At 37.9% G+C, this 60,668-nt stretch overlaps 2 protein-coding genes across 2 annotated transcripts; both read left to right on the plus strand.

Moving 5' to 3' along the window:
- Positions 1-289: 289 nt before the first annotated feature.
- On the plus strand, positions 290-25,848 carry LOC120300369 (adhesion G protein-coupled receptor F5-like). The gene is made up of 4 exons (XM_039326302.1): positions 290-383; positions 8,958-9,137; positions 10,296-10,414; positions 25,307-25,848. Exons 2-4 carry the CDS (start codon positions 9,068-9,070, stop codon positions 25,352-25,354), a joined length of 237 nt encoding a protein of 78 aa, XP_039182236.1. The 5' UTR covers positions 290-383; positions 8,958-9,067; the 3' UTR covers positions 25,355-25,848.
- A 3,139-nt stretch (positions 25,849-28,987) lies between these two features.
- Positions 28,988-49,519, plus strand: ADGRF5 (adhesion G protein-coupled receptor F5). Its single transcript, XM_039326301.1, has 15 exons — positions 28,988-30,886; positions 32,009-32,145; positions 33,039-33,242; positions 35,794-36,012; positions 37,269-37,433; positions 38,344-38,562; positions 38,776-39,000; positions 39,912-40,073; positions 40,662-40,861; positions 43,613-43,792; positions 44,715-46,070; positions 47,134-47,175; positions 47,300-47,359; positions 47,720-47,804; positions 48,672-49,519. The coding sequence occupies exons 2-15, from the start codon at positions 32,022-32,024 to the stop codon at positions 48,749-48,751; spliced, it is 3,321 nt and encodes a 1,106-aa protein (XP_039182235.1). The 5' UTR covers positions 28,988-30,886; positions 32,009-32,021; the 3' UTR covers positions 48,752-49,519.
- The last annotated feature ends 11,149 nt before the right edge of the window (positions 49,520-60,668 follow it).

The following is a 60,668-nucleotide window of genomic DNA, read 5'->3' on the forward strand; positions in this document are numbered from 1 at the left end:
TGATTGAAAAATGCACATTTCTGCATTCTGTAGTAGATGAAATTTGCAATGTAGTTGACAAGATATGCTCATTGTGAGAGATTTTTCTGACTCCTGGGCCTGAGATTTTCTGACATGTACAATCATTGAGAAGAAGATAGCAGAATGTGATTGAGTCACTCTTATTATAAAATTAATTATGACAGACCATTTCCCCCCTTGTTAGACATGTCAACAGAATACACGATTGCTGTTGAGATAAATTTTGAAGACATCTCACTCCAGGAGGACCTCAGAAAGTTTTTCCAAGGACCTCAGAAAGTTTTTCCAAAACCTTAGTCTCCCAGTTTCAGTAAACATCCCTGATTCAGACATAAGCATTTCACAAATTAATATTACTACTGGTAAGTAATCCTTCACTATTTACCATCATAATTTGCTTTCTCTATGTTTAATTTAATTTGGCGGGGTTTTGTGGGGGGTATGTTAAAAATAAGTAGCTGGCTGAAAGATAAATACTTTAGAAGTACTTCATTTCCAAATCTGTCTGGATATATAAAAATGCAAAAGAAATGTATCTTTGTGGTGTGGCTTAAGACACATCAGGGTTAATTAGAGTTTCTAAATCTGTGGTACAAAACTAAACCAGCAGTTCTTAATTGTTTAATCTCAGTACTCCTTTACATTCTTAAAAATTATTGAGGATAGCAAACAGCTTTGGATTGTTGGATTTATTTATTTATTTAAAAATAACAATAATAAACCCCTTATATGTTAACTAATGTTAAACCTAAAACTGAGTTATTCTGAAAACACACATATTTATATCCTAAACTTGCTACCTGAAAAAATCCTAAAAAATATGAGAAAACACAAACGCATATGCCAGTGGTGGCGAACCTATGGCATGGGTGCCAGAGGTGGCACTCAGAGCCCTCTCTGTCGCCCTAGTCCTAGGCCTTCAGCTGGGTTTTATAAAACCTTTTTGCTTTAGGCCTCCGCCGCCATGCGCAAAAAAAAAAAAGGTTCAATCAATCAGTCAATTTCAACTTCTTGCGGGAAAAAAAAAGATCTTGCAACGTTGGAACTGATTGATTGAACTTTTTAGTCCCACCCAGTCTTCTATTACCACTGCAGCCACGCCCACCCAATGGGCCACACCCACCCAATGGGCCACACCCACCCAATGACCATACCCAGCCAATGGCCACACCTACCCAGCACCCGATGATGCATAAATGGGTTTTGGGTTGCAGTTTGGGCACTCGGTCTATCCAACACTCCAGAAGACAGGCTTCAGATACAGAAGGATCTGGACAGACTTGAACACTGGGCACTAACTAACAAAATGAAATTCAATGGTGAAAAAAGCAAGGTTCTACATTTAGGCAAGAAAACCAAATGCACAAGTACAGCATAGGTGGCACCATGCTCAATAGTAGTAACTGTGAGAGGGACCTCGGAGTCCTAGTATACAATCACCTAAATATGAGCCAGCAGTGTGCTGCAGCTGCCAAAAAGGCCAACCCAGTGCTAGGCTGCATTAACAGAGGGACAGAATCAAGATCACGTGAAGTATTAATACCACTCTTCAATGCCTTGGTAAGGCCACACTTGGAATACTGCATCCAGTTTTGGTCACCACGATGTAAAAAAGATTTTGAGACTCTAGAAAGAGTACAGAGAAGAGCAACAAAGATGATTAGGGGACTGGAGGCTAAAACATATAAGGAACGATTGCTAGAATTGGGTATGTCTAGTTTAACGAAGAGAAGGACAAGGGGGGACATGATAGCAGTATTCCAATATCTCAGGGCTGCCATAAAGAAGAGGGAATTAAGCTATTTTCCAAAGCACCTGAAGGCAGGACAAGAAGCAACGGGTGGAAACTAATCAAGGAGAGAAGCAACCTAGAACTAAGGATAAACTTCCTGACAGTGAGAACAATTAATCAGTGGAACAGCCTGCCTCCAGAAGCAGTAAATGCTCCAACACTGGAATTTTTTAAGAAGAGACTGGACAGCCATTTGTCCGAAATGGTGTAGGGTTTCCTGCCTGAGCAGGGGGTTGGACTAGATGACCTCCAAGGTCCCTTCCAACTTTACTATTATTATTATTATCGATCATCGCACAGTCAGCCATATGTTCAGACTGGATTTGGCATTTTGTCTACCTATCGAGTCCTTACCCAGGACCTGGTATAGGCAGATGTGGATGTTTGATGGTATTACAGGTATCGTCGCAGGATGGAAGCAGTTCCTAATAAGGCCGCCTTTTGCAATTGACTAATAGCAAATTTGTCAATGCCAATGGTGTTCAAGTGTGCTCCAGTTGTTTTGGGATTGCACCCAAGGAGCCTATTACTATTGGTACTACCCTTGCTTGCTTTTGCCACAGTCTTTCTATTTCTATTTGTAGGTCTTTGTATTTTGTTATCTTCTCCAGTTCTTTCTCTTCTATTCTGCTATCACCAGGCACTGCCACGTCCACTATCCAGACTTTTTTGTCTTTCTTATCGACAATTGTTAAGTCTGGGGTGGTATGTTGCAGGTGCTTGTCTGTTTGAATTCTGAAGTCCCAGAGCAGTTTAATTTTATCATTTTCTATGACTTTCTCTATTTTAAGATCCCACCAGTTTTTGCTTACAGGCAAATGATATTTTTTGCAGATCTTCTACAATGCACCATTGTTGCTACTTTGTCATGCCGCTGCTTGTGAATCAGTTTGTGCAATCTTCTTGCAACAGCTTACAAGTGGTCCACTGTTTCTTCAGCTTCTGTGACATAGCGCGGCACTTACTGTCGTGCTTGCTGTCTTCTCAATTTTGACTTTGGATGGCATTTTGTCCTAGGCTTGGTCTTGTGCAGCCAGAATAGTCCCGGTCTCTTTCTTAATTTTCCTGCTCTTAGCCATTTCCAGGTTATTATTATCTGCTTTCCCAGTATTTTTTTCATGTATTGGCCATGTAGTGCTTTGTCTTCCCATGCTCTATTCTGTTCTTCATTTGGTCTTTCTTTTAGGCCAGTTTGGTCTCTCCAGTAGTCAGTAAGCCTTCCTGATATACTAATTTCAGTGCATCTTCATCATTGTTCTTCAGATATTCTTCCAAAGCCATTTTTTCTTCTTCAACCATCTGATGTACTTGTAGCATTCCACGCCCACCTATTGCCTTGGTAGATAAAGTCTGTCAATGTCACTGCGTGGATGAAGGGCATGGATTCATTGTCATTATTTTTCTGGTCTTCCTATCCATTGCTTTTAGTTCTGCTTGAGTCCAGTCCACTATTCCAGCTGTGTACTAATGACTGGGATTGCCCAGGTGTTGATTGCCTTTATGGTATTTCTCCATTGAGTTTGGACTTTAAGATCTTCGTCACTCTCTTAATGTATTCACCTCTAATCTTTTTCTTGACTCAGTGTGCTTGAGGTTGTCAGCTTGAAGGATACCCAAGTATTTGTAGTACTCTTCCTCATCCAGACTCTTAATGTTATTTTTGTGGGGCATCTTGATTCCTTCAGTTTTCACTATTTTTCCTTGTTTGATAGTAAGTGTGGCACATTTGTCCAAGCCAAACTCCATTACAATATCTTGGCTATATATACGGACAGTGTTGAGCAGCGATTCTATTTCAGATGATGTTTTTCCATACAGCTTCAGATCATCCATGTAAAGGAGGTGGGATAGTCTGGCAGATGTTTTTGATGTTTGATAGCCATGTCCTGAGTTATTCAGTATTGTTGACAGAGGAAACAGTGCAATAACAAATAGTAATGGTGATAATGAATCTCCTTGAAATATTCCTCTCTTGATATTAACCTCTCCCAGCCTCTCACCATTGATCTGCAACTGTGTTTCCATTGTGCCATCGATCTTTGCACAAATTTTCTGATGTTTCTACTGACTCCTGTTATTTCTAGGCACTTTATTATCCAATCATGTGGCAGAGAGTCAAATGCCTTTTTGTAGTCAATCCATGCCACATTCAGGTTGGTCTTCCTTCTCTTGCAGTTTTCCAAGATCATTTTGTCTATTAGGAGTTGATCTTTTGTTCCTCTGCTATTGGGGCGGTTTCCTTTCTGCTCAGGTGGAAAGAGATTGTTTTCAACTAGATGCTGTTGTACTGCATCAGCTACCACACCAGTTAGTAATTTGAAAGTTGTTGGTAAGCAGGTAATTGGCCTGTAGTTACCTGGTGTTGCCCCTTTTGCTGGATTTTTCATTATTAGGTAGGTTTTCCCAGTTGTTAGCCACTTTTCAATTTCTCCTCCTTGTAGTATATTGTTGAACTGTTGGCAATGAGTGGGTGTATAACAGTTAGATGTTTCAACCAAAACCCATGCAGTTCATCTTCACCTGGTGCTGACCAATTTTTGATTTTCTTTGCTCTTTTTTCTACCATTTTTGTTGTTATTACTAGTTCTTTCATTTCAACTTCTGTTTTATTTGCATCCACCTCTTTTAACCAAGCCGCATCCTTGTTGTATTTCTTTGGGTTATCCCATATCTGCTTCCAGAACTGCACTGTTTCTTCCTTGTCAGGTACTGACTGATTCCTTGCAGTTTCTCCATTGATGGATTGGTAGAAAAGTTTCTGATTGGATTGAAATTGGAGGTTCTGCCTATAGTTTGCAATTCGAGCTTCATATCTACTGATTTTCCTGGCTATAGCTGTTATTTGTTGCTTTATTATTTCCAGTGCTTCCTTGATCTTCCTTGTTTCTAAGTGGTATTTCTTGATAGGTATTCTTTGGTCTTCTTGTTCTTCAGCTTCTTTTCTTTCATCTGTTCAGCTTGCTTGCATGTGATCTTAACTTGCTGATCTTATTTTCTAGTCTAACCTTCCATTTTTCTGGTGCACTGTTTGTTTGTTTTTCTTCTTTGTTGATTTTGCATCCCAGGTATTCTGTTATAACTGCAGCTGTGCTGTACATTAGTTGGTTTGTTTCTTGCAGTGAATTGGTGCTTATACTTGATATTGCAGTATTTGCATCTTTTAATGCTTGTGCTAGCTGTTTCTTTGGAACAAGCTTCAATGCAGGTAGCCTTATTCTGTTGTTTTTGTGCTGTTCTAGATGCTCAGTTATTCTTTGTTTCAATTCTTTTATTTCTTTAGTTAGAGGGTTTTGTTCTTCCTGAGGAAGAGGTGCCTGGTTTTCAAATGAGAACAGTTGTATATCTCTGCTGGATTCCTTCACTGCCAACTCCCCCTGGTTTGCCTCTACATTCTGAATTACTTCTGGTAAGGCTTTGATTTCTTTGCCCTGGGTAAACCTTTGCAGTTCGTCCAATTCTGTTTCTGTGAAATACTTTATTTCGTGTTATAAATCGGCGTTGATCTGCTAGTCTCTGTTCTGTTATTTCTGATTCTGGATGTTGTTCTTTCCAGAACTGGTGCATTCGTTTTAGATATCCTCTTCTTGTTGGACTTGATCTGTAGTAACAGATCATTATTTCTTTGTTTTCCATCACTGTGTATCTGCGACGGGTAAACACCTTTTCTTCCAGTAGTTCTGCAGCTGCTGGCCCTGGTTGCTCAGCCAACAGTCCTGAGTCCTGTAACCCATTTTCACCAGATATCCAGGAACTCCAATATCTAGTGCGGACCTTGTTAACCCGGGCGACGTCCGAGCCGGTATGGCATTCTGAAATTTACGTCTCACCATATTTTTTATGGGAGAGACACTCTTTGTCTGACTCCTCTGATGAGACCTGTCCAGTATGGTTGAACCTCTAGCATAGCTCTCATCTTCCTCAGAGTACACAAGCCCCACAACCACGTCAAGGTAGTGCCTCACTGGGGGATTATTATTATTATTATTATTATTATTATTATTATTATTATCACTGACATATGTTATTATCCATCAGAGTGATGACTTCATCACTTGTCATGTAGTGCCTAAAAACTTTATTGACCCCCTCCCTTGAAAAGATCCCAGAGACCCAGAGTCCACAGACTATACTTTGAGAATTGTTGCTTTAAACAATCATTAAATGTTAGGTGATTTTACCTTTGCTGGCACTCACAATTTTGACAGTCCATGTCCAGGAACCAAGGGAAAGACCATATGTTTAGGAGTAGAGAATTATCCATTCTTTCAAAACAAAACAAAACAAAACAAAACAAAACAAACATATTCTATAAACATTTGCTAATGCCTGACAGCTCTTCTTTTTTTTTCTTTTTTATTATTATTTTAGACCAACAAAACAAAACAAAACACAACAAACATTACACACATACATATATAATATCTTTTTTTTGTTAACAGCAATTTGCAACAGTACTCTTCTATTCTTTACATTTCCCTCCTCTTTCTTCTTTGAAATATTTGCCTGACAGCTCTTCTAATAGGAAAAAAAGGAAGTTTGCTGATAACACAACAGCCTCTATAGTATAGGGTGGCTCTTTGAGGTTCAACCTAATGGAATTAACTGTTCTCATGTTCCAGGAAGTTGTAGGCACATTTTGTTCATTTAGTTCATTTGTCCTTTAATGTCCTAATCAGAGTTTGTAGGGTGAATTTCTTTTGGAAGTCATAAAAGGACTCAGAGCTAAAATGTATTTGGGAGAATTAAGATAGGCAGGAAACACTAAAATATTTATAAAAGAATAGCAATGCTTCTTGCAACAGATAAAATTCTGTAAAACAATCTGATTTATCAAAACAATACAATAATTTATTTTATGTACTTAAACATTTGTCCTCCCTGTTTCTCAACATATTGTTTCAATCCAGTGGAGAAATGTGGACATCAGAGATATCATATCTGTGTTGTAAAATCTGGAGTTTTGCAGTTCTGCAAATAATTCTGCTATTGGTTTACAAATGGTGTAGATTGTTCAAAAAAAATACACAACCTTTCCTTGTTCTAAGAATGACATTTACAATGGAATCTCTACTTGGGAGGGGGGACTGTAGGGAGAGTTAAACTCAGTTTAGTCCTAATGGACAGTCAGTTAAATATAAGACAGTAATGTACTTCAGCTACCAAAAAAGCCAACAGAGTCCTAGGCTGCATTAACAGAGGGATAGAATACAGAACATATGAAGTGTTAGTACTGCTTTACAATGCCTTGGTAAGCTCACACTTGGAATACTGCATCCAGTTTTGGTCATCGTGATATAAAAAAGATGTTGAGACTCTAGAAAGAGTGCAGAGAAGAGCTACAAAGATGATTAGGGGATTGGAGGCTAAAACCAGGAGTTTTTTCTCATAGAACACCCAGAACGGAGTTCCAGCACCTTTTTGGGATGGAACCTTGTAGGGTAGGCAAGGCGGGTTGTATGACGTGTATGAGTTCCAGCACCCTTTTTTTTAACAAAAAAAGCACTGGCTAAAACATATAAAGAACAGTTGCTGGAAGTGTGTATATTTAGTTTAATAAAAAGAAGGACTAGGGGTGAAATGATAGCAGTGTTCCAATATCTAAGGAGCAGTCATAAAGAAGAGGAGGTCAATCTGTTCTCCAAAGCACTTGAAGGCATGATAAGAAGCAATGGATTGAAACTAACCAAGGAGAGAAGCAACCCAGAACTAAGGAGAAATTTCCTGACAGTTAGGACAATTAATCAGTAGAACAACCTGCCTCCGGAAGCTGTGAATGTTTTTAAGAGACTGGACAGCCATTTTTCTGAAATGGTATAGGATTTCCTGCCTGAGCAGGGGGTTGGACTAGGAGAGCTCCAAGGTCCCTTCCAACTCTGTTATTTTGTTATTCAGTTAGGTTGTTGGCCTCTGTGTAAGGGCCTGCCTTAACTAGGTCTCCCAAGAAAGCAGAACTCTTGAAACAGGCATTGTTTCAAAAGGAACTTTTAGTAGGGACTAGTGATAGCAGGGAAAAGAAAGCGAGGTCTGAGGAAAAAACCTTTGCAAGCAGTATATCAGAAGCAATATTCATTACTCCTTCCCCCAGGGTCCCAGGGTCCATTTGAATCTTAGCCAATCCACATGTGGTATATTGGTAACGGGCTCCTATGGCGGGCTCTTCAAGGTCTCTCTCACTTTCGTTTCCCTCTGGCTCCAAGTGTCTCCTAGATAAGGTTGATGTTATTCGGCTGCATTCCTTCTCCTGGTGGAGGGGCAAAGTGGCAAGACAGTGCAAAACATCCCCCAAAGCATCTCCCCTCTCAACAGAATGGCAGGCACCCAAAAATGGTTATAAAAGCATGTGTACGATAGAAAGAGAAATAATCCATTTCTTTGGGGATCTCTGTTAGATTCTTTACTTGCATATATTTATTTATTTGTATACCATCTTTATTATTTTTACAAATAACTCATAGCAGCAAACATATCCAACACAACTTCCTCTTCTTATTTAGACTGCTTTGATAAGAATCACTTTATACCTGAAAAATGAGACAACTGGAAGCCTTTAATCTATCTGTATGAAGGTTTACATTTCTCTTGACATTTGATGCTCTACAAAGTAGTCTGTAGGGTTTGAATGCCACATCCTGAAACCAATAAGATCCAATGTAATGATGTAACTTATTAATCTATTCACACATGAACAGATTAACCACATTTAATGTGTGGTAGAGAAATTGAGTCTAAGAGACCCAACACATTACCTTTGCTACTGCAGATTGGATTATTTTCTGACTTTTCTAGTATTTTTTATTACTGCATGGATCAACCTGTGATGCTAAAAAAGTGACTGTGCATATTATTCAGTTAAAGCTAATCAATATTCCAAGTGCGTTTAGTGTTGAAAAGCCAATGCTCAAAAAAAAAAAAAAGCTTAAACAAACATGGCTATCTGGGGAATTCTGGGAGTTGAAATCCATACATATTCATGTGGCCAAAGTTGAGAAACAGTGGGTTAGGATCTTGGATATTCAACCGTCCAAGTTTGTATATGATTTGACTTATGCATACAGAGTAAACATAATCAATGACATGAATAACATCAACAAGGTACAATGATTTAAGTCTTTTTTCGTTTTTGTTTTATCTTTTCTCACATTAGTGTGCAACTCAGTTGGCACTAATCTTTCTCATTGTTTCTGTGAACCTGATTATGGATGGTCTTCCAAGATCTGTAAAGCATATCCTGACTGCCATAATACTACAACTGCAATGGGAAAGAGCTGCAACTGTATTGCGCAGCTTCCTCCTCAAAAGACCTTTTGTCAACTTCAATCAGAAGGTAAGAGAAGCTGGCAAATGATGATGAATGGTGGCTTATGGGCAACAGCAATTCATTCATGAGAAAATAACTTTTCATAGGTAATCTGCCAAAATGGAAGCTTAAATTATTTTCAATTCAGAAAATTCTGATTGAGTTTTACATTTTACATCATTGCTATTTGCCAATTCTTCACTTTCTGGAATCTGTCAAATGTCATCTAAATAATGTTTGACTTCTAAAATCTATTCAATTAAACAAAATACTTGAATTTCAGATCAGAAATCTGATTCAGATCTTTAACTTCATCCTATGATTTGCAAATTTTGAAAAGCCTCCTGTATTGATTATATTTTTATTCCACTTGGCCTAAATCCCCACTGGGGTGACCATGCACTGTTTGGTGCTTGCTGAGTTCTCTGCTACATCTAATTGTATTGGTTTAGAATATTTTGATTTTGAAAATTGAGTGGGAAGCTAGCATGTAGCAAATCAAAGGATTGCTCTCAAGCATTACGTGTGTTTCTCATGGCTATGCTCCCAACGTAGAAACTGGAGACATTCTTAGAAAATAAGAGGATGGGTGACTACAACCTTCTGGTAAATAGGTCCTTTATGAACAGCCATATCCACCACTGCAACCATTGTGGGGAGAGTGCCTGTGACAGTCTATCAACATTCTAAATATGTCCACTGATCCCCAACATGGCGACCTTAGCTTGGTCTCTCTTGCACACTAGCATATATAATTGGCACTATCGCAAAGTTATCCTTTCACAAAAGAGGTCACTGTCTGTCATTTTCATTGCTCTGTTCTCATCCTCCATATTTATTAGTTATTTTCTATTTAATTTCTCATTTTAAACTTTTGTTATGTTACTGCTCCTACTCTGGTCCCAGGATTTTAATCTCTTGATTGTATGTGTTCCATTTGCCAGATTTCAGATTATTATTCCCATCTCCTCTTCTCCATGTCCTCATGCAAGCTCCAGTAAAAGAATACATAACGAAATTAGTACTAATTTTAAATGAATGGACTATTAAGAAGCATTTAGCCAAGACTGAATTTTATGATTAAATGATGCTTTATTTTCAAATCTTTATTTCAGCTAATAAGATTACTTCTCTTTTTTTTACCACTAATAAGATTACCTCTCTCTCTCTCTCTTTTTATCACAGATATTCCTTCAGTGCTCATAACAAATATGTCTGTCCGACTTGATATACCCTTTAAGAATGCTTTATGGGATTCATCCTCTGCGTTGTTCAAAAAATACAAACACGATCTTGAGAAGGCAGTAAGTCTGAGCTGGTTCTTTAACTAAAACTTGGCCAAGATATTTTAAGACTCTTATTACTTAGCTGAAGAGAATTTCTTTTGAAGGTGTCTAGATATTTGAAGTGATTAAAACAAATGCAAGTCCCATTTTATTAATCTGGATGTCATAAAACCACTAAGCTCAGGGTAGTGCCAATGATGTGGGTTTTTGTAGTCTTTTTAGTACCTCAGCTGTAAACTTTTAACTGAAGCCACCCAAATAAGCTCTCCGTAAGCCTTTCATATGGCACAGTTTTCACTCCATGTCCACTTATAATTTGTTACAAAACATTTTGAAACTGACCTTGGATTATCTTCACTTCTGATGGCTCAGAAAAAGCAGTAAGCCAGTGTGCTCTCTTTCCAGATGACCAATAGGATTAAAAATGTTTATTGAAATAGCCCCTGACCTGCCACAGCTCCTGGAGCAACAAACATTGGTTTTCTCCCACAACACTCTTGGTTGTTGGGTTTTTATTATTGCAAGTGTATACAACTATACTGAAAAGGGTCTCTAGTTGTCTTTGAAGAGTCTCACTCATCCAGGTCACAGTTGTCCCAAAGGTACTTTCCAAAAGGCAACTGGACTTTCTTAGTTTTTTTCCGTGAAAATCAAGGAGCATCTTTTTTTTTTGTAATATATTTTATTGATTTTTAAACATAAATCATTTAATAATTGGTGAAGAGTGTGTTGTCTGGGTTTACATTTGAAAAACAATCACTAACAATTAATTTCTATAATCCATAATCCACACAATGGTTTTAGTTGATTTCCTCTTTTCCCCAAAACATCCTCTTTTGCAAAAATTGAGTTAATACAATTCTTATTGTTTTGATAGATATCAATTAAATATATAATTTTTCCCAATATTCCTAAAAATAACAATCACATCAATATAATATTTCTTTTCTATCCAATCATTCTGGTTGTCTTATCATATAACCTGTTACAGTCCCTTATTTAAATTTGTTTCTCCCCCAAAATTCTAAGTATTCTTACTGGTTAACATTTTCTCAAAAATTAATTACATTTAAAAATTTAAGTCTATTTTTTCCATATAAACCTTTTATATTTGTTAAGAGATAGATAAAACAGTAAAAAAAAGAAAAGAAAGGAGAGCAAGAGTAAAGAAACATAAAAAATAACATACTACTTAAAATATATATCCCTCCTAAGCTAATATATTTGTTTTCAAGATTTCTTATTCTTTTTAACCATAATTAAACATTTAATTTTAATTTTAATCTTTAAATATTCCATTTAATACATCTAGTCATCTAGTCCTTTAACTCTTATTCAAAACATTTTTTATCCATTATAATTTTCTTAAATTCAATCACATTTAAATATCTAAAACATTTCTTTTATCTAAGTCATTTCAACTTTTTTATATTACTCATATCAAGAAATAAAATAAAAAAGGGAAAAAAGCATACTATATTATTTAGAGAATTCATCCCTCTTAGAATGACATATATATTCCAAATCTTTTCTATTTCTTTAACCACATTCAAACAAATGTTTCTTTTTTAAATATTCTCTCTGGTGGGTCCCATCATCTATTTTCTTGATTTCCACTTTAGTCTTTTTCCTTTGCCTAGTATCTTTCTTAATCAATGTATTTTGCTGAGTCAAAAGGTTTTTCCATATGTTCGTTAATGTTACTGTAGATATAAAAAATAAATCAGGAGAAGTGTCTTTGTACGGGGCTTCTGCCTTTCCTTGTTTGTTGAAAATCTTTTTCTTTTTCTTTCTCTCCACTTCTCATATCATTTCCTTTCTCTCCGATGTTCCTGACATCTCTACAGTCCATTTTATCCAATCTGTTTTCTTGTCCTCAGATTTATTTTGTAGTCTTAAGGGATAAGTTGTTTTTTCCAATTCTTGTGAATTTTTTCCCACTAAGATTAAAGTATATTTCCTTGTTTTGTTAAGTTTCATCTTTAAGTCTCTATTCTCAATTTTATATCCATTTATCTGTTTTATCTGCTCCTTCTCTGTTGTTGTTTTCTGGAAATTTTTTAAAAAACTTTATTGGTTTTTTAATTTTTACAAAATGTGATCCACTAGAGAAGGAAATGGCAAACCACTCCAGTATCTTTGCCATGAAAACCCCATGGACAGTACTAAAAGGAAAAAAGATATGACGCTGGAAGATGAGCCCCTCAGGTCGGAAGGTGTCCAATATGCTACTGGGGAAGAGCAGAGGGCTAGTACTAGTAGTGCCAGAAAGAATGAAGCGACTGGGCCAAAGCCGAAAGGACGCTCAGATGTGGATATATCTGGTGGTGAAAGGAAAGTCCGATGCTGTAAAGATTTTTTCTCCATAGGAACCTGGAATGTAAGATCCATGAATCAAGGCAAGCTAGACTTAGTCAAAAAAGAGATGACAAGACTGAACATCGACATCTTAGGAATCAGCGAACTAAAATGGACAGGAATGGGTGAATTTAACTCAGATGACCATCAGGTATACTACTGTGGGCAAGAATCCCTCAGAAGAAATGGAGTAGCCTTGGAGCTTCTGGTACGGGGCGATGGCGATGGCGGCTACTTAGTAGCCATCCAGCTGGGAAGGTGTCAGAATCGCGGAGCACAGCATGTATCAGCTGGCCCGCAGTTCGGAATCCCCTTCCCGGGCAAAGGGAAGGGGTAGAGAACGCAGGAGTAGAGGTAGAACCCCTGAACCCCCTCTGGATTTATTCCTAGAGGGGGTGGAAGGAGTGTTCCCTCGGAGCTCCTGCTGATCTCTGCCTCCCAGCTGCTTTTGCTTCCTTTTGAAGCAAAAGAAACCGCCGCCTCTATCTCCGCGTCTACAGCGTCTTGGTGAGTAATCTCCGAAGCGGACAGAGCGGTTTAAAGGATTTTTTCTTATATATACTTTAGTCTTTTATTTCTTTTTTTTAGTTAGTTTTGATTATCTCTCCTTTGTTCTTTTTCTTGCCGGCATGGAGAGAGGAAAAAAGATGGTGTTTTAAAAGTGCCAGAGTTTTTTTTCTTTTTTTTTTCCTTTTCTCTTTTGTCCTTTTGCTTTTAAAGTTTTGGACTTAAATGACTGCTTTTGACTTTTTTGTTCCTGGTATTGGATTTTTTCTCCTTTTTTCCTTGGATTTTTAAGGATTACAGTGTTTTTGTCCCTTTTTTTTAAAATTCTATTTCCCTCCTCCTCCCTTTTTTTTTTGGGAAGAAGGGAAGAGAGAACTGTGTCATATAAAATGGCTTCAAAAAGACAGCCGCCTTCTACAACATCTAAGGTGGTCTCCTCTCCCATAACTTTAACTGCACAATCACAACAACAACTTAAACATGTACCACCGACCCAGCCACCACCCTCCCCTCCTCTGCCAGGCCCGTCACTACAAGAGATTAAAGGTATAATGGGAGATGTTGTATCTCAAATCAGAGATGAAATGAAGCAACTTGTTACACAGATTAAATCTGAAATTAAGGAAGAGATAAGTGGGATGAAGGTCTCACTGGAAGATAATAACACCATTTTGCGGCAAGATATAGTTGCAGCTGTATCAGGCTTGGCTACGGTGGTGGTGAAGCTGGACTCGAGAGTGGAGGAAGTGGCAGACAAAGTTGATTCTTTTGAGGAGGATATGGAAAGGAAGATGGAGACTTCACAAGAAGACATCCTTATGTTCCAGTATAGACAGATGGAGTATGCCCTGAGGATCAGGGGCCTTAAGGAAGATATGAATCAAGACCTGATGGAGGTGGTGCTTACTGACTTAGCTATTGCTCTGAATATGGATAAAGGAGAATTACGCAGAGAAGTGGAAAAAATCTATAGAGTTAACTCTTGGATTGCCAAGCAGAAGAATTTGCCTAGAGATGTGGTGATTTACTTTACAAAGAAGTCTCTGTGTAATGAAATTATACAAGTTTTTTATAATAAGAGATTCCAGATTGCTGCCCAAGATATCATCATCTTAAAGGAAATCCCATCAAAAATTTTAAGAAGTAGGAAAGATTTTGCTTTTCTAACTAATGAGCTTAAAGCCAGATTGATGCCATTTAGATGGGAGATCCCAATGGGTATTGTTCTGAGCCATGCGGGGATGCGTTATAGATTGAATACGGTTGAAAAAGCCAAGGAGTTCTACAACACGGTCCTGGGTGCAGGCTCAGTTCCACCTGCTCAGAAACTCCTGAGTGGAAAAGAGTTGGAGCAATCTGAAGCATTAGGTCTGGTTTCTGCTGGGATGTTGCAAGCTGAATGGCAACGTCAAACGGAGGTTAAAGACCAGAGAATGACCCGTGCAGCTTATAGACGTAAGGAGAAGGAGCAACGTAAAAGAGAGGCTAAAGAATCTTCTTCCGAAAGTGTTTCATCGCCGGTGGGAGGAGCAAGACCCAAGAGTTCTGCAATACAGGCAGGAATGGCAGATCTCCAGGGAGTCTTCTCCAGGCTCATGGCCAAGGGAGATGGCAAAGTTCCTGACCTGGAATGTTAACGGATTGAATTCCCCACAGAAAAGAAAGAAAATTTTTTACTATTTGAAGCAACATAACAATGATGTTATTTGCCTACAGGAAACTCATATTTTACTTAAAGATCAGAAATACTTAGTTAATGCCCATCTGGGATCTCATTTTGTATCTTCTGCGCCTGGGAAAAAGGGGGGAGTGGTTATCTATGTGAAGCAAAATCTATCAGCTTGTCTGGTAGAATCAGATCCCCAAGGAAGATATGTGATGATTGAACTTGGTTTATATGGTAAGAAAATACTTATAGTGGGACTTTATGCACCAAATCAGCAACAGGAACAATTTTATAGATTGTTACATCAAAAAATAACTTTGCTGGACTATAGATCCGTGGTATTAATGGGTGATTGGAATGGCGTCTTAGATATACAAAGGGATAAGAAAGGTTCTTCTCTTTTTAAACAGGCAAAATTACCTAAAGCTTTTTTTGATATGAAGGAGGATTGGGAACTAAGGGACTATTGGCGGGAATGTAATCAAGAGGAGAGAGACTTTACTTTCTTCTCAGATAGACACCAATCCTTCTCAAGAATTGACTTTTTTTTTATTACAACGGACTTATACAATAGAGTAAAGAACGTAAAGATTTTTCCTAGGTCGTTGACGGATCACAGTCCAGTCTGGATGGAGCTGACTCAAGAAAAAGAGGAGAGAAGATCCTGGAGGATGAATGAAAACTTATTTAGACAAGAAAAGAATATTCAAAAGCTAAAGGAGTCTTTAAAGGATTATTTTGCTTTAAATATGCATAAGGGGACTTCAATGTCAATGGTATGGGATGCAGGTAAAGCATTTATGCGTGGGATCTTGATAAAAATGAATAATTCTCATAAGCGAAGGCAGACTCAAAAACATAAAGAATTGGAGGATGAAATTAAGTTAAAAGAAAAGTCTTTGATTTTAAATCCTTCAGATGAAAATATTAAAGAATCGGTAAAGTTGTTAAGAGCACAATTTAATATGCTGCTGGCGGATCAAGCTGCAACTAACTTATTGTTTATGAAACAAAACACATTTTGTAATGCCAATAAACCAGGGAGATGGTTGGCCTATCAATTAAGAAAGAAGCAGAGACAGAGGATAATAGATAAAATAAATTATAAGGGCAAATTAGTCTTTCAGAAGGAATTGATTAAGAAATCTTTTTTAGATTACTATCAAAAATTATACAAATTTACTAATGTGCAAATGTTAGATATAAATAAATATTTAAGTGAGGTTAGTTTTCCCAAATTGACAGAGGATCAGAAACATGAAATTAATGGCTTAATTACTAAAGAGGAAATTGCGACAGCAATTAAACAATTGAAACTAGGGAAAGCACCGGGTACGGATGGGTTGACAGCTGTTTACTATAAAGTTTTAATGGAGGAGATGATCCAACCACTAGGTGATCTTTTCAATGATATTTTACAGGGCTCAGAGATTCCTCCTTCATGGCGTAGTGCTTTTATTTCTTTGATTCCAAAAGAGGATCAAGATCTTACTTTACCAAATAATTATAGACCTATATCTCTTTTAAATGTGGACTATAAGATATTTGTAAAAATCTTAGTAAATAGGTTTATGAGGGTTGTGCATCATCTTGTGCATAAAGATCAATCTGGGTTTATAACTATTAGAATATTTAGACAAGAATAACCAAGTCCCTGCAGGGCTGATATTTTTAGATGCTGAAAAAGCCTTTGATCAATTGAATTGGCATTTTATGTTAAGAGTAATTGAAAAGATGAATTTTGGTGAAAAGATATTACAAGCTCTTACGGTAATATATCAAAAACAAACGGCACAACTTATTGTTAATGGAGGTTTGTCAGAGGTATTTACAATAGAAAAAGGTACTAGGCAGGGATGTCCACTATCACCGTTGTTGTTTGTCTTAACATTGGAAATATTGTTGATCAAAATTCGAGAGTCGCAGGAAATTAAAGGAGTAGAAGTTAATAAAAAAGAATATAAGTTAAGAGCCTTTGCAGATGACTTGGTGGTTACCTTGTCGCAACCTATTAGTTCTGCAGTAAAGTTATTACAGTTAATTTATCAATATGGTTTGGTTTCGGGTTTTAGGATTAATGTTAACAAGACTAAAATCCTACCTAAAAATATGACTATTCAGGAGAAGCAGACTTTGGCTAACTTGACGGGTTTTGAAATTGTTAATAAGGTAAAATATTTGGGGGTGATGCTATCTGTTTCTAATGCAAAATTATTTAAAAATAATTATGACAGGTTGTGGGTTAGTGTACAGAAAGACTTGAAGAATTGGGAGAAGTTGCAACTATCTCTCATGGGAAGAATTGCAGTGATAAAAATGAATATTCTACCCAAGTTTCTTTTTTTGTTTCAAATGCTACCGATTTTGAAGAATGAGACTAATCTAAGTGAATGGCAGAAGGGTGTTAATAAATTTATTTGGGCAGGGAAAAAGCCAAGGGTTAAGTTTAAAATTATGCAAGACTTCCGTGAGAGAGGTGGACTCAAGGTACCGAATTTGAAATTATATTATGATGCGGTGGTTTTAACACTAATTAGTGACTGGGTAAATTTGACGAATCTCGAGATACTCCATCTAGAGGGATGGGACTTACTTTATGGGTGGCATGCCTACTTAATATTTAATAAAAAAGTGGATTGGGCTTTTAAATCTCACATTATAAGAATTTCTTTACTTAGGATTTGGAGAAAATATTATAAAAGTGATTTTAAAGTACCATTATGGGCTATACCCTGGCATGCGATAGAGGGAATAAAAAGAGGTGTTAAAATGGACATGGTGTCTTATAGACAGCTACTCAGATGGGATGGACAAAATTGGCAATTAAAATTACGGGAGGAGCTAGCACAAGAAAATATTATTTATTCTTGGTTTCAATATAGGCAATTAGCAGATAGATGGAAGGTGGATTGTAAGGTGGGCTTTCTTAGAGAAGATGAAAATCTTATTAAGCAAGTGAAGGATCAAAGACAAGCCCATATTAAGAGAATTTATGGGGTGCTAGTTGAATTGGACTCAGAAACGGAATTAATTAAAGATTGTATGATTAGATGGGCCCAAAACTTTGGTGAATCAGTCCCATTGGATACATGGGAAACCATTTGGGTAAGAAATGTCAAATTTACACAGGCACAGAATTTAAGGGAGAATTTTTATAAAATGTTTTATAGATGGCACCTTGACCCACAAAAAATGTCTTTCATGTACCCGGACTTACAGCCTAAATGTTGGAGATGTGGTTGCTTGGATGCCACCTATTATCATATTTGGTGGTCGTGCAGAGAGATAAAAGCATTTTGGATTAAGATATGGTGGAATATTCAGAGAATTTTCAGAAGGAGGGTAAAATTTACTCCGCAGTTATTTTTGTTGGGTATAATTACTGATTGTGATACAAAGGAGGTTATATTGATGTTAAATTTGATTACAGCCGCAAGGCTGTTAGTAGGACAATATTGGAAGAAGGAATCCTTGCCTACACTGCAGGAATGGTTTTTCAAAGTGTCTTATCTGGCGGAAATGGCAAAGATTTCGGCTTTTTTAAAGGAACAAACGCAAGAGAAATTTCTTGCTGTTTGGGATAAATGGATAGAATTTATACAATTTAAATTGGATATTAAAAAATATCATATTGCTTTTTCATAATTTTTATTTTTATATATATATATATATTTCAGTCTTAATTTTTTTTTCTTTTTTATATATAATTTTTTTTAATTCCTTTTTAATTAAGCCTATATTCTGCTCTGGGAAGCTCGGGGGGGGGAAGGGGGGTGTTTTTGGGGGGGATGGGGAAGGGGATGTTATGTTTAGTTTTTTGTATATGTTGTTTTTTGTTTTTGAATCGTATTTTTTTTCTGTTTTTTTGTAAAATTTATAAAAATTTTCAATAAAAAAAAAATTAAAAAAAAAAGAAAAGAAATGGAGTAGCCTTCATAGTCAATAAAAGAATAGGAAAAGCAATACTGGGATACAATCCTCAAAATGACAGAATGATCTCAAGTCGAATCCAAGGCAAACCATTCAATATCACAGTAGTCCAAATCTATGCCCCAACCACTGGTGCTGAAGAGGATGAAATTGACCGGTTCTATGAAGCCCTACAGCACCTTATAGAATTAACACCAAAAAATGATGTCCTTATCATCATGGGGGATTGGAATGCTAAGGTAGGAAGCCAAAAGATAACCGGAATAACAGGCAAGTTTGGCCTTGGAGTACAAAATGAAGCAGGGCACAGGCTAATAGAATTTTGTCAAGAGAATACGATGGTCATAACAAACACTCTTTTCCAACAACCCAAGAGACGGCTCTACACATGGACATCACCAGATGGTCAACATAGAAATCAGATTGACTATGTGCTCTGCAGCCAAAGATGGAGAAGCTCTATACAGTCAGTAAAAACAAGACCAGGAGCTGACTGTGGCTCAGATCATGAGCTTCTCATTGCAAAATTTAGGCTTAAATTGAAAAAAGTAGGGAAAAGCATTAGGCCACTCAGGTATGAATTAAATCATATTCCTGATGAATATACAGTAGAGGTGACAAATAGATTTAAGGAACTGGATCTGATAGACAGAGTGCCTGAAGAACTATGGATGGAAGTTCGCAACATTGTACAAGAGGTAGCAACTAAAACCATCCCAAAGAAAAAGAAATGCAAGAAAGCAAAATGGCTGTCTGAGGAAGCTTTGCAAATAGCTGAGGAAAGAAGGGAAGCGAAAGGCAAAGGAGAAAGAGAAAGATACACCCAATTGAATGCAGAATTCCAGAGAGTAGCTAGAAGAGATAAGAATGCCTTCTTAAATGAACAGTGCAAAGAAATAGAAGAAAACAACAGAATAGGGAGGACCAGAGATCTCTTCAAGAAAATTGGAGATATGAAGGGAACGTTTCATGCAAAGATGGGCATGATAAAGGACCAAAATGGCAGAGACCTAACAGAGGCAGAAGAGATTAAGAAGAGATGGCAAAACTACACAGAAGAACTATACAAGAATGAGCTTAACATCCCAGATAACCACAATGAGATGGTCACTGACCTCGAACCAGACATCCTAGAATGTGAAGTGAAATGGGCCTTAGAAAATCTGAGCAACAACAAAGCTAGTGGAGGTGACAGTATTCCAGCTGAGCTATTCAAAATCTTAAAAGACGATGCAGTAAAAGTGCTACACTCAATTTGCCAGCAAATTTGGAAAACTCAACAGTGGCCACAGGATTGGAAAAGGTCAGTTTACATTCCAATTCCAAAGAAAGGCAATGCCAAAGAATGTTCAAACTATCGCACCATTGCACTCATTTCACATGCTAGTAAAGTTATGCTTAAAATCCTACAAGCTAGACTCCAGCAGTATGTGGATCGAGAACTACCAGAAGTACAGGCAGGATTTCGAAGAGGCAGAGGAACTAGAGATCAAATTGCCAACATACGCTGGATCATGGAGAAAGCTAGGGAGTTCCAGAAAAACATCTACTTCTGCTTCATTGACTATGCAAAAGCCTTTGATTGTGTGGATCACAACAAATTGTGGCAAGTTCTTAAAGAGATGGGAGTACCAGACCATCTCATTTGTCTCTTGAGAAACCTATATGCGGGTCAAGAAGCAACAGTGAGAACCGAACACGGAACCACTGATTGGTTCAAAATTGGAAAAGGAGTCCGGCAAGGCTGTATACTGTCGCCCTGCCTATTTAACTTATATGCAGAGCACATCATGAGAAAGGCAGGGCTAGATGAATCAAAAGTTGGAATTAAGATTGCCGGGAGAAATATCAACAACCTAAGATATGCAGATGATACCACTCTAATGGCAGAAAGTGAAGAGGAACTAAAGAGCCTCTTGATGCGGGTGAAGAAGGAGAGTGCAAAAGTTGGCTTGAAACTCAACATTAAGAAAACCAAAATCATGGCATCCGGCCCTCTCAATTCCTGGCAAATAGATGGGGAAGAAATGGAGGTAGTGACAGATTTTATTTTTCTGGGCTCCAAGATCACCTCAGATGGGGACTGCAGCCAAGAAATTAAAAGACGCTTGCTCCTGGGGAGGAAAGCTATGGCAAATCTAGACAGCATTCTAAAAAGCAGAGACATCACCCTGCCAACAAAAGTGCGTATAGTCCAGGCCATGGTTTTCCCAGTTGCAATGTATGGCTGTGAAAGTTGGACCATAAGAAAGGCTGAGCGCAAAGAATTGAGGCCTTTGAACTATGGTGCTGGAGAAGACTCCTGCGAGTCCCTTGGACTGCAAGGCGTTCAAACCAGTCAGTCCTAGAAGAGATCAACCCCGACTGCTCTTTAGAAGGCCAGATCCTGAAGTTGAAACTCAAATACTTTGGCCACCTAATGAGAAGGAAGGACTCACTGGAGAAGAGCCTAATGCTGGGAAAGATTGAGGGCAATAGAAGAAGGGGACGACAGAGAATGAGATGGCTGGATGGAGTCACTGAAGCAGTAGGTGTGAATTTAAATGGACTCCAGAAGATGGTAGAGGACAGGAAGACCTGGAGAAACGTTGTCCATGGGGTCATGATGGGTCGGACACGACTTCGCAATTAACAACAACAACAACAATGTTTACATCACAGTGCTTAAGAAACAACGTGGTGATGGGTGTATCAATTATCCAAAAGCAAAACCATACATATATAACTCAGGTTAGTTCATTAAAAGTTCCCTCTCTATTTCCCTCATATAATATTTTATATTCAAATTAATACATTTCTAAATAGAGTTCAATCAATCAAATCAGTCATCAATCATATTTCAGTTATAAAAATCCAAGTCCTGTTTTTAAACTTTACTAATTTACAATTACCATATTCCAATTTGCCTTAAATAAACATATTATTATTATTATTGAAAAGTTTTATACAAGTTTTTAACAATATCCCCCCCTAAAATAACCCCCTCCCTCCCTTCCCCCCCTCACTTCCCATAGCTGGTTACAGGGTTACAAATAAACAAACAAATTCTAAATAAACTTATCCAACTATACAAATAACAAAATCAATAATATACTTTAACTCGAATACAAAATAAATTTAAGCAAATAAAATATATAAAAAACAAAAAAAACCAAAAATAACAATATAAGCAATTCCAAATTAAAAAACTAAAAATTATTCATAATCTAAATAATACTTTTTAATCCCATATCAACTATATTTACTCTACATGTAATTTATCCATCTTCTCCATGCTGAGGTGTATATTTCTTTTAAACAACCATTCATCCATAATAAACACAAAATTTTCCTTCCAATATAACCCAACCAACAAACTTACATTCGATAAACTTGGCTATTTGCTTTTTTCCCCACCCTTACGTAAATCTATTAATACCCTCCTGCTTAAGAAGTTTCAACAAACCATTCATCTTAATCACTAAAATTCTCACCAACAGAGATCATTAGAATTTCTTTTACACATTTACCCATAATATCTCATAATTATTTTTATACACTTTAAATTAAAAATTTTATAATATATATACTCCCAAATATTTAAACTTTTCCACTAAATCGTCATCTTCTATTATTCTTTTTCTTTACATCTACATACTACACAAATCATTCACTATTCCTTTAAAACATACTATTTATTGTTCTTTTTCTTTACTTCTACATCAGTGGTTCTCAACCTTTTTAATGCCGCGACCCCCAACCGGTCGTAAGTCGAGGACTACTCAACCGGTCGTAAGTCGAGGACTACTCAACTGGTGCAGCACCGTTTGCAGAATGGGACTTTTGGCGGGCTCAGCAGGGCAGAGACAGCCTGGACAATTCCTATTGGCTTTTGAAAGCCAATAGAATTAGACTCTATTCAAGAGAGTCTATTCTATTGGCTTTCAAAAGCCAATGGAATAAAAGGGAGTAGCACAGCTAAGGAAAAGAGGAAAAAAATGGTGGACTGCGTTGTTTGGTGACTCCCGTGAAATGGTCGTTCGACCCCAAATGGGGTCCCGACCCACAGGTTGAGAACCACTGTTCTACATATTACACAAATCATTCAGTATTCCTTTAAAACATCTTCTATCTCAAAAAGCTACTACAAAAGTTCATCATTTCCTTTTCTTTATTCCAACATCCGCCTTCTGCTGTTCTTTTACTTTATGTCTATAGGCTGCACGAGTCATTCTCAGTTTCTTTAAAAAATCTTCTGTCACAAGAGACTGCTGCAGAGGTTCAGCCTGTATGTCTCCTACATCCAATAACATAGCACCTTCAACCGGCTGCCCTTCCGACTTTTCTTCTGTAATCTCAGGTCATAAAGATGATGGAGAGCCCGCCTTCAAAACAGAAGTGTAAAAATCTTTCGCCTTTGAAATTGTGTTAAGTCTATGATATATCCCCGCATAACTCACCACTATTCCAGCCGATATCTCCCATCTGAACCGGACCTGTCATTTTTTGAGCTCATCAGCCAAAAAAGCAAAATCCTTTCTTTTTCTAAGAATTTTTGAAGGTATTTCTTTTAAAATTATAACATCTTGAGTTGTAATTTGAAATCTCTGCTTATAAAAAGCCTGTAAAATTTCATTACGAAGTGATCTTCTAGAAAAATAAATAACCACGTCTCGTGGCAAATTCCTCTGCCCCGCAACCCTAAAAACTTTTTCCGTCTTTCTCAGTATTTCTTCAGGCTCAGCCCCCCAAATGAAAGCTATATCTTTAATCACCATTTGTCTCAAATCTTCTTGCGTGTTTTCCTTCATTCCCCTTATTCTTAAAGCAAATTCCATGTCTCTATATTGTAACATTGTAATTTCATCCAGTATTATTTCCGCCTTATTTTTTACTTTATCAATTCGATCTTCCAGTTTTTCAAAATTTTCCACAACATCATCAATATGATCATCCAGTCGATCTATATGACCAATAAACTTTTGAAATGCAGACGCAATATCCTCTCTCAGTTCCCTAATTTTATTTTCAAGAAATTCCTCCATCTCTTCTTTAATCTGTCTTGCCTTATTTCCCAAGGCCTCCTGTAAATCTTTAAGTATAGATGCTGGTAACAATGGAGAAGGTGGTGGTAACTTAAACTTAACTTGCTGAGCTGTCTGCATTACCAGGAAGATTGAGGCTTTAGAAACAATAGAAGCTCCAAGATGCTTTGAAGCCATTTTATTTTTAAGACCACTTGTTAAAAAGTCTGCTAAAATCTTATAAAATCAACAAATACCAAAAAAGGGGGAGGAAAAAAGACAAAAGCCCCCTTAAAAGAAAAAAGAAGATTCTTGCATTTTATATAAATACAAAATCTATTACATTGTTTCAAATAGAAGTTCCGGTCCTTTCACTCAAAGAATCAACATCTCAGTGCCATTTTTCACCACTCTTAATTGAAATAAAAAGGGAAAAGATAAATTCTTTTCCAGAGCTAAAGTCTCGAAATAATCATCATTTTAATCTCTCCTGGTCAGCTCTGTCTCCTTTAAATTTTACTCACAAATTCATTTTAAACGCAGATGTGGAAGCAGCGTCTAGCTTTGCCCTGGATAAAAATCAGGACAAAGGCATCCTGGAATGTGGAGGACACCTCAGACTCTGTGGGAGCTCTCACCCTCCGACCACCAAAAAGAAAGCTTTGGGGTCTCGGGGAGCTCTACCACTATCTGAGGAAAGCTCATCTCCTCTCCTTCGCCCGGGGAGAGAGGTTCCAAGCCGCGAGACAGCTGTTGCTCGCTGTCTCAGCTGGCTTTGACACATCCCAGGGCGGACGGCTGAAAAAAGCCGCCATTGGCATGGCTGTCTCCACCGGAAGTCCAAATAAACATATTATTAACACTTCCGGTATCCCTCATTTCCCTTTTCCCTAACATAATAATTCTATCTAAAATAAATATATTGTTCCAACAATAACATTCTTATATTTTCCACATATAATCTATTTCTTAATTTAATAAATCATTTATTAATACCATTTCTTTTCGTATCACATATCCCTCTTTTTCTCCTTCTATTACAAAATAATTGTCTTACTTCAAATAAAAATATCAGTCCAAAGGATACATTTCTATCTATTTTAAATGTATATTCTATCAATCAATCTATATCTATAAAAAGTCTTTTTAACCCATTAGATAAAATTTACCCCTCCAAATAATTATCATATATAATACAAAATATTATTACAAAATATCCTTTTACAGAATTCACATACTCCATAGTTATTAAATCAGTCAAAATCTCTAAAGCCTTTTTAACCCATTAGATGAAATTTTGAAACACATTTTTAAATCTAACTCTAGCTTTCTTTCTGTGCCAAATCGGTTTCCATAATAAAGCTTCTATGTCATCAAACCTCAATATTTGAATAGAAGTATTTCTCGACATTTCAGACTGATCTAAGTTCTCTTCCTTTCTTCCAGTGTCATCTGAATCGTATAATCAGTTTTATTCCATGTTATAATTACTAGTTGATTGTCCACATTATCACAATTTTCAGTGACTTGTGTCTGGATGTCAGCCTCTGTTGTTTTAACAATTCAGGTAACTCAGTTAAAGTTATTCTTTGATCATCAAAATTCTCCATGGATTGCATATGGGGTTGTGTAAAATTGATTTGCTCAATAGTTTTCATGATTTCTCCCAGTGTAAGTTCATAGTTGTGTTGTAGGTGTAATTCCTCCATCTCTTTAGGTTGTATATGTTGTTGAGTGGAGGCCTCTTTGGGGTTACTCTGTTCCTCCTCTATTGTTCTTTGGCATATAGTTTGATCCATTAAAATTTGAGAATCCATTTGTGGTTCTGAGATATCATCTTTAATTTTTCTCCAAAATTTCATATATGCCGTAGCTTCTAAGATTTTTTCCAGTATAAGTTCATAATCAAGCTGTGGGTAGGATTCCTCCATTTCAGTGGTGAAATAGTCTTTTAATCTTTTAGTGGAGACTGTATTTAGTAAAAGTCAACAAATATCCACCTCCAAAATTTCTAGTAGGCAAATTCACCACCCAGCTGTTCCAAGTTCTTTATCTTTTCCCTTTTATTATCATTTGAAGGTCAAATCCATTTTCAAGTAGCAAAAGGAAATAAAATTGCAATGACAATTTTCACCACAAGATGTCCTCAGTGAACTGTAAAATCTTTTTTCCAAGTTAATAAAATTTTGTCTCATTAGAAAAATAGAAAAAGAAAAACAGATATCTCCAACATAATAAATAGAGTAATAATAATGTTCTATGATAGAAATTTTTTTTCAGGACCCCTAGGTATCCAAAAAATTAAATAGTCAATAAAAAATAACTATTTTATTTCTTTTGTCAAGCTCTTTTTCCCAAGTACACAAACACCGCTCTCTTAAAACAGGGAAGTCGTTCAAAGGCTTTTTAAAGGAAAGTAATTAGGGCAAAGAGAGGGAAGGAAGGGTCTCACCCGGATTCACCATAGTGGTTCTTTATGCTTAGCTGTTCTTCTGACTTTCGGCTGGTGTGGCTGGGTGATCAGCCATTTTACTGGCCGATATTCTTCTCCGTCAGCCCTACAGAGCTAGCTCGGACTGCAGAAGGAGCTGCCGCACTTCTACAGTCGGACAAGAGCCTCCTCAATGGTGGTCACCCCTCCAGTGTGACTTTTTCGACCCGATAGGGGTCTACCAGTGGAGGGAAAGCAGCCAGCGAATAGACGAGTCTCTCCATGCGACTGAGTGCACCGCCATCTGGAACCGGAAGTCATTTTCTGGGAATTTTTTTGTTGTAGAGTTAACTTGGAAATAAATTGGTTTATATTTTCAAAGTTATTTTGGATTTCTTTGTGGTTTAAAAACATTGTTGTTTGAATTAGTTGCAGTATACTATATATCTCCTCCTGTTGAGTATTTGTTTTCTTGATAGGTTCTTTCTACATGTCTCTGATCCATGATGGCCAAGAATTTGAGTTTTTCTCTTCTTTTCTTTTCTCTGCAAATAGCTTTAGAGTCCTGGTTAAACAGATATTTGTAATCCAAATAGTTCAAAAAAGATTTTTTTTCCTGAAATTTATAATTCTCTTTGTCTACAACTCAGATTATTGTCTTTTTTTGTCACAGCTGTTCTTTGTTGTTAAAGCTTTGAAAGTCACAAACACAGATTAGCTTTTCCCAGGTTTTGCCAAGTCTTATATTAAAGCCATAGCTGTCATAGTCTTCATCCACCACTAGGTGTCAGCATCTATTTGTTTTTCAATTTCCAAAATGAACGATTATCTTTAGAATGAGAGTCTTAACCATTCAACAATTTTAAATTTATCCAGATTTAAGTTTTAAATTTCAGGTTTTATATTTATTTCACTTCCATATATTTTGATCCTCCATAAAAAGATTAATTCGCCGCTTCCGTTAGTATAAGGGTGGGGCGGAAATCCCCCTCCTTCCTTTTCAGAGGTATTTTGCTTCTTGGGGATCTTTTCCAGAAAATTAAATATAAAAGAGAAAAGAGAAGATCGAATTCTTCACCCAGTTTCAAGCATGCTGTTCAGGGTTGTGCTGGTTAGTACTTTTGGACTTCAGTTGCAAGTAACTTGGGCTGGTCGATGAAGTATGGCCAGCTTTTCTCCTGTCAGGTTAAAAGGCTTTTCCCAAGTTGAATGGAATGACCACAGTCATTTCAGAATCACCGGGGCACCCTTCTTTCTTCGCCATCTCTCCAGGGTAACTTAGACCCATTTAAGGTCCCCTGGCAGGGCGAAATTAGCCACTGGGATGTGGAAAATCCACAAGCCCATGACCGGTCACTACCACGCAAAACTGGAAGTTCTAAAATCAAGGAGCATCTTGAATGAGAAATGAAATGTTTTCAAGGAAAAAAATTAAGTAAGTCCCCTTGCCTTTTCTGTGTAGTTGGGAATGGAGCTGATACTTTAAGTGGTCTATGAAGGATGTTGTATTTTTATGGGACTGGTAATATCAAACTTACAAAAACAGCAACATTTTTTTTAATTGACACACCTATATAACAGAAAGAAAGAAATGATTGCTGGCATATGTGGATCCCAATTTTCTAATATAATACATATATTCCTAAAATAATACATACATGTATTCAGCTAGGGATTATCTGGCAATAGCATGGTGAAAGAGTAGTAGAAGCATTTCATATGCAATATACAGCCTCTAATCTAATAAAAGAAAATATTTGTAGCTCAAAATTGAAATGAGGGGTCCTTGGTGTTTTTTCTTGCAGATGTTTCATTACCCAAACTAGGTAACAGCAGCAGTGCTAGTAGGGAGTGGGGTTTGCTCTCAGTTTATGTTCTAATGGCTTGCCCCATCAGTGTTGGTGGGTCTTGGGGGGTTCTTTGGTTAGGTTATTTACTGTTAGCTTGCTTGGTAAGGAACTGCCAAAGCCTGGGAACTATTAAGCCTGGGAAACTATTTATTTCATTTTGTTATAACAGAAATGAATGGACTTTCTCTGAATAAACTCTGGTTTTGAATTAAGATTCAGGTTAAATCAACCTTCCCTTATCTAATATCTTTCAGATGTTTTAGAACAGCATTCCCCAACCTTTTCAGCTCAGTAGACCAGTGGAAGTGGTGAGGATGGGGGGGGGGATTGTTTTGCATGCATGCGCTCGCTGCTTTCACAAATGAAGTTTCACACATGCCCACCACTTCCATGGCCTATGGTTCCAATTGGGCTATGCCCCAGCACTGGGCAGTGGATCAGGGGTTGGGGACCCCGGTTCTAGATACCAGTGTTCTTAATTGATAACCATGCTGATTGGGTATTATGGGCATTGTAATCCAACGTATCTCTTCATCCACTTTTAGTAGGTTATTTCTATATTAGATTTGGCAAAGAATCCTTAGCCATGAGATCAGGACTGAGAAAATCATGATATTTGTTTGATATTTCATGAAAGTATGTAGGATGTCTGTAATAGTAAGTGAAATAATGTGGCCTTAATAATACTCTGCAAAATATATTGCTTTTTTCAGTTTATTGAGGGCTATTCAACTTTATCGGGTTTCATAAATGCAACAGTTACAGGATTCAGGTATGAAAAACTTTTTGTTTCATTTGAAAAGATTATAGGTAAAAATGATTTGTTGTGACTTCACATAATGTTTCAACTGATAAATGCTAAACATAAAATGAAATCAGCTTTAAGTAGTGCAAACTTTTAAGGCAAAGAAAAGCTTTTCAGCAGTAAAATCAGCAGAAAAACACAATCTATAGATAATACAACCTATATACAGTAAATGCAACCTACAGATAATGAAAGACAATTTTGTCATAAAGATATTGTATTAGGAACAGGAAACCCCTTGGCATGGAAACCAGGTGGGTGACTTTGGGCTAATCATTGTGTCAGCTCTAAATTAGGAACAAGGTACTAACAAACCATTTTTAAAAAAATATTGCCAAGAAAACTGTACAAACCTGTCCATGTAGACATCTGGAGAGTCAAGACTCACTCAAAGAATCATAATAATTAACTGCACAGATAATTGAGGAAGCAAAATAAATTATATTAGCCATGATAAAAATCCTCAAATCCATTCTAGAGCTATATCTTTGTAGCCTATGTTGTACTACCTATTCTAAGTTCAAGAGCTAGTTCGCACCATGATCACCCATCAAGAATTACTTTTTGGCTCCTATGCAATTTGTTTTCCTCAATCCTAATGCCAAATTTCCAACTAGCAAGGGATCTCTAAGGGCATTTTCATTATATTCTGAGGTGTCCAATAAGAAAAATACATCTTTCTTCCAGTTTGAACTTTTCATCATTCTGATTGCATCATTAAAAATAGCATATAGAAACATAATATAGGTACAGTAGTTGAGTTTTATGGGGATAAATCTCTTCCATGCCCTATAGAGAAATTTGCTTAGAGTTACAGACATCTGTCTCACAAGATTTACCAAACATTCTGCTCAATGATACAGTATGCGTCAAAAACACAGTGTATATCCAAGCAACCTTATACTGCAATAAGCCTTAGCTAATAAGCCCCTCCAGATGTGTCAGGGATTCAGTCTGTCTGGGCCTTCTAAGTCAGATAGCTTCTTCTCTTGTCAACTGATGAAACTTTCTACCTCTTTCTATCCAAACTGGTCATGTTGCCAATCATTCTCTTAATTTTTCTGCATAACCAGGACTGCAGGGAGTGGAATCCCAGTTAGACAAAGTGCTGCAGAGAGAGAGAAAAAACTGTCTTTCTCTCTTTTTATTTCTTATACACACCAAATATTTCTACCAACAGAGAGCACTTCCTGCTTTCCTTTTTCTGGCTTACATACCCAGGGAGGAAATAGAAACTACAGGTTGAGGAAATGGATTAAAAAACTTCTTGATCCTCGGAGTTTAAGCTAACTCTTTCCTATTTCCAACACAAACTTCTTTCCCTCCTTTTTCCTCTTTCCTGCTGCCTGATCTACTGAGAATCAGGAAGTTTTTTAATCCATTTCCTCAACCTGTAGCTCCTATTTCCTCCCTCTTGCAGTTTAGCAATTTAACTTTGCCTGGCTTGCACTAGTTGCCCTGCCAGCCAATGGGTTGCCTTTTATTAGGCTAACAGTTCACAAAATATGGAAGTGTTCATTGTTTGCTCCCTTCCATCCAATTATGTCTGATTCTGGGAGACTGCCTACATAAGTCTCTGCGGTGTTTTTGCCAAGGTTTTTTAAAAGTGATTTGCCATTGTCAACTTCGTAGGCCTGAGAGAAAGTGATTGGCCCAAGGTCACCTGGCTGGCTTTATAGCTAAGACAGAACTAGAACTCTCAATCTCCTGGTTTCTATCTGATGCCTTAACCACTGCACCAGACTGGCTCTCAATTTTCCATTGAGTGTTATAAAAAGCAGACTGTGGGATGAAGAAGATAATATGGACCAATAGTATGGAAATTTTGAAAGCTGTGCAGTACTTCAAGAGAAAGAAGCAAGGATCTTCCCCAAGTCTGTGGTGTTTAAGGCCCCTTAAGAAGAAGCAAAGAAACCACAATTACTTCTTTATTTTGGAAGGTACGAAATCCATTGTATTGGACCTGTCTGCATCCTTAATACACATTTTTAAGTGAAAAGACAATTACAGACATTACAGCTGGGAATAGTTTTACATGATGCATTGAAGTTTAAACAAGAAATAATAAAGCCAAAGCTGGTACTGTAGTTTTATATACTAAGGACATCAGCAAAGACCTGCAATTACTTATTTAATGTAAATAAATTATTTCCTTTAATGGAAAATCATGCTGTTGCACATACAAAATAAGGCATATTCATGTAGAAATAATTAATGTTTGAAACTCGTTTCTTTTCCTTTTTAGTGATGCAGCAAATGTTATGTTAAATTGTGCTAATAACTTCATTAGAGTGGTAGAAATAAATAAAATTGCTCTAATCAGGACTGCAAACATTTCTCCTCACAATAGAAATGTAGAGATAAACATGCAAACACAATGTAAGCACTTAAAATAAAGCAGTGAATATTTCTTTACAGTCCATTATATGAGTCTAGCAGTGAAGATACTTTGGATTACCCCCAGTAGTGGTTTTTTGGTGGGGGGAGGTTGAAGGATAGCATTTACTGGAAGAAACAATCAAGCAAACAATTGTCAAGAAGATTGGTGAGCCGTCTGAAGTAGATTCTGGAGACACAGGAAGATGGAAAATCTACTGCAGAAGCAGGAGTTCACCCTTTGTCCTGTTAGCCACAAACTATCACATTGGACTATCTTGCTTTTTGAGTGGATAAGGCAGAATCATCAAAGAGAATGATGAGGCAACCCACATCTAGTTTTCTTTTCCTCCAGCTATCATGAAAATATAGCTTTAAAAGTCATTTAAAAAGGTAAAAGTAAAGGTTTCCCCTGTCTAGTCATGTCTGACTAAGGAGACAGTGCTCATCTCTGTTTCCTAGCTCAGGGAAACAGAATTGTCCAAAGATGCTTCCGTGGTCATGTGGTCAGCATGACTATATGCTGAAGTGCACTGAACACTGTTACCTTCTCACCGAAGTGGTACCTATTTATCTACTCACATTGGCATCCTTTAAAACTGCTACATTGGCAGGAAAACCATATTGTGTATCATTTATTACATAATGACCTTGAACTTATTGGACTTGATGTTCTTTTTACATAGGCCTGGAAGCATCATGGTTGACTATGAAATAACCTCAGCAAGGCAGATCCCGCTTGAAAAAGCACATCCCCACATAGCTGCTCTCTTACATGATCCCTACCAGTTAGCATCTTCCACATTTGCAACAGAAATCATTGGTAATGTTTTTATATGTCTTTTCTTAACATGTGTATTTCTGTTTTGGTGAATACAATTGGTGTTCTAGGTGGCAAGAAAATGTTTTTAAAGTTTATCATAATTTTACAACCACAGGCCAGGCTATAGTAGTGAAGAATCAAACTTGGAGATTCAGTCATTACCACGGATTTGTGAAAAAGTGGCCATTGATTGGCACTGCTTTGTTTGAAAATGATGTTTGTATTCATTAAGCTAAATGGTTGTTAATCTCCTTGGAAAAGCCCACATGCAAAATTCTCTCATCCCCTGAACCAGAACTCCATCGAACTGAAGACATCAATGTTTAAACAATTAAGATATTAGTTCCAATGTCTTAATTTTGCTAGGTAGCTTCAGAAGATTTCCAAAGCATGTTCAGAAGAGTACAAAATAATACTATGGAGTAGCTGGCCATTATACTTGAGCAATACTTTGTATTATATGTGCTAGTTCACATATTTCTGTGAATTTTGGAAAATATTTTTTTTTGCATGCTGAAAATGTTTGTGTGTGTGTGTGTGTGTGTGTGTGTGTGTGTGTGTGTGTGAGAGAGAGAGAGAGAGAGATGTGCATACATGTATATATGTGTGTGTGTGTGTGTGTGTGTGTGTGTGGCTAGTTGGATATTTAGAATGAAAGATTCACTATATATTGAATTATAGGACCATTTAGAGCTTCATTTTCAGTCCCCAAAGATACTTCAGAGTCCAGGAGAGTACAAATATAGCATCTGTGTGTTATACCTTAAAGCAGCTGTGATTTTTCTTAGACTGAACAGCAACAGTTAAATTGTACATATCACTAAAGTATATATGGTGATAATAAAAAATTCACTTTCCACTAGTTTTGAAGAATTCTCTTTATGCCATGCTAGGTAATGTAAACATCTCTATTTCTCCTGAACACATTTTCGAGGGTGATACAGTAAAAATAACCTGCATGACAGAATACATTTCAAGAACGGTGACCTGGAGGTATAATGTCATCAAACCTGACAGGCTTACCTTGACAGAAGAGGATAAAGAAGGAAGCAAGATAGCAACTCTGACAATAACAGACATCAAGCTGAACGAAGCAGGTAATTCTGAATTCTAAATAGAAGAGTGCTGGAGCTGTTGTTTGTGTTTCAGTCAGAACCAATTCTTATAAACATCCCCACCAACATTAGTAGGATAAGCCATTGTATATAAGCAGGGAAGAAGCCCCATGCTCCCTAGCACTGGTAATATTTCCTAGTTAGGAAACAAAATGTCTGCAAGCAAACAATCAAGTTCAGAGAGCACCAAGAACTTCACAGTTCACCCCTGAGCTACAGATTCTCATCTTATTAACAATCTATCTGGGAAACAAGGGAGCACTTGCCACATCATTTTACCCAGTGCTGTACAAATGCAGCATCAAACAGAAGATACAGCTACATCCCAAAATTTGTGGCCCTTGCAGTCAATTGTTGGAACCAACAATGTCCTTTTTTAAGCTGGGATTATTTGACAATAATATTCCCCATAGATCTAAAATGTGGACAAGTATAACCAAACAAACTCATTCTATTACACTGTCTGGGAAAGCAACACACTGTCACAATCTCTAGGCAAAGTTACTCAAGTGTGGCACAAAATGTTACTGTTGAACACTACTGGTCTCCCAACTGTAACCAGAATATACTAAAAGATTGGATCAATGCTGGCAACGCCATGGAACCTGCTCTGAGGTATTCCCAATAATAAGCTTTTTTCCTGCTTCAGCAGGTTTCCCTCCATTAGCAGTGATATTAGCAGCAGGTCTTCTTCTGTGCTCAGAGCTTCAGCTAGCCTTGAGTCAGAATATTAGCCCAAGCTGTGTGCTGAACTGAAATTCACAAGTAGGAATGCAGTGCAGTGTGTGTTCTGGTCACTATTCCAGGCATCGCTATACTCCTCTAGTCATTTCCATTTCCACCAGGATTTCCATTTTTTTGCTACCAACCATCAGTCAGATTCCATGCCCCCAACCTTGGATCCCTTTTTCCCTTTCCCAAATATATTTTGCAATTCTGCAAACTTTGAAAGCTGCTGAGACTTTCATCATATGGCATTGATTGTATTGTGCTTGCAAAAGTCAGAAAACAGCAGTTTGGAGATAGAGTAAGGAAAGATGGATGGAGATGGCCTTGATGATGGTCTAGGCTCTAAGGCAGGGATGTCAAACTGCCGGCCCATGGGCCGGTTTCATCATACTGGAGCCGCACCCACCCCATTGCCAGCAATGGCGAAAAAGCTCCGATACGTCGCGCAACATAACGTGATGTCGCAGGTTTGACATGCCTGCTCTAGGGCATGGCTGAAGATTATTTTGTGAGTTTCTGTTCTCAAAAAACAGTGAATGGGCCATCCTTCTGCCAGGGCAAGCAGGATGTATGAATGAGCTCATAGCTACCCAATAATATCAGCATGTGCTCTCCAGTATATTAAAGGCCTTAGTCAGTCATTCCAGCGAATGTCTCCAGATTGTGGTGGGAGACTGTGGAGGTTTTGTTGGGAGACAGAATTAACTTTAACATAAGTCCTTTTGTTTATTGAACCAGCAAAAAAACCGAAAGAAAGGTATTATAGGCCATCATGGATAACTCCCTTCTCGGAGCAGGAGATTTAGAACTTAGACCATTCCCAACAAATAGTTGGGCAATCCCAACCAGGGGTTCCAGCAAGGTAAAGCCTACCATCTCTCTAGCTAATTGGCTCCACCTACACTTATTGTTAAAAGGTGGCCTCCTAATTTTCTCTCAAAAACTTTATTGTAACTTAAGTCTGTTAGATCTAGCCCAGCTCTTCGGAATTATTGGTTTGATTTATGGAGCAGTTCTTCAGGTAACCTATAAAGTGCTGACACATTCTCTCTCAGCCTTCTCCTCTCCCGTGTAAATAGACTCAGTCATAAGCATCATGGTGGTGTGAGGTTACATCAAAATGACACCAGGCACATAATATCATGTGAAATTTGCCCTTATATATTTGTTTCTCAGTGGTGGATACAAATGTGTGAGTCACAAGCTTGTGTGCTCTGACACTTATCTGCCCTCTGCAGTTGCCCATGGATCCTGTTTCTGACCAGCTTTCCTCACAAGACTTCTTTGATCGATTATTTGGTGGCCTTCTTTGAACCAATGCTAATTTTCCTATCTCATTCTTAAGGTGTAATGCCTGAAATGATGATAGCAAGCTATGTTTTGTCACTGTTACATAATTTTTATTGAATAACTTTTTACCCAAATTATCAAACATTATCTCACCATATCATTGCTGTACCCTCAAATTTGAACAAGATGGTTGGGAAACATTCAAGAGCAGAAACAAATTCCTGTTGCACAACTACAGGTCTGCTGGTATGATGTTAGCTAAACTGGTTATTCCATTAAAGCAAAATAATACTGCATTATACTTTTTTTACTCATCCTTTTGGCTCATGCTCAGTCTGGGACTGATTATTTCTCTGAGATATTACTTCATGTATTAGAACTATAGCATACATTTATTTTATTAGAGAACTGTGATAAGCTAGTTATACAGTATTTCAGAAGTGGGTTTTGTGCCTAACAAGTGTGTTGTTTTAGGAAACCATGTTTGCCCATAACATATTTGTCTTTTTTGCAGATAATTTTAGTTGCAGTTTTAAAGTCAACAGAGAGAAATTGTCCTCAATATACAGAGGTGAAGTTAATGTAGTGGTCTCTCAAATTAAACTCGTGCCATCAGAAAATGTTTCTATTGTCTGTGATGGTACAGATAGAAGAGAACTGAACTGCTGCACAGATAGAGACATACAACTTTTCTCTCCTTATTGGAGACCCAATGGAGCAATAAATATTTCAGGTATGTAGCAATATCATCTCTACTAAGTGCTGGTTATAGCTGATCCTTTTTCTCTTTCCAGTGGTCTTTATATAGAAAGTGTAACTATCTCTCATTATTTGTGCTTTTCTGTGGATCACAGTAAGCTGGACCCAAACATGGGCCTAGAATCTGACTTTTATACATTCCTCCATCAGAGCAAAATTAAGACCTGAACCTGAAATTGGGTAATGTTCTCTTGTTCCATCATTGCCTAACTTGCACCAGTCTGTGTGTTGAGCAAGCTCACTGTTTGCTCCCTTCTTAGACCAAAAAGGTAATAATCTTTTATCATGGAGAACTCCAATCCCTTTATCACAGTTAGAAATGTGGGGCAGAAAGCTAAGTGCTTTCCTATTTCTGCTCTCTCTTCTCCTTCACAAAACCCAGAGTTCCAGATTTGCCTGCAAAGAGGAAATTGACAGTAGTTGATCTGTCAATGGGAAATTTAGCATTCCTTTCCAGAAAAATCAAAAAGACCTGAATGGCAGTGGAGATACAGTGTATAGAGTTTCACACCCCTTTTGGTGCAAATTCCGATATGTATGTTCAGTGGATTGGCCACCTAGGAGCAACTGGTTAACCGTAAAGTAGCTATGGCTATGAAGAGGGAGGAAAAAGAGTATACGTGCCTTGTACTTAGCCCAAATATCTCCCTGCAAAAGGGAAACCTAATGTTGTAGAAAAAAATGACTGGAGGCTTGCAGGGACGATGTTCAGTTGAGGCACCTGGTCTGTGGAATTGGCTGTAAGCAGGGTTTCAATTTGTCCCTACATTGTTGCCCTTCTGCAGGCTATTAAAATCAAACTCTTGAGATTTGAATAATCAATTATAAAGTAGCACTGTCTAAAGCAGCAACGTTTTCGGATGTTTAAATTTGTTACTATTATTTTGGGTAACTTAATTTGCATGCACTCAGCCTTTTATTGTGTGTGCAATGTTCAGTAAAGGGAACATAATTCTCAGCTCAACCCATCTCACAGGTTTTTGTTGAGGAAAAAAATGAAGAATGAGCACCATGTATACTGCTTTGAGCCTCCGTAAGAAAAGTGGGATATAAATTTAACCACCACAACAACATACAAATTCCTCCTCCGTTCTTCTTCTTCATAATTCCACTACACGCAATGTATAACTGCTATAGGAGGCAGAAACTCAGATACTACATAGTTTTCTTTCTAGTAGCGGCCTTTCTTCAATCTTTTTTTTTTTTCAGATTGATTGCTTTTCTTTGCAGGAAGCACTACTTCTATGAACAACTGTACCACCTACTTGCTACAGGCTAGTGAATCTCAGTGCCCAGTAGACAAGTCTGGCACCAGCACTGATTACACATGTGAGCTAAATACCACCTATGGTGCTCGTGCCAATAAAATAATCAAAGTGACATATTTTCGTGTGGGTAAGCATCTCTTTTGGATACAGCACCTGTTTTCTGACTGTGTGGATGGATTCAGTAATCATCTGAGAAAATCTGTAGTACTAGATTTAGAATACAGTATTGAAGTTAGCATTTTTGCATAAATGCTTCTAGCTAGGCTGCAGTTTCGGGGACGGACCATCAATGAATGTGAACAAAATTAAACTGTACAAAGTTTGTGGCAAGAGACCAGGATCCCGGGAAAGCAAGAAGGGGATTCTTTCGTGACACGGTAGTGCCAGACTTTGTCCCATGGAAAGCTTGTTCAGTTCCTCCACTGGATTCTAAAGGTTCTTCAAATTTTAGCTGCTCATTTTAGACTTTGCTCTTAAATTTTTGATATAGGCTTGACTCATACAATTCTCCATATAGCCTTTCATCTCATCTCACATTGCTTTTCTGGCCACAGATTATTTGAAAATATGTGTTGTATCCTTTTTGTCCTTCTGGTATTATAGAGGAGGGTTTTTTCTGCTTTTTGAGAGAGAGAGAGGGGGGGGAGGGTGGTTGCCAACTTTTATGCTATTGGAACTTTGTTAGGTATGGTGAAACATTCTGGACTGCAGACATCAAAAACTTCCCACAGTTATTAACAAGATGGTATAAACAAATAATTTTGTGCCAGCTGTTTTAAAGACACAAGGAAAAATACTTTATTAAACCATGCTAAGGAACACAGCAAATGATGGAAGCAAAACATTTTAAGACTGAGATCCAGAATGGTCAATAAAAGATTAGAACATGTGTTGTACGGAAGAACTAAAGTCTAACATATAAGAACTAATCGTCATATTAGGAAGGCATATCACACAATTCTCCAATAAGTCTCTTTGGTAATGTTGATCTCATAATTAAATACTAAATAATTTCTCTTTATTTTGTGTTTCACCAGCAAAAATAACCCTTTCAAGTTCAAAGGCTATTGTTTCTGAGGGAGATGCTTTCTTTTTAACATGCCAGAGTGATGTGAGCAATTATGACACAGTAATTTGGAAAATTCAAAATGGCAGAACTATTAAGGAAATAGCTAGTATGTGGTACACCACCACAAAGAGCCTCACAGGTGCCATGTCTGTGCTGACTGTACCTAGGGCAAACCAGGACTGGACTGGTGAGTAAAGACATGAATCATTTCACTCAACCACCCCATTCATGAGAAAAATAATTTTATCAATGAAATAAGAAGTTCACTAAAGTGCCTTTTCAATCATTTCTATTGCTTGATTTTAGAGGACTTTAATGGTAGTGGCTGCTGTTTTAAATGTGTCTGTTGTTAATTTCTTTAATATTGTATTTGTTAAACCTGCCGGTTTTATTGTTCTAGGCATCTATACGTGCAATTTTTCCCAACGTTTTTTGAGCAGCTTTGGAAATATAACAATTAAAGTTATTCCTTTGCTCCGGCCTCAAGAGATCATAAGAGATCCCATAAAGACTGTCATTTCTTGTCCAGCAACAAGAATTCTGGAATGCTGTACAAGCCGAATGGAAACTTACACTGTTAATTTTTTTTCTCATGATCACAATTCGCCTTTACCCATTAGGGCAGGTAAGCAATTATAAGCTGGGTGGAAGAAAGGCTATTGATGAATAGCTAGATATTCATTCTGTTGAAAACTTAATGGGGGTATGGCAAGGTCAAATGCAATCATGAAAAGCACAGTTTGCTTCTACATCAATGTTTCTCAAACTTTGCAACTTTCACATGCGTGAATCTCAATTCATACTGGCTGAAAAATTCTGGGAGTTGAGGTCCACACATCTTAAAAGTTGGCAAGGGTGAGAAACACTGTCCCAAAGCTTTGTAGTAGGGAGTTGAGTAATCTGAGATTCAGCACCAATTCCCTTAGTGATCCCCACATTCTTAATTCTCTAATATTGATTAGTACTGAAGGAAAAACCTGTATCAGGGGTCTATGTGAAGGGTTCCTTGGTGGTCTCTGAGCTTGGTTGTTGTTGTTGTTGTTGTTTGCAGATATTTCGTTATCCAAACTAAGTAACATCATCTGTGCTAGTAAGCGTGCCCATTCCTTACTCTCACTGATGAAGTTACCTAGTATGGGTAATGAAATGTCTGCAAGAAAGCAATCAAGCTCAGAGAGTACCAAGGAACCCTCATTTCAACCATGAGCTACAAATATTCTCCATTATCAGGGGTCTAAGTTATAGAAGGTGACTGGATGAAACAGGATCTAAGCTCTCACAGTCTTGACTGAAGCTGTCAAGCCTTTTACAAACAGTTAAAAAGTTGTTTTCTCAGAGATTTAACACAAAATGTCTTCACCTAACTAGATATGAATATATATATTCGCCAAGACACTTCCAATTTTACGTGGGAGAAAACACATATATATTAATAAATCTGACTAATGTCTAGGTTAAGGGCAGGAGACTAGCTTTGTACTCTGGATTTTGAAACCGAAACCTTAACCCCAACTTAAATAATGTGTTCCTTTACAGAAAGAAGAAGAAGAAATAATCTCAACTGCTACTATTCCATACCAAGTTTCACAGGCATACACTGCAATTCCAAACGACGTGCTCTGCAAGTGCATTGTATGTTTATGAATCAAATCAATCATAATGTGACAAGTCCAGCTATGGTCCTATATTTTGTATCAGGTAAGAGAGAATGCCATTGCATAAATCAGTCACTAATGCAAACAAGTCAATCTTACTATAACATAGGATTATCTGCTTTGATCCTAGTAGGAACCAGTTTGTTTGAAAGATAACAGGTGGACGATAACAGATAATTTGTTCATGCTGGGTCTTGTACATTTTGCATTTTTCTCTGAGTCTGAAGACTCTGCTTTTCACATTGTAGAAAAATGGGGGAGGTATTTTTTTCTGTTCCAAAAGTATCTTGTTCTGTACTTCTTCACTGGAAAACAGAAATATTAATTTGAAGACATACTTTCTTTTTCCTCCCAAATTGGATATCCTACATAATTTTGTCCTTAAAAAAGCCACCCTCCTTTAAATTCTCCATGATCTGCAACTCCTCGCATACTTTCATTGGAATAAACCACAGGATTTCTCAGTTAAAAACAGTTTTTTTTGTCGTGTAGTAAGAAGCAGATTTTATTCATACATGCAATGGATGATCTCTTATTCCTGATGAACAGGAGCTAGTTCTATATATTTGTAAGTAGGCACCTGTCTCCGAAAGCAAGATATAACTTTTAAAAACCAATTTTTCCCCCACAGCAAAGAATGTGGTGTGCAATTCCTCAGACATTGGTGTGGGAGCAAATGAAGCGCAGATCATAAAGCCTTGCTTAAATTTCCATGGGACGAGTAACTCTGTGAGAGGAAACATCACGTATAGATGTGATCATACGAAATGGACTGTTCATAGAAATGACTGCCTGGCAGGCCCCATCAATGACATTTTGAATTCTGCTGAGGTAATTATGCTTCAGTCTGCATAGTGAGCCCAGGCCAAGTCAGGGGATCTGAGGTCTACTGAAACAAGGTGCTCTGAGAATTGAGGTCAATGGATGAGTGAACTTCCCTTTAGTTCTCCAACCTGGTTGTTAGAACCAAGTGGTTTTTTTTTTGCCTTACAGGGAGGACTGATTCTGTCTTCTACTGATGTTGTCAGGAAGTTCAAAGTCCCAGTAGCCTTTGATCAATAGCCATGAACATAGACTCATTTTCCATCTTATTCCACAGTCTGTGAATAGCTGGACAACACAGGTTGTTCTTGGTTTCTGATGGCAGGTGGGATGGAAATTGCCATCACTAAACAACATGACCATAAAGTACCCTACCACCTATACTGCAACATTTTAAGTTTCCTTCATTCAACAGTGTTGTAACTTTGCATGGCCACTAAACAAATGGTCATAATGTAAGGACTACCTGTACCTCAGCAAAATGAGCTTGTATGTTTGTGTGTAGATAGATAGATAGATAGATAGATAGATAGATAGATAGATAGATGGATAGATATTTCATTAATTTGGCTTTAAAATATACACATACATGCATACATATATATCAGTAATATGTTTACATATATTTGCATATGCCAAGAAATACCACCACTCTCTTGAAGAGTGTGCTGGAATTCTGTCCTAGATTTGACTATTGCCTGATTCATCAGTTGAGCTCAGCTTTGTCCTTCTCATTCTCTGTATTCCATGTGAGTTAAAAAGCAGAGTTTCATTATCACGCTTTCTCTAAGGATTAATTAGCATGTCATTTATTTATTTTTTTACAAAACGTATACAGCTGTCTATCTCATGAAATGATTCTAGATGTCTCAAAACAAGAAAAACAGAAATACAAAGAACTTCTCTGCAGTTGACAGGCCAAACACCATCCCAGGTTAACCCTCATCCTAGCTCAATGTTGGAGGAAGGCTAAAAGGATAGGGATCCTTCAGATCTTAGCCACTAACCTTTTAGGATTGGGGTGACCATTGAGAAGGCATACCATATCAGGTGACAACATTTAAAGGAGGGGGTCTGAAGCATGACCTTCCTACTTAACTTAGTATAGTATACACCTTCAGGATGGGGTAGTCCCACAAATAATCTGGCCCTATATCATGTAGGGCTTTAAAGATAATAACCAGCACTTTGAGTGCACCCAGAAGCAGCCAATGAAGCTCACACAGCTGTGGTGAACTCAAGTGAATTATAAGGCTGCTGCATTCTGAATCTGTTGCAGTTTCTGGCTGGTCTTCAAGGGCAGCCCCATGTAGAATGCATTACAGTAAATTAAATGGCAGGTGACTAAGGCAGGAATGATCATAAGCAAACTCTCCCAGGAATGGGTGAAATTGGTGGACAATATGAATTTGTGCAAAGGATTCCCTGTCCCTGGCTGCCACCTGCTATTCTAGCAGGAGCCAAAAGTCCAGGAAGACCCAAAAATTGCACCCCAGACCTGTCCAGAGGAGTATTATTCCATTCAGAGTCAGAGATACCAACTGTCCTGATTCCAAGGGACCAAAGCTACGTAACCACTCCACCTTTCTGGGATTGAATTGCAGCTAGTTTCTCCTCTCCCAGGCCCTTACATAATCTCCAGGCACTGAACCAGCACCTGAACAGCATCCTTTGCCCGGCATCAACATACTGATGATACCACATCCCAAGATGCCAGATAACCTTTCCTGATGGCTTCATATAGATAAATAGGAGGGGAGAGAAACTGAAGCTCTGAGGCACCTCACATAGTAGGAATCTGGGACTTGACCTCTCCTTCCCCACCAGCACTGTCTGGTACCAGCCACAGGGAAAAAGAGAACCATTGCCAAACAATGCCTCTTACTCTTAATCCCCAGAGCCAGTCCAAAAAGATACTATGGCTGATAGTATCAAAATCTGCTGAGAGACTCAGGAAAGCTAGGACAGAGTCACCAGCCCTATCCTGAGCCATGAACACATATTATTTTCTCTGTCTTAATTACACCATGGCCACTCTGACTTATGGCTCTTAATGTTATAACCAACCTGCTTTAATTCTCCCACCTCCAGCCGTCTTTAGCCCAAGAAGGAAAAAGCAGTAAATTACTATGACTTCTTCAAAATGGAATGTCTCTTTGTCCCATTCAGTGACAATTGGATAAGTTAGGTCAGTGATGGTGAACCTTTTAGAGATCGAGTGCCCAAAAACTGCCCCCTGCCCCCGCTCTGTGTTCCATCCTGCCTGCTCTGCCCCTGCCCTCCCCCTGCCCCGCCCACCCACAGGACCACGCACCACCTCCATGGCCCGCCCAGGCAGCCCTGCAGTGCCATGGCAGCGACGCCCTCCGCCCACACCCCACAGCATCATCTGCATGCTATGAGGCACGAGGGCGGAGTCTTGTCCCTGCTGCCTGGCTATATCTTTGGCTGCACTGCTCAGTGCAGGCCGTGCCCGGAGTGACTCCCCTCCAGGGGGGCTGCTGGTGAGGGGGCCACGGGGGGAGGCAGGGCTGGGGCGACAGCGTGCGTGCCCACAGAGAGGGCTCCAAGTGCCGCCTCTGGCACGCGTGCCATAGGTTCGCCACTACTGACTTAGATGAAGAAACCTAAGTGGCTGTGCCTTCATTACCATATCACAAGCAGAATTCCCAACATTCATTTAGCCAAAGCTGTTCAGTTTAGCTGATGATCCAGCCATGCCATCTAATTTGTCTTTAACATGTTTAATTCTAATTCTAGTCTTTGGCCTCCAGTCCAGAGTCCCAGAAAAAGTTGCCAACATTCCTTAAAAAACTGAAAGAAACCACCAAGCAGACACAGGAGGAAATAAACGATTCTGCTGCAAACCTAAATGCTGTTCTTGAAACCCTGACTTTGATATCAGCCATACCAGTAGAGGCGAATGAAGAGAATATGGCAGTAAGTGTCAAATGGCTTGGGGGTATTTTTCTTGCTATATTCTTGAAGAGAGTTAGTATCAGTATTGAAAGCAACATAAGGAACACTATAATACTTTTTTTCTTGCCTGACAAGCCTTAGGCTGTCTACAGAAGGAGTCAGTCCTCATGACTTTTTAAACCAACTTTTCTTACCCAGGTCTACTGAGCTTCTTTTCAATATTTTCTCCAATAATTTCCAACTGCTCAGTTGGTTTCTGCCAACTCTACTGAAACTCAAATTGATTTAATAATATTTCTTTCTCTTTTTTTCTGGCCATGCCCTTTTGGGGAGTGCTATTTCTGGTGGTTACATATGGACACATATATATGTGCATAGCGATACACAAATGGGTCATGCACAAACATTTTTTGGGGGGTGGGTCAAAGCTCCCTGATTGGGACTGACAAATTGAGGGCACTGTATAGGATTCTTGTGTTTATAATTATTTTCTATTTAATGTTCCTTTTTGAAATACTGTAGGTCATTTGAAATTACAATAACTATGATATGATAATTTGGGGAGGATCATGTTAAATTCATGATAAATTTGGTGATAACCTAAAAATCAGAGCAAAGTTCCAGTTTTGATGGAGAAACAATTAAATATCACTAGGGATCTTATGTAGAGACCCTTACTCATAGATGCCTAGCTGATGCTAATAGAATTTAATGGCTAATCCTTCATATAATTCCCCACTGTTGTAATATACTATCATATCTGAACCTAATAACACATTTCAAGTGTGAGAAGAATTTTATACTTCAACACTAGGCTCTTTGTGTTGGAAGTTGGTAAGTGGATTGAGATAAACTGACAGGAAGAGGATTCTCTAATGCAACCTGTAATTAAAAAGAGTTATTATTCTCCCCCCCCCACCTTTTTTTTTTTTTTTTTTTGCAGAACTTTGGGTCTACTGTAGAAACTATTATCACCAGTCCAGCAGAAACTTGGAAGCATGTACAGAATGGGAGCTCTCAATTACTTGCTTCAGTAGAGCAATTTTTAGGATCACTCCAGCCAATTAATCAGTCTGTTCCTTCAATCATACAGGACAGTCTTCAGATCAAAGGAACAGTTCTTGGTAAAAGCAGTACCTCCATTTATAACAGCAGCTTTGCTTTTCACCAGTCTGCAGGCCTCAGGGGAAGTGTGCTTATTGAGGATGCAAAATTTGATACTGAGAAATCAATCACAATAGTCAGTGTGGCTTATTCAACAATTCAATATATCATTCCACAGTATAGAAAGGAAATGGTAAATAGTTTGGTAATGGCGACAGTAATAAATCCCCAAACAAACAAGGATTTCCAGATCAAAATGGCTTTTGCGAAGCGTGAAAAGGTCATGAGCAATCCACAATGTGTCTTTTGGAATTTCAGTCTGGCAGAAGGAGGAGACTGGGATAATACAGGCTGTGAAACGAAGGATGATGGGGACAGTGTCATTTGCACTTGCAATCACACAACTTCCTTTGCCATGCTCATGTCTCCCTATCAGGAAACCTCACTGGATGAAATGACTTATATCACTTACATTGGCCTGAGCCTTTCTATACTGAGCCTGATGATTTGCCTTGGAATAGAACTGTTTGTGTGGAAATCAGTCACTAAAACAAGAATTGCATACATGCGCCATGTTTGTATTCTGAACATTGCAGTTTCTCTCTTGAGTGCAGATATCTGCTTCATTGTTGTTGCTGTAACACATGACCAAAATTATGCAGTGGATGGAAATCTTTGCATAGCAGCAACTTATTTCGTTCACTATTTCTACCTCTGTGTCTTCTTTTGGATGCTCACTTTGGGACTGATGCTCTTCTACCACTTGGTCTTCCTTCTGCACAATGCAAGCAAGACCATTATGAAAACCATTGGTTTCTGCTTGGGATACATCTGTCCTCTAATAATATCAGCCATCACAATAGCCAGCACCCTTCCTTATTCCTCTTACACAAGGAAAAAGAGCTGCTTTCTCAACTGGGAGGAAAGCAAAGCCCTCTTGGCCTTGGTGATTCCTGCCATGATCATTGTTGCTATTAATACTATTGTTACTGTTGTAGTTATAGCAAAAATATCAAGACGTTCAATTGGGGAAAAGTCCGTCAATGAAGAAAAGAGTGCTTTGTATCGAATTGCCAAGAGCATTGGTGTACTGACACCGCTGCTAGGTCTTACTTGGGGATTTGGACTGGCCACAGTTGTTCCAGGAAGCCCCAAAATATTCCAGATATTATTTACTATTTTCAACGCCTTTCAGGTAATTGGATTGATAATATCAGCTGTTTGGAATAGTTAGATGTCAAAAACATCATTGACATTTTTTCTGCCTTATTTGTTGTTGTTGTTTGTTGTTAATTGCGAAGTCGTGTCCGACCCATCGCAACCTCATGGACAACGTTCCTCCAGGTCTTCCTGTCCTCTACCATCTTCTGGAGTCCATTTAAGTTCACACCTACTGCTTCAGTGACTCCATCCAGCCATCTCATTCTCTGTCATCTCCTTCTATTGCCCTCAATCTTTCCCAGCATTAGGCCCTTCTCCAGTGAGTCCTTCCTTCTCATTAGGTGGCCAAAGTATTTGAGTTTCAACTTCAGGATAATACATACTTAATCTAAACTGAGGGGTGATTCAAGTAGCTCTTTCCATAACATGTAATCTAATGATGTCATTAATATCTGCATCCTGTAGAAGAATCATGAGTTTTGGAAAATGACAAAACTAATAGTACTTTTATGCCATCCAGGGTTGCTGTATCAGTGAGATGGGTGACATAAAAAAGTAATAAATTTAAATAAATAAATAAATAATAGACCTATAAATAAAGTTCAGTTGCGTGCTTCTAGAATTTTGGTTTGCAAAATAAATAATTATAATTATCTCTGTGGATTTTAATTGTTGTATACTTTGCTAGTCTAAGACAAAACTAAACAAATCAGTGAGGGAACAAAATGGGATCTTGAGAACTGTGGGGAATTACTTTCTCTTTTCCTGATTCCTAGCTACCTCCCCTCAGATAATTTGTTGTTTCTGAATATTCCAGACCAGGGAGTGATCAGAACCCCCCCCCCTTTTTTTTTTTTTTGAAAATTTGCAACCAAACTTTGTTTTTAGTATGGATCAATCTTTTGGTTATCAGCTCTTTTAAATTTTGTCTTAGACTGTTTGCAATTTCTGCCCACTGAAATGGGCTATTTTTTTTCATACTGTTCATATTTCATACATTTCCTCTGTGATACTAGTGGGGAATCAAGCCTATGGAATACTTTATGTACAGGGGTAAGAACTGAAATATGTAATTTCAATCTTTGAATATTTTTCAGGGATTATTCATTCTGTTGGGTGGAACTCTCTGGGATAGGAAGGTAGGAACACAGTTTTAAGATATTTACTGTTTTATGTTTATTGTGTCATTGTGTAATAAAATTGTATTTATACAATACATGCTAGTACAACATGATTAACGTTCATTTTCTTTGAAACACATAGGTACGAGAAGCTATGCTGAATAAATATTCTTGGTCCAAGTGGAGTTCACAACACTCAAAGGTAATATTCTTTCTAAATGAAGGGTTGGATTCAAAGACATCCTTCTACATGGAGAAAAGGATTGTGTCGATAAAGAGGCCATTCTATACAGCTTTAGCTACAGCAGTGCATGAAGGATTTAAATTCAAAGATAGCCTTTCACCTCTACAAGTGAATCATGAATAGAATTTGACACTTTATTTCTGCAATTGGAAGATGAAGAAAACAAATTAATCCATGCTAATTTGAAAGTAAAAGCAATTATTTTGAAAGAGATTTATTTCTAATTGTGTATATTGTTGGCAAAATTAAAATGTACAAGCACATGTTTTGGTAAAATCTCACTATATCTTTTTGTTAATATATATTTCCCTTTTGCAGTCAATATCGCAAGGCATGTCGGCTCCTATGCTTTCCATCAATTCACCTTTTTCAAAAACTTTAAATAATTGGTTTGGTAAAGCAGGTATGTGATGAAAAAATATGGCATCAATCTATTTCCCATTTTTGCTATTCTACATTTATTTTCATCATCTCTGTCCCCAAATATATATTATATAGGCCAGCCAAATTCCTAATTATTATACTGCTAAAGAATTCTTACACCGTTTATAGAATTGCCTTTAAAAACATAAAAACCTCATTAAATCATTAAAGATCCAAATAGTCCAAGCTCTAGGCTTGGTAACTCTGAAGTGTGCATACAATTTGCCTTCTGAGTTATTTATATAAATACATTCAACATAAATGTTCATTTTAAATGAACAATCCATCCTAAACACTGGATCTCTGAGACTTCAGTATCTTATGACTGCAGTTATGTCTGGAAAATAGCTAAAAATAATAAAATGATTCTCTGGTTTGACTCCTTGATATGAGAAGTCCTTGGTGCTCTCTGAACTTGGTTGTTTGCTTGCAAATGTTTTGTTACCCAATTAGGTAACTTCTTCAAAGCTAACTCTTGATTGGTCCCCATATGAGGCCCATCAGGCTAATCCATGTGGGTATCGTCCTTGGGCATTTCCTAGATATGGTTCTTACTATCACATTCAAAAGGCAGGCAGTAACACCGGAAAGCAAATTGAAAATAGTTGTTGATTGCAACTGCTAAGAATCAAAGAGGACTATGTAGAATTTAGAATTTACTATAAACCTTAGATATTTTAACCTATGTATCTTATGCAGGCTTATTCTTGTTTTCTTTGGTTTCCTCTTAAGCTCAAAAAGCAGTTAATGTTTAAAGGCAACTAGGCCTAAGAACTCTTTTGTGCTTTATACAGTACATACAAGTCACCAAGCAAGACTTTTACCATATTACTTCTTTATTCTACAGGAAAATACCAAGTCTCTTCTACAGAATCATCAACTGTATCTTCTGAAAGCACTTCAAAGGCATATACTGTACTGACATGAGTTCTTAAATACCTGCATATTTGAAAGAGCTCAAGTATTTTTCAAGTAATAACTACACAATAAATAGTGAATAATGGAATGTTGACTGTACAGATTGTGGAAAGAAAGTGGCATTTTAATTAGCATTTTTTCCCTGACATACCACATGATGAACAGACGAATAATTGAAATCTTTTAAGCGAGATATTTTGTGACACAGGCTCTAATGCTATTTTACAGCACTATTTATTTTACAGTATCTTTCAATGTAGTCATGTTTGTTCCAATCCAATGTTTAAAATGGACCAGTAGTGGAAAAGACATATCACAGACAAGAGCAAACATGCTTCCCAAAATTTATGTGTGCTCATATAAATTGTAGGTGCTGGATAGGAGCATTTGTTTATTATTTTCCTGAAGTGAAAAAATTGCTAGTGCAATCCTGGAGATATCATCAGTTCAGAAGTAAATATCATAATTTTCAGTGGTTCTTTTCATTCCCTGGTACATCCTTTTCTAGGGCAAAACCCAGTATGAATTCACTTGGGAAGAACTCCATTGAATTTAGCTAGACTGGCTTCTGAGTTAGAGCAATGAAATTGCACTGATAACCCTGTAAATAAACTGGAACAGTTGTGCTATCAGCCTCTACAGAAACAGAAGCACTTTATTTTTATATTATAGAAAAATTTCCAATTCTGCTACTCGTTTTACTAGGGAAAAACAAAGGGGAACTTTCTATGTAAATATTTATGAGGATATGACTTAATAAAACTTTCTTGTTCAGAATTTTTTAAAGTGTCTTGTTATTCTTGCATGATCATCTTTATGGGCTTCTGCAAGAACTATTCTATAGAGAGGAAGAGGGGAGAAAGCTACAACATGAGATATAATTATAATATGAGAAGGGGGAGTTGCCAGTTTTTCTTCTGGGTATGCTTTGTTAGTGTTAATCTGGAAAGTTGAAAAAAAAATGTCCCAGAAAAAGGCAATGTCAGATCATTTCTGTCAACTACTCAGAGATGTATGTCTATGAAGTCCGCAGGAGTTGAGTTCAGTATGAAGGATACTTTATCTGTATATTTAAAAAAGGAAATGATTTATGTAACACATTTTTTTCTCTAAGCCTTCATTACTTCTAAATAATTTAGATGTTGTGAGAGGAGATTAAAAGAAAAGTGTTTACTGTATCTGACATTCTAACCCTTTGGAAGAAAAGACCACAGCTAGTAGCTTCTTATACGGCAATGATTATTATATAACTCAGCTAGCCTATGTGCTAGCTATAGTAATGCATCTTCCTGCTCTTTGTTGGTGAGAATGCTTCATTTCCAAAGAACAGCAGCAAAGCAATGAAGTAGAAAGGATACTCATGGAAATAGCACAGCAGCCTCCTCTCTAGAACACAGCTAAACAGAGGATGTAACACTGTAGGGAAATTAAATAGAATTTATTCCCCACATCCTTGCATAGCACTGCAGGCTACAAATGGGGGTGGGTGGGGATGGAGATGACATTATAGGAATGATAGACCAGGTACCACTCAGCCATCAAAAGGAATATAAAACAGACCTATCAGGCCCATACCGTATATTGATGAGATAATATATGAAGTGATGTATGATAACAGTCCCAAAATGTTTCTTTGAGAAGCATTTCTTCCTGCTATTATAGATTACGATGGTTATTGCAAGATTTCCAGCAACTCCACAGCCAGTAGAAGATTTCAATGGATGGGTGCTCCCTGGCATTTCACACTGTCTAGAGCAGGGGTGTCAAACTGCTGGACCATGGGCCGGATGTGTCACGCTGAAACCGCACCCACCCCATTGCCAGCAATGGGAAAAAAGTCGCGATACGTCATGACACGTCATGTGACGTTGTGAGTTTGACACCCCTGGTCTAGAGGAAGATTTTGCTTCCTTAAATATTTTTAAAAAGGAAGAGAGACAGATTTTACAAGGAAACCTGAATATCTAGTCAATGGGTTGTTTTTGTTGCTCAACATCTTTCTCTACCTTTCCCTTACAATTTTTAAAAAGGGAGTTAGATAAGGATTATTTTTGACACAGCATACACTGTTCCTTCAGAAACACAAAATTAAAACTTGCACTTTTAAACAAAAAGGTAAAAACTAATAGAGTTAATATTTCACAGGTCATGAGCACTCATTATGATCTATAATCTACTTTATGGCACATAATCAACTTTATAGCAGCATATTAAACAATCCTTTCTGTTTGCAATTCTTTCTAACCAAACAAAAAGTCATGTCATTTTGGGCCTATCAACATAGTATATACATATACTATATGCAATAAATTTCCCTGGAAATTAAAAAGTACACATAAGGTGGGGGAAGCAGAAATGAATAACTGAAGCTTAAATTCATAACATTCAGAATATTATTTAAATTGTTAGATTGACTCTGTAATCTAGCACAGCTGCAAGGAAGGAGAAATGTAGCTACTTATATGGCTGTCGTGTGGTTATCATTACCTGGCTATGTTTCTCATACCTGATTTTTAGAAAAAGCTTCAACCAAATTTAGGGATAGTAAATACAATGGTCAAAGAATGATGCTATTATATGGTCCTGTCTTTAAGATGATGTGTTAATCTATTTATTTCATGGGAAACCACACCTCAGTAAAAGTATCCTATCTAATAGTAAACATGTAGAGTAAAAGTGCTGAAAAATATCCTAAACGTGCCATGTCTCAAAGTAGCTTATGAAATTGTTCTTGCAAGAGGAGTCTCATAAAAATTCACAAATGAGAAGTGAAAAAATGGCATGACATAAGAGAAAATATCTTGAGTGGCTGCAATTCATTTCCCTTTGATGTTTCCAAAAATGTCATCATTCTGGCAGGGATTTGGGTTCAACTCATTTTGCTGGTTGGATTACCAGCCTTCGGGACAGGGGGAGGGGTGGTGGAAATCCACTCTCCTGTTCTAGAGGATTATTATTCATGTTTCTACAAATGGTATAAAAGAAAGTATCAAATGCTGTGTTTTTAAAACAGAAGCTGTTTCATGCCTTGCATTTGTGGTTGCATTTGGAGATATGCTGTATTTTTTTTAAGAGAATTATTTTAAATTTTTGACAATAGCTTACAAATCAAATGAGTGAGTGAGTTGTTACAGACATAAATCTGACATCAAGAACCAATGGTAGGAAATAAAGAACATAATAAGCCAAGATGGGGTACATCTTTTCCATCCCTCCGGTCCTATAGTTCTGCCTGGGGTCATGGCTTTTACCTGCTGTTCCAAGCTGCAACAGTGGTGGGAATGAGGAAAAGGAATACTATCCTCCACCATCGTGTTTTCTTTCCCTAAAAGGCCAATGAAGTACCTTCAGCAAGAGGTAACAATAGTTGGGATTGATAAAGGATTTTCTTTATGGATGACAACTACCCACAAATCAGAAGTTTTACTCTCAGCATATTCTGGAACATTGCACATGACCTTGAGCTGAATTAAGCACATCAGCCAGCACAAAGGCAAGTGGCAGAACCATTGAATTAGCCCTGCTTCCTTGCTTCTCCAATAATTTTCCCCCAGAACTTACAGACCTTGTTATATATCTTGCAAAACCTGAGCTGAATATGTGGTGGAACTCCTTTCACGGGACATTCTTGTCCTGATATTGGGATCTTGGTCCAATACAGTGATGATCACTTGTCAGTGCTGGCCATTAAAGAACTCCATCATCTTCATCACTGGCCAAATCAAAAGAAATGTGTGCATAGTTTTCAAGCACAGAGCTACCTGAGTCTCTGGGAAATACTGATAACACCATAACCATAGTCTTCATGGCTATAAAAACAAGGACTTTGAATGACATAGTTGTTGAGGGCAGTTTTAAGAATTATGGTGAAATTTTGGATAAGCCACACAGCCCTGGCTTTGATTTTTAAAAATAACCTATCCCTTTTTATAAAAATGGTATGAAGGTCAATAAAATGGAAGCAAAATGAAAGCCTTCCTTTAAGCCAAGGCAAGCTCAAAGATTGCTATATTATCTTGAATTCATAATGTTTCAAATCAAGCATCTCTGTCACAGCTCTCTATTGAGCAATTAACATTTAAGATGATATAAAACACTTTGACAAGTAGAAATACATTTTCATTTACATTTCTAGCATTTTCACAGAGTCTGCTTTTTATCCTTGCTTCTATCATGTCTTGGTGGCTTGTATCTGACACAAAGATTTCTTTGCTTTTATTAATAACCAAGCATTCCAGTACAGTTAGTCCTCGACTTATGACCATTTGTTTAGCAATAGTTTGAAGTTATAATGGTACTGAAAAAAGTGACTTATGATTGGTCCTCACACTTACTACTGTTGCAGCATCCTCATGATCACATGACCAAAATACAGATGCTAGGCAACTGGCATGTATTTATGACAGTTGCATTTGCAGGGTCTTAGGGTCACGTGATCATTATTTGCAACCTTCCCGGTCAGCTTTCAATAAACAAAATCAAGGGGTGAAGCTGGATTCACTTAACGACACTTGATTCACTTAAGACTGCAGCAAAAAGGTGGCTCACATAAAGATCACCTTACTTAGTGAACGATGTTCCTGTTCCAATTGTAGTCATAACTGAGGACTACCTGTAAGGCCAAAGCTGGTAATGGTTTAAATTGTCCTTGTCTCCATAATTCTGTACTTTGGCCCCTAAACATAAAACAAAGCAACTTACATTTGAGCCATATTTCTGTACCTGTTCAGAAAATCTATTATAATTGTTGGACAAGCTCAATATTTAGTTTACTATTTGTAATCATATATTTTGCTAGTGCTTCTGACAAAAACGCTGAAATTTGTTGGGCCACCATTTTCCATGTGCCTTTGTATCTATCTCTTCTGTTTCTGTTTGCAGATCAGTCCCTCTTCTACTCCACCTGGTTTGTCATCCTGGTGGTGTCCATATAGCTCTAAGGCTGAGAAACCATAATGTATGCTATCATTAAAATGGATGAAAGCTTAACAGGCTTTTGTGCCTGCAGTCCTTTGTATAGCAATTCATGCATACTTTAGAGAAAATGTCCCTGAATCAAAACCATTAAGCACAACTAATCTGTAAATATTTATCAGCTTGTTATGAACTGCTCTTTTATCTCTCAGTAAAAATCCATCCCTTCTTTCACTGTACTGAAGACTAGGTGGAGGAACTGGAATTGATACATACTTGCTGAAACTTTACCAGATTAAGTCAAGAGACTAAATGGATGATTTGGCATGCTCTATTCACTTTACTCTGTAGGGTTCCTGTTCAATTTGATCTCAAAGCGTGTATTTTATGTTGAATTCTCAGGACATACTACAGGCGCTATTATATTTGACCCATCCTGCTGCTATTTAGTCAACCTCCTTTTGCTGCAGATGTGGCTCTCATATTAAATGATGATGATTCCCAGAATAATTCTTCTAGAACAGGGCTTTTCAACCAGTGGTACGGGTACCACCTGTGGTACATTGGCACCTGGCAGGTGGTACGCGACTATCCTAGAAAAATGGTAGCAGGGGAGGGGAATGAGCTGAACCTGTGGCAGCACCGCACAAGCCTGAGCAAGAGATGGCTGGAGCTGCAGGGCTGTCAGGGCTCAGTGGAAGCACCAGGATCAGCGCCAGGCTCCAGCTGGAGCTTAGCACTGATTCTGGCGCTTCTGCTGAGCCCAGAAGAAGTGCTGATCAGCTGGAATGTTGCAGCATCTCCAGGGTCTTGTGATTTACATTCAAATGCTTGGCAACTGATTCATATTTATGACGGTCACAGTGTCCCAGGGTCATGTGAAGTGACCAAAACCTGCTGCAACCACCCAACAGATGGGGGGAATAAAAACCAAACACCCCCCACCCCACCTCCACTGCCAGTCCTGAACAGAAATGCTCACAATGAAAACCTCGAACAGGAGGAAGAGCGCTGCTGGGTGGGCAGGCAGGTGTCTTGCTCGGCTGTGGCTTGGGGGGCACTTTTTTTTGAACAATCATTAAGTGAACTGTGTAAGTCGAGGACTATCTGTACTTTATCACTCCCCCCCTTTTTTTTTGGTCAAGTTTTTGACACCTTGCTGGACAACTGGTGGTACTCAGATGTTGCCATATCCTAAAAGTGGTACAATGGGTGAAAAGTCTGAAAAGCCCTGATCTAGAAAACCTTATGCATCACACTAATTGTTATTTTCTGCTTTGCAGGTGTTCAATATGTTGATAATCTCTTCTAAAGCTGTTGTACTTTAATGCACAGAATATCTGGCTTCTAAATTGGTGGCAGTGTAACCTGCAAACTAAATGAATACAGCATGGAAGGCTGGGCAGTTAATTGGCTATTCCCAAGAATTATGATGTTACTAGTTTGGCTTGTTAAATGTTGAAAAATAACATGAGCTATAGAAAATAGTCTAACTTGCCTAATGATGCTAAACTCATTAGCTTCATTGCATCTGACAAACACTGGCCACTGCTTGGCAAGAAGAGGGGAATGATGACATATTCAGTCATTCTTTCTACTTTATTGGTTTTGTTTATTTATCCACAAATAAGAGAGAAATGCAGCTCTGGTCTGGGGTCATTTCAGTTTGTGTATATTAATCTTGAATCAGCATGGCTGCCTGGGGAATTCTGGGTATTGTAGTCCACACACCCTAAAGTTGCACTGTTCTAGAACCTTTGTTATCTAAAATGGTTCTACTCTTATGGCTGTGCTGGCTCCAGACAGTAGTGGTGGGAGAGCTTTATTGATCCTTGACTGTTAAGTGATGACTCACAAGTTATCTTTTTGCCCTTCTCTTTACAAAATCTTTGAGTGCAACCATCACAAGCTTTAGGTTAAGTTCCCATCTGTCCATTTCATTGCATACAGTGTTGAAGTGGACAGTAATATCCTGAGAGAGGATTGTACATCCATTGATACTTGAGGATGGTGAGAAAGAAAAGTGTAAAAAAACAATCCATGGACCATAGATTTATAGAATCTATAATTCTAATCTTTCATCAGATATTGTAAGATTGTTTTCCAGCATCTCTCCCAAGTGGTGAAATGATTTTCCTTCTGAAGCTGAAACTCTCCACACTGGCTGCTTGCAAAGTATGTCAACCCACATCCCTTAAACTTTTAGCAGTTTTTATTGTTGTATTTATTATTTTATAATATATCATGGATATAATGTCTGACAAGGAACATGGATTTTGTAGACATTTCTGCTTTTTATATTTTGGGGGATTCTCTCTCTATCTTTTTATAAATAACTCAAAGCAGCAAAAATACATAGTACTGCTTCCTCTTCTTAATTTCCCACAACAACCCTTTGAGATGGGTTGGACTGAGACAGACTATTTGATTCCTAAATATTTTTTAATGTTTAGTTAGGCATTTATCATCAGTAATTATCATAGCTGCACAGGCATATCCTTTAGCCAGATAGCACCACTGTTAGAACAAAAATGGGTTTATTAAGTTTCCTGTTTATATTTAACTACTAGAAAAACCATCCATATGGTCAAGGAATGACTCGCTTTCAAAAGCATTAGGAAGGAAAAAACAATGTCTGTGTGTTACCTGTCGGGGCAACATAAACTCTTGACACGCCAAGTGTTGTCCTAATCAGTGGGAGTTGACACTACTCCCATGCTCCAGAAATTCATAGCAATAAATTTGGAACCTCTTTTAATAAGGGAGGAGAAAAATGCCAACTTGGCAGCAAGGTGTTGAATTTACCATTACAATGAGGGAATTATCTTGTTCCAAGAGGCCTGTTTTTCTTACGAACCCAAACAGGTCATCTCCTTTTTTTCCCCCTGAACAAACACACATATGCTGGCTGACTCAAAATGACATTGGCCCAAAATAGTAACAGATATTGCTAGGAAAATAATAAGACAAAAATACTTATTTCCTTTATTTTTAATTTAAAGATAACGGCCAGGTAATCTTATCTAAGACTGAATACATGGCTCACAACTGACAGAATAGAAGAAATATTCTACCTACTTTTATTTCAGGTTTCCTTCCCTCTTTTCTTTTACCATTTTCCTACCATAGATCATAGCAGGAATTAAATTATATATGTGGAACTTCAGGGCTGGGATATGTTTTCTCCAAATCCAAAATGTGCCCATGGATTAGCCTTTTATCAATCTTTCCTGGATATACAGTAATTGTGGAATGCCTCCTCCCAATCTGGAAATCTGTCAAGCTGGCAAGAGATATGGATTCTTTTTTCCACTAGCAATGTTATCCACTAACCTCTGGATGGAACATCTGAGAAGGAAGGGAAGATCAATAAATACTATGGTTTTGGGATTCTCTGAAAGATTTTATTGGATTGCAATCTTACATTTATTTAAATACAATATCCTACTTAAATTAATTTAAATTTCCTATGTGAGCATAAACTTAATGTAGTTGTATAGGCCAGTGGTGGCGAACCTATGGCACGCATGCCAGAGGGGGCACTCAGAGCCCTCTCTGTGGGCACGCATGCCGTCACCCCAGCCCCCCCTGCGGCCCCCTCCTCACCAGCAGCCCCCCCGGAGGAGAGTCGCCCCCGGGCATGGCCCACATGGAGCAATGTAGCCAAGGACATGGCAGCTGGTCAGCAGAGATAAGACTCTGCCCTCGCACCTCATCATGTGCAGGTGGGGTGCAGGTGGAAGGCGTGGCCACCATGGCACTGCTGGGCTGCCTGGGCGATCTGCTGCGGCAGGCCATGGAGGTGGTGGGTGGCCCTGCGGGCGGGCGGGGGGGTGGGGCAGGGCAGGTTTTTGGGCACTCAGTCTCTAAAAGGTTCACCATCACTGGTATAGGCAATTACATTTTTCTCAATCAGTCATGCATTTTGGCAGTAATTGTTGTTAAACTTGAATTTTTACTGTACTGTATGAAATGAACCACAATGCATGATTGATTCATAATCATAGGGAATATTCAAGTCAGTTTGTTACATATTTCTCAAAGTTCTGCATTTCTTCTGTAAAATTGAAATAATTGAAATTCTAGTTCATGTAATACAGCATATGAATCAGCGTGCAAATCTGGTCATTAGGACCACATCTATTGGTGATGTAAAATTTGATCGAATCATATTTCATAATGATATTGAACAGCCACAGAGACAAGATTAATGTTGTGAGATACTACACACCAAACAGAGGTCCTTCTATACAACTCATCTTTCCTGAATCATATAGGCATTTCACATTTCTAGTGCATTTTTTTCTGGGATCCAAAATCACAATTTAATTGTATTTGATTTAATTCTGAAAACACTGCAAGAATGTCAAGTTACTTTCACCCAAGTTGCTGGCCAAAACAAAATGCAATGAGGAGTTTCCTTCAGAAAAGCTCATGTTTCACAGTCCTGACTTTTCTGCTGGATTTGGGAAAAAGTTAAGATTAATATCTTTTCTATATGGCACACCACTCTGTTTCATTTGCCTTTTAAACCAAAAATGTATGAAGCCCCAAGAAAGGGAACTTATAGGCTGAAAATTATTTCTGTCAGACCTTCTCTAGTTTGATCTCTTAGGAAAGAAAGACCCTCGACTCCATTTGGTTGAAATGATAGGTTCTTTTACTAAAAGATGTTGGTTGCAGTAGTGTCAGGCTAAAACTAAATTTCCTGCATTCAAAAGATACAGAGTTTCTCCACATCCCAGTCTCCCCCATGACCAGTCTGTATTCAGCCAATAAGAGTCCACCTAGGTGTTTTAAAAATGCTCCGATGTTTAGAGTAATCCACTTTCTTTCTCAGGGTGCATGGCCTTGATAGCTAGCACAAACTGGTTCCAAGCTTTCTGCTTTTCATCAATCTGTCATTCCCCCCCTCCCAATTTCCCATTAAGTATACATGCAAGTTGATTGCCCGTTTGTTCCTCCTCTCCCAAGTCCCCCTTTCCCCCTCCTAGCCTTTGATGGCAGGATACCAGCAAGGTGCCAAGACGAAGATGACAGACCTGACAATCTTCTTCAAAAAGGTAAGTCCAGCAGCTAGAAGGAAGACAATGAAAAAGAGGTCTCAATCAGTATGGAAATTTTTCCTCAATAATTCAAATTATTCTCTGCTACCCATACTGTACAACTAAGGAAATATAATCTTTTCTCAGTCATGGATGAGATAAAAGTGATGACATGGAGACTTAACTGAACAAAAGCTGTTGCCAGGGCATTTTTGTGCCGTGGTTTGTTGCAAGTGGGAAAATCTCTTAGCGTGCCTCTTGGAAGTTTGTTAGCCCATTCTCCAGGATCAGTTAAGGATGGATGAGAACAGCTGCCAAATTTCCAGTCCTTGGGGATCAAGGCACAAATAGCTCCTTTATTTCCCCAGACAGCAGAAATAGCTTCTCAGTGCAGTTCAGATCCAAACCTCAGAACTGTTAAACCAAAGGACCAAGGGTTGAATTCATTGAAGTTCAATTTATTTTAATTATTTCAATACAAATCTTTCAATAAAATGAAAGAGTTTAACTGAGCAAAATGGTATATTATTATGGATGAGGAAACCTGTAGAATTGGAAAACTCCCAAGTTTAAAAAGATCTACCAGTGATATGCTATGATACTGATACCGAATGATAGATGAGCATGATACTATACAGGTTGTCCTATAGAAACCTGTGCAACAAAATGGAGGATGCTGGGTCTTTACAAGGGAGAAGGAATTGAAGTTGTCTGAACCTTGGGTGAAAGTGACCATGTCATGCTAAAATTTAATATAATGCAAACACAAACAATAGAAAATAATCCAACCAGAGTCTTAAACTTCAAAAGAGCTGATTTTAACAAACTCAGAGAGAACCTAGGAAAGATTCCATGGACAAAAATCCTAAAGGGGAAAACAATGCAAGAAGTATGGGTAACTCTGAAAAATATGATCATAAAAGCCCAGTCCAGCACAATACCACTGAAAAAGAAAAACAAGAAATTCAAGAAGAAACCAGCATGGCTGCACAAAGTTCTCTCTGACAAACTGAAAGACAAAAAGGACAAGTACAAAAAATGGAAAGAGGGACACATAACTAAGGCTGATTATCAACAATCAGCCAGAACATGCAAAGATGAAGTCAGGAAAGCAAAGGTCAGAATGAACAAAGACTTGCAACAGAAATCAAGGACAATAAAAAAAAGCTTCTTTCAACATATTAATAATAAGAAAAAAGTCAAGGAAACTGTAGGTTCACTAAAGAGAGAAGATGGCAAGGAAGTAATAGGCAGTAGGGAGAAAGCAGAGCTGCTTAAACTTATTATTTGCATCAGTCTTCAAACAAAAAGAAACTATAGCCCAACATACCAAAGAAATTACTGCAAAAGACAAACTGGAAACAAAAATTAAAATAAGCAAGATAAGGTAAGAGAACACCTATCCAACCTTGCTGAATATAAATCACTGGGACCCGACAGATTACATTCCAGAGTTCTGAAGGAGCTGGCAGATGTTATCACAGAACGATTGCACCATATCTTTCAAAAACCCTGGAGCACCGGGGAAGTACCTGAGGATTGTAAAAGGGCTGATGTGGTTCCCATCTTCAAGAAAGGAAAAAAAAAACAGACCCAGGAAACTACAGACCAATCAGTCTAACATCAATACCTGGGAAGATCCTGGAAAAGATAATCAAAAAGCAGATCTGCGAACAACTAGAAGCAAACAAGGTCATAACTAGTAGCCAGCATGGGTTTGTTAAAAACAGATCATGCCAAACCAATCTTATTTCATTCTTCGATAAAATGACTAAACTAGTAAATCAGCGAAATGCAGTGGACGTAGTATACTTAGATTTCAGTAAGGCATTTGAAAAAGTAGACCACAACCTACTCCTTGGTAAGCTAGGAAAAGGTGGAATAGACAACATCACCACCAGATGGATCTGTAGCTGGCTGACAAACTGTACTCAATGAGTAGTCCTCAATGGAACTACATCCACATG

This window comes from Crotalus tigris, unplaced genomic scaffold (assembly GCF_016545835.1).
Source record: "Crotalus tigris isolate CLP2741 ecotype Arizona unplaced genomic scaffold, ASM1654583v1 scf7180000024340.7048381, whole genome shotgun sequence".
In the NCBI taxonomy this organism is placed as follows: domain Eukaryota; kingdom Metazoa; phylum Chordata; class Lepidosauria; order Squamata; family Viperidae; genus Crotalus; species Crotalus tigris.

Coding starts and splice junctions, on each gene's coding strand:
- LOC120300369 (XM_039326302.1), top strand. CDS start 9,068: ATGGGAAAGAGCTGCAACTGTATTGCGCAGCTTCCTCCTCAAAAGACC. Junction 9,138..10,295: donor TTGTCAACTTCAATCAGAAG/GTAAGAGAAGCT, acceptor TTTTTATCACAG/ATATTCCTTCAGTGCTCATA. Junction 10,415..25,306: donor AACACGATCTTGAGAAGGCA/GTAAGTCTGAGC, acceptor CCTTTCTTCCAG/TGTCATCTGAATCGTATAAT.
- ADGRF5 (XM_039326301.1), top strand. CDS start 32,022: ATGGTTGACTATGAAATAACCTCAGCAAGGCAGATCCCGCTTGAAAAA. Junction 37,434..38,343: donor AGTGACATATTTTCGTGTGG/GTAAGCATCTCT, acceptor GTGTTTCACCAG/CAAAAATAACCCTTTCAAGT. Junction 39,001..39,911: donor GCCTTTACCCATTAGGGCAG/GTAAGCAATTAT, acceptor GTTCCTTTACAG/AAAGAAGAAGAAGAAATAAT.